The sequence below is a fragment of the Rousettus aegyptiacus genome, unplaced genomic scaffold (assembly GCF_014176215.1).
Source record: "Rousettus aegyptiacus isolate mRouAeg1 unplaced genomic scaffold, mRouAeg1.p scaffold_m13_p_15, whole genome shotgun sequence".
Taxonomy (NCBI): domain Eukaryota; kingdom Metazoa; phylum Chordata; class Mammalia; order Chiroptera; family Pteropodidae; genus Rousettus; species Rousettus aegyptiacus.
Window position 1 is genome coordinate 29,342,908 of NW_023416290.1, and position 72,089 is coordinate 29,414,996.

A 72,089-nucleotide genomic window follows, 5' to 3' on the forward strand; every position below is an offset into this window, starting at 1 on the left:
AATGGTTGCTATTAAAAAACAATTTTTAATAAAATTGTATAATCATGACTTTTATATACATATAAAATGAACACGTGTCAAAAATTTCATTTAATTCATTAATGAGGGAACTAGGAAGATGTTGCAACCAATTCGAAGATATTCAAAGTAGCAGATATATACAGCCAGTCGAAAATATGTAAGTAAATCTGCTTAATAGATACGAAAACTAGGAAAACTGGTAGATATCCATAGAACTATAATCAACTGCATCTCCTAAGGACATAATTTGCATATCTACCAATAATAATTTGTATTATTGCCAACATTCTGCAAATTACAGAAATTTAAAATAGCCCAAAGACAGCAAAAAGTACAAACACCCCATAGAATCAGATAACCTGGACAGTGCCTAGCTTCCCATTGAGACACCCAACAATTGTTTTGGTCCATTTAAACAGTCTTTCTTAATGTTTTCTTTACCTAGCTGACTTGTATTGAATGCTATTTATGGGCCAGGCACTACTCTGAGTGCCTTAAATGTATTAACTCATTTAATTCCCACAAGAACCTTATAAAGTATGTCCTGTTATTATTTTCATGTCATAAGGAACAAGGAAAGGTAAGTCTATCACCAAAGGTCACAGAGATAGTAGGAGGTGGAGCCAGGATATCAATGCAAGTAGTTTTGCTCCAGCTATGCTGTCATGGATGTGACTATGTGAAGGAAAAGAAATGATAGGACCTGACCGGTTAGAATTCATTAGATATAAAAGAAGAGGTAAGGATGACTCTAAGGGCGTTGCCCCTGGTTGTGAGAACGGGGACCACTGTCCAGATTATAAATAAAGGCATTAATAAGAGAAATTAGTTTGATTTCATTTTTAGACACGTGGACTTCGAAATAATGGCAAGATGGCCAGATGGAAAAGACCATCTGGGCAGGAGATCACAATTGGAGATGAAAGTGAGTGATTTTTTTTTTTTTAACGGAGCAGGTTTAAACTGGTATAAAAACACAAGTGCAGTCTGTCTCAGTTAAATGACAGAAGCCAGGGGGGAAAATAGAACATCATGCAGGAAGGACTGAGGTCCTGCTATAGGCCGAAGAGAAGCAGTCTCAGGGAGTAAAATCAAAGCAGTGTAAATTGGCTGGATTTCTTACATCCAGACAAGATATTACACTACCTTTGGGTTTAAGGAGAAACATTAAGCTGGAACCACAAATGCAAACAGCCATAGTTGAGGTTGAAAGGTAAATAGACGCTATATCATGGAGGGCGTTCTCCAACACTCGTAAAGATTGTCAAACAGGAAAGTGTCACGATCACATGAACTTTTAGGAAACAGTCAGGCTGCAGCTTGAACAGTCTGGGCAATCTGGAAGCAGGAGGTGTCACTGGGATCAAGAGGTAGGCAGCTGCGGGCTTACGCCAGGTCAGGTTACTACAACTAAACCCAACTCTAATATTTGAGGGGCCTGAGGCTAAGAGTACTCTTTTAGTACTCTTTAGGCTCACACATCACGTGAATAAATATTTAAAAATTATAACTAAATCTGGTAAACTGTCAAAATATTCTCTAGCCTCCTACCTGGCTAAATACATCCTCAGAAGGACCTGGAAGGAAGGGGAAGAGGCGGGCAGGATAGGCAGATTTAGGTGGAGCTTTCCTGAAACCAAGACACAAAAACGCGGGGTCTCAGATGCATAAGACCATAGCGACACCTGGCTCTCTTCTGAACGGCGTCTAGAGGCCGTCTTCCCGCCGCTGAGAAGAGTGCGTGTGGATCCGCAGGGGCGGGGTGTGGCGCGGCGGCGCGCCGACGGCGCAGGGTCGAAGGGCGCGCGACGTCGGTGTAATGGCTACCTCCACGCTGGGCTCCGTGTGCGGCCCGCTACGCCTTGGCGTACCCAGCCTTTGCCGTCGCCGGCCGCCTCGGGACCTGTGGGCGCGCGTGCGGCGGCTCCCGGGACTCCCGGGGCCCGCGGGGTCCGGGCAGAGCGTGGCTGCAGCCAGCGGACCGGGCGCCTCGGGCACTGACCAGTACTGCATGGAATTGCTGCGGTGAGCGAGAGCCCGGCCTGCCTACGCGAAAGATCGAGGAGCAGCCGGAAGGGGCCCGGGTGGACGCTGCGGGATTCGGAGCCTTTGGGGCGAGCGGGCTGGCTCCTTTCTCTTAGCCCTTACCGTGTGCGCTCGGGTTGGCTGTAGGTGAGAGTGTGTGGGCACTAAGGCGACCTTCACACGAGTGACAAAATAGTGGCAAAATGCCTTCGTCTGTCACCTTGCCTAACCCTTAATTTTTACCTATTTGAACATGTTGCATGCAGAACTTTTTAAATTTGAAAGACGATTAGTAATTAATTTTAATTACAACAGTATCTAACTCTGAGTTCTTCCTGGGTATCAGACACTGGGCAAAGTAGCTTACAAGTCCAATTGACCCTTGAACAACTCGTGAGTTAGGGGCACCCACACCACCCTCAAAAATTCCGGTATAACTTTTTACTCCCCCAAAACTTTACTAATAGCCTACTGTTGACGGGAAGCCTTACTGATAAAATAAACAATGAACATTTTGTGTGTTATATGTTATGTACTATATTCTTACTCAAAAGTAAACCAGGGAAAAGAATATTATTAAGAAAATCATAAGAAAAAGAAAATGATAAGGAAGAGGAAGAAACACAGTATATTGAAAAAAGTCCGCGTGTAAGTGGACCCACACAGTTCAAACCCTTGCTGTTCAAGGGTCAGCTGTAATTTGCAGACGAATGTAGACCTACCACTTAAGGCTATGAGTATTAAAGCGTTTAGAACAATGCCTGGCACAAAGCAAGTGCACAGTTAGTGTAAGCCATTATATCTAATTTAATGGACTGGGAAATGGAGGTTTAGAGCAGGGGACCTCAAGTGAGTAGCCTGTTAGGAACTGGGCCACATAGGAGGTGAGCAGCAGGCAAGTGAGATACTTCATTTGTATTTGCATCCCAGCGTTAGCATCACTGCTTCAGCTCCACTGCAGATCATCGGCATTAGATTCTCATAGGAGCACTGGTTCCCAGTGCTAAAATCATTGCGGACCGCTAGTTTAGAAAAATTAGGGACTTTACCTGAGGTTCATCAGAATAGCACTGTAAAGTCAGGGGTCTGAGGACAGTTTTGTTCACCCTGGTAACATTAGAAAGCCTGGCACATGGGAATCACAGTTAATCATTTGTGGAGTGGAGTTGATAGACTCAGTTCTCCTGACACATCTAGGCCAGGGCCTGTCTTGGAATCCAGACATAACTGCAGAGACCAGTGGCTTAGCTTACCACTGCTCTTTTGCTGTACTTGATTCAGAACATTGATAAAATACTCAAAGTACCTGGTCTCAAGGACTTTTGCGGTGTTAGAATAATTAAACTCCTTTGGGTTTGATGGACTAGTAAATCCGATTTTTAAAAATTCCTTTTAGCAGAATGTAGCATAACAACAAAATTCCCACGTGTTTTGTTTTCAATCACTTTTTTTGTGTGTTTCTCCCTCACCTTATTTGTAGATTACTCATAGGGGAACAAGATAGCAGTAGTGGAAATCAGTGCATTAAGAATTTTAAAAGCCAAAACTGCTAAAAGATTATGTTGATTTTTACATATTTTGAAGTTGTCATTTTTTTTGATAAATTTGTTAGGAAAATGTATACTACTCATATCCACTTGTCCAGTGAAATTTTTCTTTAATACAGTAGGGTCCTAACTTATCCAGAGGTGAATAATCAATCACTCTTACTCATTTCTTATGTATTCTTTCAGTAATAGTTGATGGATGTCACATGACAGCTTTTCTCAAATATATATTTACAAATGGCCAGATACTTAATATGTTCATGTTTGTATTTGAGTGGAATGGAGGCTGTTGACTCTAGTGATTTATTAAAAAGCTGGGATTTTGCAGGCAGACCTGATCTGAATTTGTTGATCCTAGCTCTGTTGCTTGACAAAGTTACTTTAAGATTCATCTTTTTCCTCTTTTGTACATTTCTACTCCTTCCGTAATCATAAGGATTAAATGTGATGATGTCTGTAAAAGTGCTGGTATGTAACAAATTCTCAATAAATAGTTTTTAAATGAAAACAAAATGAAACTTGAAAGGAAGATTAGAACTTCTAGTTTATATGGTCCATTAGTATTTGCAAGATTTGGCCTCTGAAATTATTTGTGCAGGTTGTTTTGGACATGTGTCTTATGCAAAGCCTCCAAATACCAGAAAAGATACCAGGCCACAACTTCAGATTAGCCAGTGGGACTCTCTTAGGAATCTAGGTTTCTGGGAAAAATCTCAATTTTAATTTACATAGGCTTCTTGCGGTTCCAGTAGCTCATCTGAACTGCTTTCTCAGGCTTTGGGATTAGAGCTGTAAAGAAAAGATGCTAGTAGTGGTGTCTGGAAGTACACTTGTTCTCCATTCTGCAGCCTCACTGGGGAACCAGTTCTTCCTTTGTGCTTCCATAGCACAGGTTCATGGAATTAGCACAGCAGTCCTAATACCAGATATGCTTGTTTGTTTCTCCCTACTAGACCGAAGACTTTACCTATCTTCAGTGTCTAGCACACTGCCTGGCACTCAGTAGGCATTGAATAAATGTTAGAATTAAGAAATGAATGAAAGGTTACTGGCCCTGTTTGCTGTACAAAGCCATCATAGTATGGCATTTTCACTATCTGGAACAGTTCTTAAGTAACTTGGACCTTGGTTTGCCACTTAGGATATCTTTGTGTACCAATAATCAATATTTATAACAATGATCCTATTTTTAATGTAAGGAAATGGGTAATATTGTTTAGAAAAATTTCCAACCAGAAATTTAAAAAATTGTTAAGAGGGCAAACCCTTATCTAGCTATATAGCATATTTTATTTCCAAAAGGTTGTTAATAGTTCTGTTACATCTTAATTTCATTTTTCATTTCCCTGTAAGAAACTTGAAATACTTTACATATTGGTTATTTTTAGAAGATAAGAAACAGGTAGGTTATCATGCCTCATTTGTAAATTAGGAAATAGATGTGGCTGGTATCATTTCTGTCAGAACTAGATGAATGATGGAAATTAAGTGTTTTCCCACTGTTTCATATTAACTTGCAAGTGTTTTAAACACTTTCCAAGTTCAGAGACTTTACAGTAAACTTAAAATGCTTATATTTATATATATTTAAAAATATAAATTATAGAGCTGTCCTCCCCCCCGCTTCATTTTGTAGCTGAAACCACTTATGGTGAGATTTTTTTTTAGTAGAGCTGTCTTGTGATAGTGGAGTTACTATCCATCATCTCTTACTTTTATTTGGAAGTTAAGGAAAAGTGTAAAGGAGGTGGCTAGAAGACATCTAAGTTCTCTATTAGGCACATGACAAAATTTGAATTAATTGAAAAGTGAGAGTATGGAATGAGGCTGAATCCATTTTATACTGAATACTGTTTTATAGGAAATAATGTTATAATAAGGTTCCAGTATGTTACAATGAAAGTAACCTTGTTGATAGGTAGTCTGCTAAATACTTTATACTTAATATTCCTAGAATTAATACAGTATGGAGTACATTTTTAAAACTTTATTTCAAAGTAATTTCAAATTTACATAAATATTACAGAAATAGTACATAGAGCTTCAATATACTCTTCATTCAAATTCTCTTATTTTAACATTCTGAACCATTTGAGAATAAGATGTAGACATGATGCCCAATTACCCCCTTTATGTTTTACTGTGTATTTAATACACAAGGATTCTCTCCTATTCAGCCATAGTAGAGCCATCAAAATCAGGATGTTAAAATTGTTCCAACATTACCATCTAATCCACAGACTCCTTTTGAATTTTGCTAATTATTCTGTCTTTCATATACCTAGGACCATATGCTACACTTAGTAGTCATATTTTTTTAATCTTCTCCAGTCTGGAATAGTTTCTCAGTCTTTCATGAGCTTGACATTTTTTAAGAAACCAGTCAGTTACTTTGTAGAATCTCACAATTTGGGTTATTTAGTGTTTCCTCATGATTTACATGTTTTTGGCATGTATATTACAGAGGTGATGCTGTGCTTTTCTCAGTATCCTATCAGGAAGCACAAGACATTGATTTATCCTATTACTGTGGTATGAAATTTTTATTACTTAGTCGAGAATGTGTATTTCAGGTTTCCTTGTTTCCTTCCCTGTAAATTTAATTAATAAGAATGTTAATTCGTAGGTAATACATATTTTCTGAGGAGATACTTTAATACTGTGTAAATATCCCGTTTCTCTTAAACTTTTACCTGTTTAACATTTTTAGACATTTATTGATTTTTGTTTGAATCAATTATTACTTTGATAGTTATCAAATGAGGATAACTGTCCTTTAGTTTGGTTGTAAGGATTAAATGTGATGATGTCTATAAAAGTGCAGGCATGTTACAAATTCTCAATAAATAGTTTTTAAATAAAAATAATGAAACTTGAAAGAAAGATTAGAATGTCTACCTTATATTGTTCATTAATCTTTACAAGAGTTGGCCTCTGAAATTATTTTTGTGGGTTGTTTTGGATGTCTGTCTTCAAAAGATGTCTTCTGGATTTATCAGTTGGCATTGTACTGTTTGTCAAGTTTTTTCTCCTCTTCCTATTTATTTATTCATGAATTTGTGTTTATACAGACTCATCAGTCTGTTATCATTACTTTTTGATACTCAAATTGTCCTAGACTTGGCCAAAGAGAACTTTGTCAAGTCAATTCCTTTGTCCTTTTGACAAGTCCCTCCATTCTTTGAACATTTTTTTCCTTTCTATTCAAGAAGATGTTTCAGGCTTCTCTTATATTTTTCCCACCCCAGCCCTAGAGTCAGTCGTTCCTTCAAAGATCCCTAGTTTATTTCAATGGAGAATAGTATTTAGAAACCAAGATCTAGGTGTCAGTTGTATCTGCTGACAGTGGGGATCTGGGGGTGGGTATCATTGCTTCTAGGCTCTGTTAGCAAATGTCGCTAGGACACTTGACTATAATATGGGTGAGTGCATGCACATACACATGAGCACACACCTCCACATCCCTATATTGTTTCCTGACTTTATGTCTTATATGTGTATTTATATATTAAAAACCATGAGTTCATACCAGTACTTGTTGGAACTATTTTTTTGATTTTTACTGATATAGCTCATTTGGATTCTTACAAAGTGATTCTGAAACAATTAAAATTATAAATATTGTGTAAGTCAAAATAAATTGAGATTGATTATTCTTTTTAACTGGTCGGATTGTAGGCAGATACATTTTTTGTAATTGCAGAGAAACAGCTATAGAATATAAGAAATTCCAGGCCTGTTTTGAATTGAGGCCTCATTGTTTTTGGTTAATCCTATTCGGCATATTTTTGCGTGCAGTTTGGAAAGTGAAGGGTAACTTTTTTTTTTTTTTTTTGCATATTTATTATAGGAAACGAGATTATGAAGGCTATTTATGCTCCCTGCTGCTTCCTGCACAATCCAGAAGCTCTGCTTTTGCATTGAGAGCCTTCAATGTGGAACTGGCTCAGGCTGGTATTAAAATACTTTAAAAAATTATTTGGAAAAATGGTGATATAATGTGTTTAATGCCAAACAATAAGGAAACATAGTTGTAATTTATATGTTAGATGTGTGTAAGGTCTCTGCTGGTGATCTTTTTTCCCTCTTGTTAGGCTTAATTCGATTCCAAAAATAAAACTAGCCAATGAACTTACTGTGTCTGGAAATACCATTCAGGATTTGTTTTCTTTTTTTGAGGATATGGTAAAACTACATAATTAACATTGCATATTTGCGAATTGAATAGATTAATCATATTACTGCTTATCCTCCAACATTTGCATAATTTGCATGTATATAGCAGTTTTCAAACACTTTTTAAATTGAGTTTTTAGCTTTAATGCGACAAGGGAAATGGAAGCAATTATAACAAACCCAGACCTTAGATCATACTAACTCACTTTTGTCTAAAGAATTAAAAAGGAGGGAAGGGACCTGTCTTTTTCTTCCATGTGTGGTGGTACAATGGAAATGGAAATGGAGGATGGAAATTACGGAGTTGAAATAGAATGTCCTTTATCTTCTCAGTTTCTTAAATGGAGAGATCAGTCATGGAGAGTAAGGGAGCAGGAGAATGTTTAGAGTCTTAAAGAGGGTGGCATTTTGGCATGGCTTCTCTGGTGAATGTGATAGGAGTGAACAAAGAACGAATAAAAGGATGCAAGTATAGCACTGAGCCATGATCGTAGTAAGACAGTCTGAATCTGCAGAGTCTAATAGACTCTGGCTATTTTTCCTTGATGTATTTCTAGAAATCATGGGTCTATATTTTTCACCTTATCCTTTTTCAGGTATAAACTATACATCAGCATCTTAAGCCAGTCACAATTTAGCAGTAAAGAATCCACATTAATTACCTTCCGTTATAACTTTAAAATGATTAAAATTCCATTTTTAATAAATAAACCCTTAGGGTTCCCCCTGAAATTTCTCTCATTTTGTAGGAGTGTCTTGCTGCTTTTTTGCACGCAATGTCTTGTTTGTTCATTCATTTGATAAGTGTTGTCCACAATATGCTAGACAGCGTTTTAGGTCCTGGGTTATAATACTGAATAAAACACACAAAGTCCTTTCATTCATGTAACCACCAAGTACTGTGTAATGTGTTGGATGGAAATAAGCACTGTGAAGAAAAATTAAGGGGATAGGAAAGGTCAGGTATAATAGGGATTCCTATTTTGTGTAGGGTGGTCAGGAAAAACCTCACTAAGAAGGTAACATTCGAGCAAAGATTTGAAGGAGGCAAGAATGAGATATGTGGACAAAGAGTGTTCTAGGCAGGAGGAACAGGAAGAACAAAGGCTCTGAGGTACCTGATACCTTGAAGAAAAGAAGGCCAGTGCGGGACAGCAGAGGGACAGGGAGCATTGAAGGAGATTGAGTTAGAGGTACCTGGACCAGAAAGATAAGATCTTGGATACCACTACAGTCACTTCAACTTTGAGCAGAGAAGGACATCATATTTTGGTCATGTTTTAAAAGGATTACTCTTGATTCTGTATGGAGACTAGACAAAAGCCATTGGAATCTGAGCACTAAACACTGCTAAGAGACCCATCCGGCACTAAGACCATTAAAAACAAACTTTTGTTTGGAAATAATTTCACACACAAAAAGTGATAATAGTATAAAAAATACTCATATACACTTTTGTTAACATTTTGCCCCTGTAAACTTGAGCGTGTATTTTATAAGCATAATATTCTGTTGCATAACCACAGTACAATTATCAATTTGAGTATATTTGATATTGATATAATACTTTTATTTAGTCTGCCATCTAGTTTCCAGTTTTGTTAAATCACATAATAATGTCTTTTATGGCATTTTGTCCCTTCTGGTACAGTATCCAATCTGGAATCAGGTATTACATTTAGTTTTCATGTCTCTTTAGCCTCTTTTAGTCTGGAACATTTTCATAGTATTCGTATTTTATGATTTTGAAATTTTAAAAACAATACTGTTCCTTTTAAAAAATAGAATGTTTCTCATTTGGAGTTTGTTTTATTTTTTGTTATGATTATGTTGTGCATTCCTAGCCTAATACTTACAACCTAAGTGGTGTGTGCCCTTTTCAGGGAATTGCAAGAGGCAGGAAATGTCCATCTGTCTTTTATTGGTGTTACTAATTTTGGTCACCAGTCAAGTTGTTAATATTTTTTCCCTTGGTAAATATGAGGACCATAGTCCTCATCAAAATTTACCTCCTAGATGGCAAACAGTTGCATGAAAAGGTGCTCAACTTCACTAACATCAGGGAAATGCAATCCACAATGATATATCACCTCACTTCTGTTAGAATGGCTGTTACCAAAAACACATGATATAACAAGTGTTGGTGAGGAGGTAGAGAAAAGGAAACCCTTGTGCACTGTTGGTGGGGATGTGAATTGGTGTAGACACTGGAAAACTTTCCTCTAAAAATTAAAAATAGAAATACCATATGATCCATCAATTTCACTTTTGGTTATTTATCCAAAGGAAATAAAAACAGTAACTTGAAAATGTATATGAACACCCTATTCATTGCAGCATTATTTATAATAAATACCTTGGCTATTTATTCCATAGCCAAGACATGGAAACAATCTGTGTCCATTGATGGATGAATGGATAAAGAAAATGTGATACACACACACACACACACACACACACACACACACAGAGACACACACGAATATGATTCAACCATAAAAAAGAAATCTTACCATTTACAACAACATGGATGACCTTGTGGACATTATACTAAGTGAAATAAGAGACAAAAACTAATCCATATGATTTTATTAATACTGAAATCTAAAAAACACTCCCCCCACGAAACTCACAGATACAGAGACCAGATTGGTGGTTGCCAGAGGTGGGGGTGGGGAGGTGGGTGAAATAGATAAAGGTGGTCAAAGGTACAAACTTTCCATTATAAATATGTCCTGGGGATGTAATTCACAGTATGGTGAATATAGTTAATAATACTGTATTGCATATTTGACAGTGACTGACAGATCTTAAAAGTTCTATTCATAAAAATAAATAACTGGTTGTGGATATTAACTAGATTTATTGTGATCATTTTGCAATATATGCATATATCAAATTGTTATACATCTGAAACTAAGATACTGTTATGTCAAATACATCTCAATTTAAAATAATTTACCCTTAGATTTAGCATGCATTGGTGATTCTTGCCTGAACCTAACTAACACAGTCATTTTAAATCAGTAGTGAGTGAAGGAGACTAATAATCTTTTTAAAAATTAATTAGTGAATGAATGAGTTTGTTTAAAATGTACATACAATAAAATACACTTTTTGTGGTGTGCAGTTTTATAGATTTTGAAAATTACATAGCATCATGTATTCACCACCACAGTCATGATACAGAACGATTCCAGTAACTCCAAAAATTCCCTCATGTGCCCCTTTATAGTCACCCCCACCCCTCACCCATAATCTTTTGCATATCTTGGTTTCAGGTTTTTTTGAAGTAAGTCTCAAGAAAATTTTTCCATCTGTAAACGTTTCAGTATGCATTTCTAATAGATAATCTACTTAAAAATAACCACAATGCCATTATCATACATTGAAAATTTAACAATAATTCCTTAATGTCATTAAACATCCAGTATTCAGATTTCCTTATTGTCTTTCTCTTCAAATCATTATTCAAATAAGGTCCACATGTTATGACCAATAGATCTAGCTCTTAAATCTCTTAATCTAAATGTTTCCCCTTCCTCTTTTTGTTTTTTTCTTGCAATTATTTTCTGGAAGGCTCTTGTATTTTTTAATGCAGACCTTGAAACTATTTTTGAATAAGCACCAAATAATTTGCAGCTTTTACTTAGAAAACTCTTAATGGCAACAATTTAACTTCAAGGAAAAATCAAAACAACTGTGATTTAAAATTAGTTTTTGACCTACTTATGTGATTATACAGTCACAAATACTGTTTTTTGAGACTGTAAATAGTGCATTTATTAACATTTTTAAACACTATTTACAGGTTAAGGACTCAGTTTCTGAGAAAACAATTGGACTGATGCGAATGCAGTTTTGGAAGAAAACTGTGGATGATATATACAGTGACAATCCACCACATCAGCCTGTGGCCATTGAACTATGGAAGGTAAAAGAAAAAAAGTGCTGCTTTTAATTTGTAAGAATCATATTTGAGCGTACTTTTTGATGCATACGATTTGGATAATAGTGATGGGCACTCTATCCTGAAAATATTCTTAGGTTTGCGTAATGTTCAGATATATGTTAGTTTGGACAGAAGAATTTAAAATCATCCACTAATAATTTACACAGATCTTTAGTGTATTTCTTTATTAAAGAAAAAATGAGGAATCTGATCTCTTTATGTTATAAATTATTTTCCATATATTTGGTTGCAGAATTTAAACCCTACACATTTTAAAGCTATAGCTGGTAAATTTTCTGTTCTGTCTGCCCAGCAGCTCCTTATTCCAGTGCTTTAATCCATAGTATGGGCTGTAGAAAAACATGTGTTGACCTTTTGTGAAGGGAGACATGCTTTCACTACTGTCCAGACGCAAATCTAAAACTGCTTTTCTAGTTTGATATAATTATCTATTTGTTGATGACTTTTAGGTATTAGAGAATGAGCTAGAATTTTACTTGTATAGACAGATGTATGTAATTTTATATTAAAGTAGCTAAATGGATCCCTCATTCATAAATACATAAGCACAGTTTAGAAATATGCTAAACCGTGAACAGAGGAAGGAAATTCGGTGCCTTTCAGGATTGATCTGTGGCCCCATTGTAATATGATGAATGCCAAAAGATAGTTTTTGTAACAGGAGCCTCTGACAGACCTGACAGTGATACGCCTCTTCTCAGGCCTGCGCACCAGCAGAGGCAGACTCCTTTTTTGGGCCCCAGATTGACTTCACAGAGCCCCAGTAAGGATGGAAAGCCAGGCCCCTCTCCTCCCCACTGGGGATTGAGAAGAAAAAGTGGATGGGAAGCTGTGAGCATTAGATTAGTTGTTTACCTCTACTCATCCCTTCAAGAACCTCAACCTAGATGACTCAGAATGGAGAAAAATTATAATCTAGAAACTTTATTATTTTATACACAAACCTGACTTCAGCAGAGGTTTATGCTAAGACATGCATTGAAGGTTCTGGCCTTTGTCCAGAAATATCATGGACAATTGGAGATTCCTTTAACACAAATTTATATTGCCTTGGCTTCTCTTTAAAAACCAGAAGACATCTGAATTACGGAATGTTTACATGTGTGCCAGTTTGTCCATTTTTATAATGCTTAAATTTTGATGGTTAATATTGGCCAGCTTTCTGATATGACCAGTGTTGAAAGCTAATAGGAATATTTAAAAGAAGCAGGTAGTGTTTCAAGCATTTGCCCTCTCTGTGTGTCCTCTATCCCTCCCTATTCTGTGGGAATATATACATATTGTACCACTCTCCAGTATAAAACTTTCCATTGGTTTTTGGTAGTGTCAGGTTCTTTAGAAGATTGAATAAGGAAATAGTGACAGGGTGTTGTCTAGAGAGCACTTTCCTGCTGCACTCTTTCATTGGTGCCTTTGGGGTACAAATAATTGAATATAATTTCTTATACATTTCATATGGGCTTCTCCATTTCTCTGTTTATTAATATAAGTTGCAGTTTAAATTTATGTTTATTGCCAAGGTTTTTATTCTATTTGACTTCTCTTTGCAGTTTTGATACTTTATTCAGGTGGTTTTCGGCTTATAAATATTTTTAACATTGATCTCTGATTTCCTTCAAAATTAGACAGAACTATATTTTGTGATCAAGGAACTGCAGCTGTTATATTTTCAGCCTTGAGTAAAAAGGACTCTGACTTTTCATTGGTTAAATATTTATTGAGTACTTTATATGCCAGGAATGGTGTTTGACGGCATGGTTACAAAGCTCAAATATGCCCTACGCTACTCAGACACGTGCAAAATAAAATAAGAGTGAGGAATCCCAGGCTGATTCCTGGGGTTGAGGAGAGAAGCCTGTAGGGAGTCCTGCTGTGTGATAGCAGTAATGCCCAGAAGAGCACTTGGGAACCAACTCCATGCAGTCCTTTTAGCTTCTGTTAGGTTGCTGCCAGGCAAAGTGGGACCCTTTGTCATATAAATGTATATTGGTGTGCATGCTAGCTAGCCTTTATATTTTAGTGTCAGTGACATCTTAGTGTCTAAGTTGAAACATAGAATATTCCTAAGACTTTGTTTCACTACTGTTACTGTTATGAAAATATATTTAATGTTAATTTGGTAAGAAAACGATGTTTTTAAAACTTGTTTGGAAATAGTTTCAAACTTTCAGAAAGTTCTCAAAATTAAAAATTGTGCAAGAACATCTCTGTACCCTTTTCTCAGACTTACCTATTGTTAACATTTTATCCATTTGTTAATCATTCGTATATGTTCACTCTATGTATGTATGTGTGCGTGCTTGAGTTCTCTCTCCTCCCTCTCTCTATGTATATCTATTTTCACACTCAGTTTTTTTTTCTGAATCATTTGAGTGTAAGTTAGTCATCATGGCCTTTTATTTCTGAATACTTTACTATTTCTTAAGACTAAAGACTTTCTCTTAGATAACCAAAACAGTTACTGATTTTAGTAAATTTAACTTTGATATAACACTTTTATCTAATTTTCATACTATAGTTTTGTCAATTGACCCAATAATGGCCACTAAGATATTTTTTCCCTCCAGTATAGGATCCAGTCTAAGGTAGGGTATTATTTGTCATGTGTCTTTAGCCTACTTTAATTTGGAATATTTTCACAGCTTTTCTCTGTCTTCTTGACGTTGACATTTTTGAAGAGTATAGCTCCTCCAAGGTATCACATCTGGAGTCACATTTTGTGCATCTATTCTTTACTGGAGTTGTTAATTTTCATCATCCAGTCAAGACGTTGCCTGTTTTTTCCTATTGAATAATTCATTGTGCAATTATCATTCCCCTGGCAACTAATCAACTTTAAGACAATGCAGATATTCTACTCCTCATTAATTTCCCCTAAAGCTTAGCAGTCATTGATTATTCTAATTGGATTTTGTTTTTACTATTATGATTGCAGAATGATAATTTTCCAATTCTAATACTCTGTCCACATTTACCAGTTGGCGGTCTACTATAAGCAAGAACTGTCACTCTCCTATATTTATTTGTTTATTAATTATTTTTATGGACTCATGAATTCCAATTTTTTCTAGTAGTTTATAATTTATTACTAAACTTAATAATTTTGATATTCAAATAGTCCCAGATTTGGATAGCAAGAACCCCTTTAAACTGGCTCCTGTGTCTTTAAGACATGCTCCCCCATAATTTTTTTGAACACTTTCTGTTTTCTGGCATAGTAAAATATTCTAGGGTCATCTTGAATCTCCCTTGCCCCAACTCTGGAATCACTCATTTCTCTAGAGCCCTATTTTTTGGGGGGGATGGTATTAGAGACCAAGATCTGGGCACCATGTATGCTCTTTCCCACTGGAGTGTCTTATTTGCTAAGATAACACTGTCCCCTGCAGATTATCATCTTTGGAGTTTTAGTTACTCTTTTCTTTTTTAGAGAAGTAGTTATTTTCATTAAATAGTATCTTTATCCTATGGAAAAAAGTTTATAATAAGTAAGTTTAGAAGTTTGGGTGTATCACATAACAGAAGCTCAGTATTGAATTCTTGTTTTGTTTTTGTTTTGAAAGTGGAATCATCAAATTACTAGTAATATAAGAAGAAAAGACAGATTAGTGGAAAAGTTTCGGATATATTATCTTTACTTGGAAATGTTTTGAAATGTTTTCTGGGGACATTTTCTTTTCCCCTGGTATTTCTTTAACATGGCTGTTTATCTGATGATGAGTTATTACAAATGTTCCTTTACTTAGTTTTGTATTTGGTTGTTATTTTATTCAGGTCTGCAGAAGTAATTTTTCATGCTTTCTACTTATACAACACTCTTGTTTTTAGGCTGTCAAAAGACATAATCTGACTAAAAGATGGCTTATGAAAATCATTGATGAAAGAGTAAGTTGAACTTGCTAAATTCTTAACTTTTTTTTCCTTTTTAATCCTTAAGCTAATTTTTCAGGGGGTGAGGGGGAATACTTTTGTATGTCTATGTGTGGAGATATTTAGAGGACTATGTGATTTTATCCGTTCTCTGTCACTGTATGCTACCTGCCTCAGTCCCTCCTCTCCCCCTGCACTTTGAGACAGACAAGTAAAGATGGGCACCCAGGCAGAGGCATATGTGTACACATCCACACTCTACTGTTTTGGTTTTTTAAATGGAAATTTTCATTTCAATTCTACATACAGATGTAGAGAGAATAGTGTAATATACTTTCATGTATCTGTCACACAGTTTTAATAGTTTATAAACACATGTCCAGTTTGTTTCATCTGTATTCTACCAACTCCCCTCACTAACTGCCATTGAATTGTTTTAAAGTAAACGCCAGGCATTTGATCTGCAAATATATATGTGTCTTGAAAAGAAAAAAACTTAAAAAAAACATAACCACAATACAATGATCATATCTTAAAAAATTATGAGTAGTTCCTTAATATCATCAAATCTCGAGTAGTCATACACATTCCTTTATGTACACACAGTATTTGGATCAATGTCCAAATAGTGAAAGGAATAAGGAAAGGCCGAGAGTTCTAGTGAGCGGAATTCTATACTAAATTCTTAGAACTGAGTTCTAGTTCCAGCAGCAGCAAACACCCAAGTGTACAAATTGCTCGATGACCTGGGTTGACTTGTATAATCTTTCTGACACATTGTTGTCTCAGTGTCCTTACTGGCCTAATACTCCTCATGTGCTGTTGTCATGAAAATGTAAGTTAACTTAATCTGTTTGGATATGATCTATTAATAACCATAAGCTGTGGTAGTAGTACAAGCCAAAATGAGATAATGACTTCAGCATGAATAAAAATTGCTCCATTAGTCTATAGGGTTAATCAGCACTAAGAAAATCTATTTTTTCAGGTGCCTTCTGTTTTTATGATGTAAAGAAAATTAGAGAACTCAAGATAGAGATAACTTTTCTGTTTAATGGAAAATAACATTTGGCATTTGCCGGAAGGGATATTTAAAAATAACAGACTGGCATCAATTGCCTTCTCATTGATCTATAGATTCAGTGCAATCCCTGTGAAAATTCCAGCTGCTTTTTTTTTTTTGCAGAAATTGACAAGTTGATTCTAAAATTCCTATGAGACACAGGATCACCAAGATAATCTTGAAAACAAGAATAAAGTTGGAGGACTTACATTTTTCGATTTTGAAACTTAACTACAAAGTTACAAAAATCAAACTGTGTGGCGTTGGCATAGTGTAGACATATAGACCTATAGAATAGAATCGAGAGTCCAGAAATAAACCTGTATATTTATAGTCAATTGTATTTTGACAAGGGTGTGAAGGTAATTCATTGGGGGAAAGAATAACCTTTTCAACAGGGACAACTAGATATCCACATGCAAAGGAATGAATTTGGACTTCTACCTCACACGACATACAAAAACTTACTCAAAGTGGATCCAAGATCTAAATGTAAGAGTTAAACTGTAAAACTCTGAGGAGAAAGTATAGGTATAAATCTTAGCAACTTTAGGTTGGGCAGAAGCAATAAGAGAAAAATAGATAATTTAACTTTATCAAAATTAAAAAATTCAAGAAAGTAAAAAGACAGTCCATAGAATGGGAGAAAGTATTTGCCAGTTATATACTTGATAAAAGACTAGTATCTAGTATATGTACAGAACTCTTAAAACTCAGCAGTGAAAAATGATAATCCAATTTAAAAATAGGCAAGGAATTTGAGTAAACATTTCTCCAAGGAAGATATACAAATGACCAATAAGCACCTAAAAAGATGTTCAACATCTTTTTATTAGGGAAATGCAAATCAAAACTACAATGAGATACCAGTAACTTCATACCCTTTAGGATAGCTATAATAGAAAAGATGAATGATAACAAGTGTTGGTGAGGATGGAGAAATTGGAACATTTCATACATTACTTATGGGAATGTAAAATTGTACAGCCGCTTTGGAAAACTGGCAGTTCTTTAAAAAGTTAAACATAGAGTTACCATAGACACAGCAGTTTCACTCCTAGGTTTATACCCAAGAGAAATGAAAACATATGTCCACACAAAACTTGTACCCAAGAGAAATGAAAACATATGTCCACACAAAACTTGTACACAAGTGTTTATAGCAGCATTAATTATAATAGTCCAAAATTGAGAACGACGTATAGTCTGTCAGTGAATAAACAAAATATGATATATCCATAAAATAGAGTATTTATTATTTCTTCAATTAGAAAGAGTGAAGTACTGATAGATGCTCCAACATGGATGAACCTTGATAACATCCTAATTGAAAGAAGCCAGATACAAAAAGCCACATATTATATCGTTGTATGTTTATAAAATGTCCCAAACACACAAATCTATGGGAACAAAGTAGATTAGTGGTTTTTCAGGAGATGGAAGTAAGGAAAATGGGAAGTGACTGCTTAATGGATATAGAATTTCTTTTTGAGGTGATAAAAACATTCTGTAATTAGTGGTGATAGCTGCACAACTTTGTGAATATACTAAAAACCACTGAACTCTATTTTAAAGGGTAAAATTTTATGGTATGCGAATTATGTGTCAATTTTTTTTAAATGTAAAGATCTGGACATTTTTTTCCTGGGATTGTTGCTGGTGCCAATTTCCTCCTGATTAAAAAAAAGGAGGAAGGGGTGTATTACCTTGGCAATAGTCTTTATATTATTGTAAAAGCTACTAGAGTTTACTAAGATTTATATTTTTCTGTTTCTTGGATAGAGTGTTCAATTCATCAATCCTGCTACTTTACTGAGCCTGGTTTCTTTTGGGGCAGGGGAACTGGGTATGAATTGCTTTTCTTTTTCTAGGCACCTTTTCCTTTTTAAGGGCATAGGCTTAACAGTCAAAATGTGTGGGTTTGAGTCCTATCTCAACCATTTATTAGCTGTGTGACCTTGGGCATGTTACCGAATGTGTCTATGGCTCAGTTCTTCATCTGCAAAATGAAAAAGTATTAATTCATTAACTTTTTGGAGGGGTTGCAAAGATTAAGAAGATAATGTCTAAAGTGAGAGCTCAGTGAAGTCAGTTTCTCATGATACCTTGGGCTATTGAAGGAATTAAGAATTAGGTCAATCTGTGGTGATTTGTGTATTGCGATTATTTCTAAGGTATTATTTTGAGGGTGATTTGTAAGAATGAATGAGTAGAACTTTAATATTTCAATTTTATTTTAATCTTACTGTATACTATATATATTTAATATCTTTATTATTCAGTCCTTTTGAGCAAAACAGGTGTCTTTCTGTATAAATTTTGATAATTCAGCAAATTGTTTGCCTTTCGTTTGACTAGGAAAAAAATTTGGATGACAAAGCATATCGTAATATCCAGGAACTGGAGAATTATGCCGAAAACACACAGAGCTCTCTTCTTTATTTAACACTAGAAATACTAGGTAAGGTTTTCTTTCTATTTCATACTTTTTCAAATAAAATACCTTTCAGCCTTCATTCTTTTATAATTCGACGATCTAACCAGTTTAACACTGAAGTTTTTGTGCCATTTATAACCAAACAACTTCTTTTTTTTTTTCTTTTTTTTTTTTTTTGAGCAAGAAGGGGAATATATATCTTTCTTTGACGTGCAGACTAATCAAAATATTTAGGCTCTAATAAAAGTGACCTAGCTACCTCATGAGACTGTTGTAGTTAATAACCTGGTAATTATAGATGCTTTTACTTTTTTAAACATCTACAAATTGAAAGGCCTGTAGCTTGATTCTGCCTTCTCTGTCAATAATACTTCTCCATGTAAAAAATAAATAAATAACAGAAGAAATAAACCTTCATTTCTAAATTTTTCTGTAAAAATTTAAAATATTTCTTTAAAAAAAACCAACAAAAACTAATTTAGATGGTACTTTTACTCTGCTAACTTTATTCTAAGTTGATGAAGTCTTATTGTAATGAGGATTGTAGTGAAGAAGGTAATACGTCTTTAGGTCACTCTAAAAGAATAACACAAGTCCCTAGTGAATTTCCCAGGCCTGTTCTGCCTGCCCGTTTGGCCACATGTTTGCCAATACAATGAAAAAACGTTTGTTAAGCACATACTTAAAATGAGGTCATATGGAAATTGCACTGAGAAGAAATGGAAGACTTGTAATGTTTTCCATGATAGCTGATTAAAATTCCCAGTGTGTTCTTGGTATGCTGTAGTCTGAGAAAAACTCTTATTTAAAAGTTGAAGTGTAGAGACCTGCCTGTGGCAAATGGTCAACTTTTTTTTGTGCCCAGAGTTTTACTCAAAGATCTTGCTTTTCACATATTAATGAATTAGGATAAACATCTAGTTTTACATGTTTAGGTGATTTCTCTTTGCTACTTCTGTAGACTTGTTAAGCATTTAAAGAGAAAGGAGCAGCCCCGCTGTTTAATTTCTAAAATCATAGGTATAAAGGATCTTCATGCAGATCATGCTGCAAGTCACATTGGAAAAGCACAAGGCATTGTCACTTGTTTGAGAGCAACACCGTATCATGGTACCAGAAGAAGGGTGTTCCTTCCCATGGATATTTGTATGCTGGTAAGGCTGTTATTTGTGCACTGTACTAATTTACCTCAGGAATATTGAAGAGATGTTATCTCTTGGTTCTTTGCTTAGTCTATTCGAGTAACCGCTTTGAAATGAATGCATATCACCTTTTTGCTCCATAGTTATCAAGTGAGAATTTCATCAATCAGGCATTTTAGGTCTCTGGTGGAGCTATACAAAAGAAGATCCAGAGAACCTCAATTGGTGTAGCTTCATGTTGCTGCCCTCCTCCCTCCTCAGCAATTAGAGTCATTATTCCTAGTGCTTACTGTAGCCTCTTCTTTATTTTAAATAAAGGAAGTTAAGTCTTTTAAAAATATTGTTTATGAGAACTTTCGTTTTCTATATGAGTTTTTTTGTCTGTACTTTTAAACTTTTTATGTGTTCAGTTTTTTTCCTTGTATATTTTCTACCTATAACTGTTGTTAAGTAACATCTTGTGTTGCATATTATTCCAAGAGCGTGTGTATATTTATGTGTGTCTCCTATATATACACACACACAACAGGCACAGATACACATATATGTACACATATATTTTTAAAAACAAAAATAGGCATTATACTGTTCTCTTATTTATTTTCTTGAGCTAAGTTAGTTTTAAGTGAGCTTTTCGATCGCCAATATAATGTATTTTCCAACACAGCATGGTGTTTCACAAGAGGATTTTCTGCGGAAGAACCAAGATAAAAATGTGAGAGATGTGATATATGATATTGCCAGCCAGGCACACTTGCACCTAAAGCATGTAAGTAGCTTCTTGTTGCCAAATTATTTAGGAAACTTTCTAGGTGTGGCTATTTCTGGAGCATGTTACGGTGTTCCCTACTGGGCAGTCTGTAATTCATCTTATTTAAATCCCAGTGGATTTATCTCAGGGATGACTGAGATAAACTTTCTCCACTTAAAAAAAATCCTCCTCTGAGCAGATGTATACACCCTTAACAGAGTAAATCAAGCCTGAGCTGCCTCATTTAGGCTTCTCTGACGTCTCCAGCCACCATTTTTCTGTTTCTCAGGGAGCAGTGTGCTTTTGCCTTATAAGGCTAGCCCCTCCCCTACCTCTTCCAGGACTGCACCTTGTCTCTGCTGTCTTGCTTGGGGTTTTTACTTGGCCTCTCTGACAGCTGGCCCCTTGTATCTTGTTTGTTGCTACTGCCTGAAGTTACAGGAAGCCCAGGGACCCTTCCGTTCCTTATTTTTCTCTCACAATTAACCTTTTTTGAATAGGTGATCTGTATTCATTGTTACCTCAAGGCCCTCACCACCCTTGCACTGTTTATCATGATGTAATTTGGCTTCCATTTGCCCACTCTAACAATAATCACTAGTAAATAATCTTATTGCCACAGTTAAAGAGTGTTTATTTTAGAGAGAGTAGATGTAACAGAGGTGGAATCAATTAGACTAGATAACTGATTGTGGCAGGATCAGGGAGAGAGAAAGTTGAATGCTGCACAGAGTTCAAATAGAGATGGTGATGGTGCCATCCAGAGACAATAATAAAAAAGCAGTGACATGCTAGGTGCTGATCTATAGACTTTGGACTAGCTGCTGGACGTCACTGAATATAGGGAGATTAGAGGGCATTTAGAGAGATGGACTATTGAAGAATGCAGGACTGTGCCTTTGAAAGGAGCAGAACTGGAGAAAGATTTAGGTGTCATACACACAGGATAAAGCTCTGGATTTGGATGGTGTTGCCCAAGGAGAATGTCCATCTAGGCAGGAGGACCAAGGGCAGAATCTCAAGGTCTACATCTGTTTCCCATGTTGAAGGAGAAAAGGCCATTTATTAGGAAGACGAAGGAAGGAATGATCAAAGAAGTAGGAGAACTGAGAGTTGATGTGTTGAAAACCAAGGGAGGAGCAAATTCCAAGAAAAGGGAATAGTAAAGTTGTGCATGCTACAGGGAGATTGAAGAGAAAAGATGGATATGATGGTTAGTAAATCGTGGATGATTTTAAAGACAGCAATTTTAGTAGACCAGGGTAAAACCAAAAGGTAGCGGGTTAAGTCAGCCAGGCAGTAGAGGCGGTTATCTGACAATATAAATGAAAACCTGGAGACAGGAGCAGGCTTGGTGAGTGCAGAAAGATGGACATGAGCCTGAGTGGATCAGGGCTTCATTGTCCCTAGTAGTAGGAAGGTCTGTTGCATAGGTAAGTTTAGAGTCAAGCTGTGGAGACCTTTGAATTCCAAGAGGAATAGTCGAAACTTGATCTTAGGGAGATAAGCTACAGAAAGTAAAAATAAAACAATGATTTAAGGACTTTAACCTGACTGGCTATGTGGCATGAATTAAAGGGTGGAGAACACAGAGGTAGGAAGATCAGCTAGGAGGATCTTCTATTTATCTAAATAGGAGATGATGACAATCTAAACTGGGGCGGTGCTGGGTCTTGTTGACTCAGATATTTCTCCATTTACCCCAACCACAGAGCTAGAGCGTCAAAAGTTTAAGATGTTATAGGCAGTTGGAAAATGCCAAAGCCAGTCTGTAAGAAAGAATGGAATTCCTAATATAGTACTTTTATGTTAGACCTTTTAGGCTTAAGAAATTAATCTTAATCGACAGGAGATGGGAATGTTTTTTTGTTTTTGAGAGAGACCCTAATTGTGTTGTTAAACTGGCACATTTTGTTCACTTTCTGGGGGAGAGTGTTTATTTTCAGAAATATTTCTATTTCAAACTAGTTTCCTTTTGTCTTCCTTTTTTAGGCTAGGACCTTCCACAAAAGTGTTCCTGTGAAAGCATTTCCTGCTTTTCTTCAGACAGTAAGTAGAGGAACAGAAAAGGCTGTTTAATTAATGAAGTAGACGTGTATGACCTCTTTTTTTATTTTATGAGGTTCCCAATGTGGTGCTTTAGTTCAGAGGCTGTTTGTTTCCCTCCCTTACAGTTTTGTTAGTTGTCTCTTGCCTTAGTGATGGTAGTGCCTGGGTTTCCTAGAGACAGGTGGGTGTAGTCAGAGTTAGCACTGACTGCATCGCGTGGAATCTGCTCTGCCACTTGCGAACCATGAGAATTTAAGGCTCTTAGCTACTATGTTACTCAGTTTACTCATAGGTAAAATGGGAGTCGTGTGAGAAACTACCTCATAGGATTGTTAGGCAACATGTAGCTGAGTATTACTTATGATTCCAGTAATATGTTCTCCTTTGGGACCATACTGTACTGTATTCCTGAACAGTGTTCACAGACCAGTGCTGCATCAGAATAACCTGGAAAGCTTTGAAAAATACAGATTCCTGGGTTGTTCTTAACTAAGTAAGACTCTGGGGATTGAGGAGGGTGGGACTCCTAGGAGAATCTGTGATTTAAAGAAGTTGCCCAGTGATTCCACCGTGTGGCCAGTTGAAAAGTCAAAATGGCTTCCAGTGATTTAGCACCTATTAATTATGGGACAGGCTTTGAGCTAGGTCATTTCATACATTATTCCTAATCATCCTTAGGCATGGTTTACTTCATTTTGTAGGCAAAAAACAAGATTTAAAGGTTTGCGATCTTTGAAAATTGAAAATGCGTACCTTTTCTACAATATCAAAAAACATCTCCCTTTTCCCCTAAAATATGTTAAAGAATCATATTTATCCCTTTACATCTTCTATCCTAGGTTTCAGATCTGAGTGTTCATAATCATTTTGTTTCTCTACTGGGTTTACTTATTATAAAAGTAATACATTAATATTTTAGATGTTTATCTAATATAAGAGGAGGCAAAAGAAGAAATTAGAATCCTCTCACGGTTTGATCCTTTCCAGAGATAATATCTGTTCATCTATCTGGATGTTTTATGTTCATAAAATTACATATGTATTTTTGTATAAATGGGGTGTCAAGCATCTTTCTATCAACACATACTGTTTTATATCACTGTTTTTCAATGGTTATTTATTTGGTTATTTGGTCTTAATGATTATTTGCTGATGTACCATCACCCGTTTAACTTACTCTCTAATTTAAGCTCTATGAAATTTAAGGGCTTTGTTTTATTCACTTGTGAGAAAAAAGTTCTTTTCAACTCTGGTTACCGATTAGAATCCCTTGGGGAGCTTTAAATATAAAAAGATTTAAACAAACAAACAAACAAACAAGTGATGTTAGGCCTCTCCCCAAACCAATTAAATCACAATATCTTAAGAGATTGGATCCAGACATTGATACTTTTAAAAGCTCCCCTAGTAATTGTGAAGTATACTAGGCTAAGAACCACTATCTGAGACTAGTGGTTCTCGCTGTGTGGCCCCTGGACCAGCAATGTTGGCCTCACCTGGGAACTTGTTAAAAATGCAGATCTTGGGCCCCACTGCAGACCAAGTGAATCAGACACTCTTGGGGCTGGAGCCTAGCTGTTTCCATTCTGTGCTAGGAGAAACTGAAGGGACTGCTACTGGCTTACATCCTCAGTCCAACTGGGGTACATCTCTTCTTGTTTGTTTTATATGTGAGATATCCCTTAATTATTTTGTCCAAATAAAAGGTTTTGCTGCTTAAAAACTATTTGAAAATGACTAGGGTATAGTATCTTCTTCTCCATAGATGAAGTTTGAAAAAGCCATATTCAGAAATTATAATGTCTTTGAAAATTTTACAGTGAATTTGTTATATCAAACAATTTATTTACTGTTAGCCAAACTTTCCTTTGAACCTCATCCTAATTTGTGAATGTCCAGTTGAGCTCTAATTTGGAGGTCATGTATTTTAATGGAATTTTCTCGTAGTTGTAAAAGCAATACTTTCTCATATTAGAGATGTGGACAACATAAAAGGAATATTAGAAGACAGTAACCATCACCTATAATTCAAAGACCCAGAGATAACCACTATTTATTCAGTTTCTTTTTTTTAAATGAATTTTTATACATAGTTAAAATCACTCTTTATATGTCAGTGTCCTACTTATCAAGCATTTAACCAGATCATTAAAAATATAAGTATATTTAATGGCTGTTTAGTATTTTTTTATATGCCTGTACCTAAATTTCATTAACTATTCTTTATAATTAGATACTTTATAAAGCTATTAAAATGGACATAATAAATTCTTAGATATGGGAAATTGATCACAACATATTGAGATAAAAAAGCATATTTAGAACATTACAAATAATACAAGCTCTTTTTTCTAAAAAGAAGAAAATGTCAAAGTATACTAAAATATCCTCAGTTTATTATTTTAAAATGTTTAATATTTGATTATCTACAAATGAATATGATTTATCTGTGTATATATGCACTTATTATAAAGCATAGCATAACAGACACCCATAAACGCTCCACTCAGTCCAAGAACTAGAAAGACACCGTTAAATTGCACTCTTGTGTTTTCTCCATCTCATTGCCCTGCCTCTGCCTTCTTCCTCTAAGTAGCTATTCCGAATTTTATATTTATTATTCTTACTTTTATTCCAAAAAAAATTTCCTTACTTTATGTATTCCTAAACATGTTGCTTAATTTTATTTTCGAGCTTTATAAAAATAGGTCATTTTCAGTTTGTCTTCTAGGTCACACACACACACACACGTTTCTAAGATTTATTCCTATCATTGCATCTAGCTACAGTACATTCATTTCATTGCAGCATAATATTCCATTGTGTGAAGTTTATGTCTCCCTTTTTTTTGTCAAAGCACTTGTGGGTAGAGGTGTTTTGCTAATATAACCAAGGTAGTCATGCATATTCATGCACGTATCTCCTATTGTGCATATATAAGTTTAGGGTTTAAAAAATAGACACAAAATTTGTATGTACCTCATCTGTTTATAAGTGTATAGGAAAAAAGTCTGGGAGAAAATCCAGTCCTTTTGTTTTCTTTCTGCTCATCTGTGTATTCTAGAGAATCCGCAAGCATCATCACTGTTGGATCACACAGGTTGTGATGCAGAGTTCTAAGGGGAACTGTACACGTGGACTGAAGAGAGTGGTGCCTCTTAGAATTGTGCAGTGTAAAGCTGAGTCGCTTCTCAGTTTAGTAAGAAAGTTAATTGAAATAAAATAAAAATGTATAAATCAATAAAAGTAAGTGAAAACTGTAAAATAAAGAGTACTTACTGCCTATTGTCAGCATTTTCGATCTTGCTCCCATCCCATTGAAAGCTTTGTCAAGTTTTGTGTGATGGGGGAACCATGGGTGACATTTATAGGAACCTGCAATTGTTGCTGGTTGAAAATCATTTTCTAGCAGGAGCATGGAGGCCCATTAAACTTTGTCACAAAATAACTTTTTAAAGAAAGATCTTGAGCTCCTCCCCATGGCACAGTGCATTTTTACCGGCAGGGGTTGGTGGTGGTATTCATTTTCCTTGATTGAAACACCCTTTTGTATTCTACAATCTAGTAATAAGACCTGGCAAACAACAATTTCTCTGATCTTTTTACATTTTTGCTATCAGAATTGACTTACTATTTCTAGTACTAGCTCTGTGATCCTGTTTTACTGGCCTAATAGAAACTTCTGAGAAGATATCTTTATTTTCTCTCTCCTTTTTAACATTCTCATTTAAATTCTTAGTATGTAGAAGACCATCTCAGGGAAACTAAAATAGCCTTAATACTTGTAATTTTTCTTTAGTTTCTTTTAAATACTTGATCTTTCTATGATCTAGTAACCATTTTTCTTTTTCTAGGTTACTCTGGAGGACTATCTAAAGAAAATTCAGCAAGTGGATTTTGATATATTCCACCCATCTTTACAACAGAGGAGTACATTACTTCCATTATCTTTATATATTCAGTCATGGAGAAAAAGATATTAAAATAATTTTATGGCATTGATATTAATTTACTTTTATTAGTTTTACCAAAGTATACTTAGTAGGGTTCTTATTTACAAACAACAGGAACTGACTGTTTACTTAAGGAGAAAACATTTATTGGATGGGTGTGTGTAGCTAACAGAATTGATGAGAAGTTACTGTGGGGCTAGAGTGCCAAGACTAGCTGAGAGTCTGCCACAGGCACTGCCATTGTCACTATCAGCTCGACAGTGTCTGCTGTGCCACCCTGTAAATTCGGGCTGTGGGAAGGAGCATTCTTTTAGCTGTGCTTAGGCTGTAGGCTATGCTTCGCCACCAGGGGGCAGGGAGAAGAAATGTCTCTTCCCTCCCCCTCCCAGGGAGAAGACAGAAGGGGCTCAAGGAGTACACAGCTTGGCTTGCGGGCAGAGAGCCAGAAATCGGGGTCGCAAACAGCTGGGAAAAGTGCTTATTTAGGGGTCATGAAGAGTGAAGTTAATGTTTGAGGAGTGTTAGTCATTATGTTGAGCTTTATATCCCTAACATTTAATATTTTCAATCCTGTGAAAATTTATCCATTGTGATAAAATAACTTTAAGATAAGACAACTGGTCATAAGAGTTGGAACCCTAATTTGACTTTAGGTCTAATTTGAAAACTTGTACTTTTTTGTTAATGCCACTGCTTCACTCTCTGTCATTCTACATTGCTGTGTGATCATGAACAAAATTGTATTAACAAAACATGTATTAATGTAAATTATATTCACAAAATTGTATTGAACATTCATTAAGGGAATTCTACATTTTACTAGTCACGCTTCCCAGTGATAAACTCGGTACTGTGCACTTTCATCATTGTTCTTTGATCTTTAAACCTCTGTAAAATAAAGGACTTTTTGGTAATTAAATTTAAATTATAATATGTACACTAATTGCAAAAACAAAATTGTTTGCATTTCTGGTAATGGCAGGTCTGGACTTGGAATGAGGACTTTGAATCCCAAGGCCAGGATTATGCCAGTTTCCTTTTCTCGCCTTTTCTGTGGTCTTGTCTCCTGCCCATTCACAACTCTGGTGTACTGTTCCACTATCTCCTCTCTCTTACACCTTTGGTTTCAGCTATGAATTAGGGCCTACTGCAATTCTGAATTAGTGATAGCTTAAAATATTACTTTTTTGCAAATAAAACTCAAAAGGCTACTTAAGGGAAAGAATACATTGTGTTGTCATCTTGGGATTCCCTTAGCACCTAGAGTGGCTCCTGATTTAAACCAAGTAGAGATTAATAAATGTATAATTGAATGAATGTGCAATGTGATTGTATATGTTAGCATACTCAGTTGATACCGATGCTGAAAGAATATCCTCTCATTTAATTCTGTGGCTTTAAATAACATTCCAGCTTATCAGAAAAAGGCAAGGACAAGGAAATGGGATGCATTTCCTCTTGGAATTCTGAATGATCCAGGGTTGAAGAGTTCATTAGGTATAGTCTTTGTTAATTAGCATTGTTTGTGAGTCTTCCTAGGTTAAATTTGGCAGTAATCAGCTGCTAAGTATCTTGGTTCTTGTCTAAGGGTCTTTAAAAGAAGGGTTTAAACACTCAGCTGGATTACTGGATTCTTTACTGGTTCAGAAGCCAGTTTACTATTAAGTAAATTCAAAATGTTTTCTAAGCCATTTTAAATTTGATGCTTAAGGATTTGGATGAACTGAAGTTTTCAGTCTTCTAGAGATTAACATGGGGTCTTATTCAGAGACATTTACTGTACCATTCACTTTCTCATGTAAAAGAGACTCCCTTAGATGGTGCCAGCATTCTTTTTCAGTTTTCAATCTCTGTTTTTTAGAGCATTTTAAAGGAGTCAGATTTTCAAACCATCTAAAATGTATTTTGGTACTGAATATGTGGAGCGTAATAGATAACATGTTAAGTATAAATTATAGATTAATCTCAATATAGGCAAAGTTGCATGTCATTATAAAATGTTTTGGGTAGCTCCCAATTAATTGGCAATATCTTTCTCTCCTTTTGGTTAAATCTCTTACTTTTATGAAACTGAATTACTCTTGAGAAGTACACAGCAGCTAACACTTACTGAACATGATTTTCGGCAGGTGATGTGCTCTGTACTTTTATGCATTAATCTTCACAAAGAAGTAGGTCTTTATTTTCCAAATGATAAAACTGCCTCAGATGTTAAGTTCAAGGTCATACAGCTATTAGACCTAGAGCTGGATGCCAAATCTGCGTTACTTCAACGCCAAAGCCCACAGCCCATGTATTTTTACCCTTCTCGAGATTGTAAAATAAATTGCCAAGTTTAAAAGTTCAAGGACACAACTTTTTTCAGAAAAATTTACTACATAAAATTTAGGTACAAATTAGGTTTTAAAAAAGTATAGTTTACATAAATTCCAACTACAAATTAGGTGGTATAAGCAGAGGTAGCACCACTTTGGAGGACAAAGAAATTTTCCCAGAGGAGGTGGCATATGAGGGGTATCAGGGTTTGGGGAGGAGGTGTAGGTAAATGTTGTGGGGAGGTCCTGGCTGAGAGCATATGAACAAAGGCCAGGATGCAGGATGGATAGCCTTAATTTTTGGCTTTATGTAAAAAGAATAGAATGTAATGTTCAGAGAGGTCAGGAAAGCTTGTGAATAAAATTGGCCAGATCCCCTGGTCTAGTGAAACATTTTGAATTAGGATCAAAGGCATGAGAGTTTATAATTTAACCATTTCAGCAAATACCTAAGTTTCCTTGGGTTTGTTATAGCTCATGTAAATAGGACGCGTCTGCAGACACCAAGCATAATCAATTGCCTTGTCCAGAAAGATCTACAGAGTGTAAACATCATGCAGACAGTTATGAAAACCAAATATTATGCTACTGTTTGTACCTGTAAGGAGGACTGAGCACAAAACCACATTCATCCAGAATTGTAAAGGATGTCAAGTTGGTTTGGTAGGAGGGGAGAGGAATTGGGAGAGTGACTTTGAGAATACATTAAATACCTTGGACACCACTCTACCTGCTTTTTCCTATAACAGACATATTTCATGGGTAACTGCAATGTTATTTCTTAAAACTTAGGCACTTCAGTAGACATGAATTTTTCCATCAAATCTATATGTACTGGTTAAAAGAGTTTGTTAAAAAACAACAACAAAAAAAATAGTACATGGTGCAACAAATTACTAAATATGTAACTCATTCTGTAGTATAAGCTGAGTAAAGAAATGTTTAAAATTTAGATACAGAGCAGTAGAGTATAGGCTGTGAAGCACTTGCGACAAGTGTGTGGGATTTGAAGGCGCTTGACTGCCTGAGTTCAAATTCTAGTTGTATAACCTCAGCAAGTTACATTAACTATCTTGTGCCTCAGTCCATTTGTAAGGTGAGCAGAATGATATCAGCTTCAACAGTTGTGAGGAGTAAATGAGTTAACACATGTAAAATGCCTGGAACAGTGACTCACAGGTAGTAAACAATAAATATTCATATTATACAGAAGTCACAACCTGGCGGCCTGAACCAAGCTAGGCCAGTAGGCATATTTTGTTTCAAAGGCCTAACATTTTGTTTCAAAGGCCTAACATTGTGGACTCTCCATTTGGCCAACAGGTTCCAGCATGAGCTACAATCTCACAGCCAGCCTAATTCATACGTTCATGTTTTGCCTTGGTGTATTTGTTTTCCCATTTACTCTATAAGTACTTGAGTTTGTGACCAGTGGTTTGGAAGAATTTTGGATGGTGGATTAATAATAAAATGATTGCCAACTCGAATCTGCCTTCACAAAGTATAGCCATGCTTTCTCCCCGAAAGCCAGCTGTATTTCAACTATTATTTTTACAGGATTGTCCCTCACTTAGCTAAATTCTTTGAGTATAAGACAATGTTTTATTCTCCTTTGTTTCCCCACAGCCTGCCATAGATCCTAGTGCTGCTCCATATATCTTTGTGTGCCGCAGTATAAGGTGGTGTGGGCTCTCGGGAAATGTTATTGGTTTGGGCTGATAGGTGAAGAATGAACTGGAAGTGTGTGTCAGAGATGTGGCAGCTGGGCAGTGCAAGTGGCATTCAATAAACAAAGTTGTACACAATGAAAAAAAGTTTGTTGTTACTGTATCTGTATGAGGTGATGGATGTTCATTTATGGTAATCATTTCACAATATATTTAAGTCAAGACATGCAGTGCACTTTAAACAATGCTATGTGTCAATTACATCTCAATAAATCAAGAGGAAAAATTAGGTTGAGTATGATTGAAAAGCAGAAGAAGGAAAAGTATGGCTGGAAAGATGAATCATAGACACATTAAGATGTTTGGACTTAAGAATGACATGAAATTTGAAAATAAGTACCTTGACAATATTCTATAATGTGTTTTGTGTATATGTATGTGGTCATGGATATTATTTACATTTTTTCTAGTATAATTACATCTTTAGATAGCAGTACCTTTTAAATCAGATGTGAGATAGAATGTCTACTCTTATTTGGTAAGTCTGTGTGTTGACTTTTTCTTACCCTGTACAAATACTGTTTTCCTTTGAGTCACCCTTTCCTCATTAAATAGTTTTGCCGTGGTGTATTTGTTTTTCCTTTTATTAATCTCAGCTACTTAGTTATAAAGTAATATTCTGTGTGTTTAAACACAGGCATACAGATTGCATTTCTCAGAGAGCAAGTTCAAGAGCTTTTTAAAACCACAAGATCTCTTTTATAGGTGCTACAAAGGTTCTTTAGGAACTCAACATTAATGATTTGAGAAGCTGTTTCACTGTACCTTATATTTGTTTCTTGTGGTGGTTTTATCCTATGTTAATTTTCTGAGTTGACTAATAAGTTGAGAAAGTTCTCACTTAAATAACATAAAGATAACTCTTCCACCCCTTTCTTGTAAGCTCTTCCATGTGGTTGTTAGAATCTATGTGAATCTTGGTTTGTGGGAATATATAATATATACTCTTTCTTGAAAGGTTTTTAAAAAATGAATGTTTATTTTCTTTTTATACAAGTAACTTACATGTACTCTGCAGAAATTTTGAGGAAAAAATAAATACAAAAATGTAAAGGAAAAGTATTTTTTTAAATCAACCATAATTTACCAGTTAAGAGAGAACAACCATTAAGATTTTGGTCTATGTCCTTCCAATTTTTCCTTGGAATACATATAAAATACAAAATTGGCATATTCTATATATTGTTTTTTAGTCTGCATTTTAGCTTGGTACTACAATGTGGAAAAGATCATATTAGAAAAGCAATTTTTATTCTATAGAACATTATTTTAACTTAGTAGGAATATGCTATCTCTTATTTTGCGGTTGTTACCAATGTACCAAGGACCTCCCGCCTTCTGACGCCATCCTTTCCCCTGATAACAAAATGAAGTTGTTGAGGCCACCATCCCACATAATGTTTTGTGAAGAGCCTGCATAATAACCTTGCTAATATTTATAAGAATTTCCAGGGTGGCCTGGAACACAAGATCTCTGTACTCTTCAGTATAATTTCCTTTTCTTTTATGGATGAATTTGAACATCTTTTTCATGTATATAAATGCCATTTGTTTATCCTTTGATTTAATTTTTTTATATTCTTTGTGCACTTCAAGATTATAAAAAACTTTTCTCCCATTATTTCTTTTAGTATTTTTGTGTTTTCATTTCTTACATTTATATCCATATGGAGTGAATTTGAAGTAAGATGTGAGGTATGGATCCACAGATAGTTGCTCACTTAAACCAAAGCATCAGTCATCTTGAGCAAATATTCAATTTCCATCTGTATCTGAATCTGAAAGGTATTTGAAATAAAGGATGTGACTTTTTAAGGAAATGCTCTCATAACTCCCTTTTATTAAAAAACTCTTTGAGAATTGGATAGTCATTCTCTACTTGATCATTTTTCATAAATCTGGTTTTTAAAAAAACTGTCTAAAATGGAGTATTCTGGAGCATCAATCAAATTTTAGTCAATCCCTTTAGCCTCCTCTTTTACTATCTAACAAGAAGAAGGGGGAAAAGGCATTTTTTTCTTCTTGGCTTCCTCTTTTTCTCCATTTATTCCCTCCTCAAATAATGAAAAGTCAACATAAGAGGAAGAGGATAAACTACAAGCCTAGAAGTAAAACTACCCTGTAAGTTAGCATGCCTCCAAGCAAAAATGACACCTTACACAGTTTTAAATCATTTTAACTCTTTTTTTCTCTTGTTTTTGGACAGGTACAAAATAAAACAGGATTTTCATTTTGTTTCCTAATGGGTTAGCTCAGACATGAACCATAATAAACAGAATGGGCATGCTAGACCCTGGACTCAACCAAGAAATACGAGGTAGACTAATATTCATTTAAATAAATTATCAAGATTCATTTAGGGTTGTGCCAAGGACTACTTTCTTTACTCAAGACACTATCTTCTGTGACAGTGCGATCAACTCACATTTACTGGTTGTATGAAGAGTTGCTTGTGTGACCTGAGTTAATGGAAATATATTTCTAAATTATTTCAGTGATGTTAAGTGTCTTCTATGGACTGATGCCCTCAGCTGCTCAGCTCACCTATTTAACTCTAGGGGAGCTAGTTTTTATTTTCTCCAACTTTTTCATATGTGTGTATGTCTCTCTGTGTGGAAGAAAGAGAAAGGAAGGGAGGGAGGGCAGGAGGGAGAAAGAGGAAGAAGAGGATGGATGAGCCATAGGTGAAATTTATGTTCTGTTGGCAGAGTATCAGAGGTAAAATTAAGCCAGTTTGTACCGATTGGTATAGGGGGTCTGAAGGACCCATCTAGCTGTGTCCTGGTGAGAAACCGAAGGTCAAAGATAGATGAGTATTTTACTTCCACTAGAGGAAATATTGCAACTATTGCCAGGACCAGTGCAACTATTGCTGCACTGGTCCTGGCTCATAGAATGTTACTAGCAAATACAATTAGGAGGATGGAAAAGGAAAAAAGAAATTGGAACAGGCATGGCTCTGAGTGGATGACTGCTTTGTGGAAAGGCCACTCTCCTGTCCTACCCAGAGTGGCCCACAGGTCTGAGCTTGATTCTGCAGTTGCCAGAGTGCCCAGGACATGGAGACCTTGTTATCTGGAACAAAGGGCATTTTTCTTCTTGTTGGTAAAATTTCTCCCACTATTAAAGAAAAAAAAAAGAGCCATTTGGCTCTTCATCTTTTTTCCCTCTTTGTTCAAGGGAGACAGAAGAATCTTTTTTGCTGTGTGTGTGTGTGTGTGTGTGTGTGTGTGTGTGTGTTCATTTAAAATATTTTTAATCTTAATGCAGACTCACCAGATGGGAATATTTTTCCCCAATAACAATTCTGAGTTATAACTCATTAGATATTTAGTAGTGATTTAAATCACTATTTAGGTTCACGTGACATTTTCTGTTGGGAGCTTTATCTTTCCTAAACCAAGTAAACCGCATCAGGGAGCAGAGCATGCAGTTAAATGTTAAATGCGACCCTGGCTATTCTGCTCCTGTGGGGACACTTCATGCACACTAATGAACACCTTAGCAGTTACAACTCCTCATTGTCAACACCTGGAATGAGTTGCCCAAGTTCTGTTTTAAAAAAAGTTTCATCAGCAGTCATTCAACAAACTGACTGCTCTATTATGGGCTGGAGATGCAGAGATATCCACAGTCTAGTAGAAAGAGAGAACTGAAAACAAGCAAAATAAATCATAAGTGGATTCATGCTAAAGGTACATAAGTTGTATGTTGGGATCCAAAGAACAGAGTGGAGGGAATATTAGAAAAGAATTCTGAAAGAAACTGATGCTTACATAGAACCTTGAAAACAAAGTAGGTGTTCATCAGGAGGATAAGGGTTTGAAGGTGCATTTGATGGGACACATGACTGTAGGGGATATCTAACCACCTGCTATTCTGTGAACCCCAAATCTCTCATTCCTGGAATTATTTGAGCTGGAGCGGGAAAAGAGACACAGATTGCATGATATATGGCCATGTTTCCAGTCACATGGTGATCTGAGAATGGAGAGAAATGAATTTCATATTTAAAGAAGCAGAAGTAAGGAAAAGAAAGAAAGAGCAAGTCCTAAAGACATCTAATTCCAGGTTCCATTTGTTTCTGATTTCCACTGGCATCCCTTGTCCTGCCAACTGTTTGGTTTTATGAGCCTTCCATCAAATTCCTCCTTTTTGCTTAAGCAAGTTTAAGTTGAATTTTTGTCACTCATAACCAAAACAGTCTGGCCAGTTGAGGGGTTGAGAGCATGAAGAAAAGAAGCACATATCCTTCTTTGCTAAGTAAAAGACTCAAATATCATACTGCTATGTAACAATGATGATCAAGTGTATGCCCAGAGAAGGTAAATGACAAACTTTCATCATAGCCACTGTACATGTGCTTTAGTTAATCTAAGAAATTACTTATAGAAGTGGAATGTAAATAATATTATTCAGTTAGGAGAGAGAATTTAGACTTAAATTAGGGAGCTTCCAGTGGAGCAATATTTTGGCCTATCTTTTGTGAAAATATCTGTGAATGTGAAAACATCTTCTTTGTAAATCCAAATTTCCATAACTTTGTTTTGCTTAAAGTGAGCTCCTCCCCTGACTTGAACTGCTGCCCCTATCTGGGAAAGGAAGAAAGTATCAGTTATGGCAGATAAGACAGACAGCATCAATCTAAAGAAAGTAACATAAATTTCATTTGAAATATTTGCTTTTAAACTAATGTCAATGAAACTCAATATTTATATCTAAATATTTAAAATGTCAATAGGCCTGATTAGTGGGGTTTTTATTGTAAAATTTGGTCATAAGCCTGTCTTGGCATATGTTCTATAGGCCACTGAAAAGAATATGTATTCTGTTGTTGGTGAAGTGTTCTATAAATCTTGATTAAATGCTGTTGCTTCATGATGATCTGTATCCCTCCTATTTCCATGTCATATTCTATCAATTGTTGAGAGAAGGATGTTGAATTCTCCAATTATAATTTTGGATTTGTCTATTTTTCCTTTTAATTCTATCAGCTCTTTCTTCACATATTTTTTAGCTCTATTGTTTGGTGCCTCCATCATATTTAAGATTACTATGTCTCCTTGGTGGATGAATTTTTTTGTCATTATATAACATCCCTCCCTATCTCTGATAAATTTTATAGCTTTGAAGTATATTTAACTGATATTATTATAGCTACTCCTGCTTTCTTTCGATTAGTGTTTGCATGATATGTCTTTTTGTATCATTTTATTTTGACCTTTCTATATAGTTATATTTGAGTTTCTTGTAGACAGTATTTAGTTGGGTCCTATTTTCTAATCCATTCTGCTAATCTCTGTTTTTCAATTGGTCTATTTTGGATCATTTACACTTAATGTAGTTATTGATGTTAGGACTTAAATCTGACATTTTTTGTTTCTGTTTGTTCTATTTCTTGTTCTTCTGTTTTATTTTTCTTACTTTTCTGTGGACTACTTTAACATTTTTTTTTTGGAATTCTATTTTTATTGATAGTGTTATCACTTTTAATTTTTAATTTTTATTTAATAATTATATTATGCTGTAAATTCTCCTATGCTTGTGGGTGTATCTCCTTGTAGCTTTTGTGGTTACTCCAGGTATTACTTTATACATACATAATTTATTACAATATAATAGTGCCAGTATTTTATCAGTTCAAGTGTGTAAACTTTGCCTCCCTTTACATTCCTTTGCCCTCCTCTGTTTAAAATATAATTGTCTTAAATATTTCCTCTATATACATTTGTTTGCATTAAAAATCTTTCAGTTACAGTTCACATTCAGATGTACAGCATAGCAGTTAGACATTTATATAATTTACAAAGTGATCCCTACAATAAGTCTAGTAACCTTATTAAACATTAATGACTATATTCCCTATGCTGTACTTTACATCCTGTGACTGTTTTATAACTACCAATTTGTACCTCTTAAGCCTTTCACATTTTTCACCCTGCTCCCCAACCCACCTCTCATGTGGCAACCATCAGTTTGTTCTCTGTATCTCTGAGTCTGTTTCTGTTCTGTTTGTTCATTTACTTTGTTCTTTAGAGTTCACATATAAGTGAAATCATATGGTATTTGTCTTTTTGTATCTCACTCATTTACTTAGCATAATACCCTTTAGGTCCATCCATGTTGTTGCAAATGGCAAGATTTCATTCTTTTTTATGGCTCAGTAATATTCCATTGTATATATGTACCACACCTTCTTGTTTTATTTATTTGGAGTCTCTTTTTCTCTTGATGAGTCTGATTAAATGTTTATCTATTTTGTTTATCTTTTTGAAAAACTAGTTCTTGGTTTCATTAATCTTCCGTATTGTTGTTTTTAGACTTTATTCCATTTATTTCATCCCTGGTCTTTAGTATTTTCTTTCTCCTACTCATTTTGGGTTTAGTTTGCTGTTCTTTTTCTATTTTCTTTAAACGTAAAGTTAGTTTGTTAATTTGAGGTGTTTCTTGTTTCTTGAGGTAAGCATGTATTGTTTTCTTGTTTCTTGAGGTAAGTAGTCTTAGGACTACTTTCTCTGTGTCTGATAGATTTTGGGTCATGGTGTTTCATTTTCATTTATCTCAAAGTATCTTTTGAGTTCTTCTTTGACCTCATTATTGACCCATTTATTGTTTAGTAGTGTGTTATTTAGCCTCCATTTGTTTGTGTGTTTTCAGTTGTTTCTTGTAATTGATTTCTAGTTTCATATAATTGTGGTTAGAGAAGACGCCTGATGTGATTTTAATCTTCTTAAATTTACTGAGACTTGTTTTGTGGCCTAACATGTCTATCTTGGAATATGTTCCATGTGCACTTGAAAACAGTGTATATTCTGCTGCTTTGGGTGAAATGGTCTAAAAATATCAATTAAATACATCTGGTCTAATCTGTTTCTTTGCTGAATTTTTGTCTAGAAGATCAATCCATTGATGTCAATGGAGTGTTAAATTCCCTTTCTATACTATTACTGTTGATCTTTCCCCTTATGTCTATCAATATTTGTTTTATACATTTTGGTGCTCCTGTGTTGAGTGCATAAATATTTACAGGAGTTATATCCTCTTGTGGGATTGATCCCTTTTTTGTCTTTAATTATAGACTTTGTTTCAAAGTCTATTTTGTCTGACAAAAGTATTGCTACCCCAGTTTTTAAAAATTTTCCATTTACATGAAATGTTTTTTCCCATCTCTTTACTTTCAATCTCTGTGTCTTTCAATCTAAGGTGCGTCTTCCATAGGCAGTATATGTATGGGTCTCATTTTCTTATCCATTCAACTACCCTACATCCTTTGATTGGAGCATTTAATACATTTACATTTAAAGTGATTGTTGATAGGCACATAGTTATTGCCATTTTATTATTTATATTTATTTTCTCTCTCCCCCAACTTCTTAATGAAGTCCCTTTAACATTTCTTGTAATACTGGTTTGGTAGTGATGAACTCCTTTAACTTTTTGTTGTCTGGGAAGCTCTTTATTTCTCCTTTAATTCTAAATGATAGCTTTGTTGTGTAGAGTACTCTGGTTTATAAGTCCTGACTTTTTATCACTGTGAATATTTCATCTCAACACCTTCTGTTGAGAAATCAGCTGACAGTCTTATGGGTGCTCCCTTGCAGGTAATTAACTGCCTTTCTCTTGTTGCTTTTAAGATTCTCTCTTTGTCTTTAACCTTTGGTATTTTATTTAGATGTGTCTTGATGTGGGCCTCTTTGGGTTTATCTTGTTTGGGACTCTGTGCTTCCTGAACTTGTATGTCTATTTCCTTCACCAGGTTAGAGAAGTTTTCAGTTATTATTTCTTCAAATAGGTTCTTAATCCCTCACTCTCTCTCTTCTCCTTCTCATACACCTATGCTTAATATTGTCCCAGAGGTCCCTTAAACTATTCCCATTTTTTTGGATTCATTTTTCTTGATGTTCTGATTTGGTGTTTTCTGCTACCTTGTCTTTCAAATCACTGATTCAATACTCTGATTCATCTAATCTGTTGTTGATTCCTTCTAGTGTATTTGTTATTATAGTCTTCATTTCTGACTGGTTCTTTTTAATGGTTTTTATGTCCATTTTTATGCTTACTATCTATTTGCTGAAGTTGTCACTAAGTTCCTTGAGCATCCTTATAACCAGTGTTTTCAACTCTGTATCTGATAGATTGCTTACCTCCCTTTTGCTTAATTCTTTTTCTGGCATTTTGTCTCATTCTTTCATTTGGGACATATGTCTTTGTCTTCTAATTTTGGCTACCTTTCTGTGTTTGTATTAGGTAGATTGGCTACGTCTCTCATTCTTGGCAGAGAAACCTTATGTAGTAGGTGTCCTGTGGGGCCCAGTGGCACACTTGAGCTGGGTGCTCCAGGATGTCCCATGTGTGAGTTGTGTATGCCCTCCTGTTGTAGTTGACCCTCATGCTGACTGGCCACAACATATGAGCTACTTTGTATAGGGGGAATCCAAGGAGTGGGATTACCCCAGCAGGCTCTGGTGCCTGCTGAGACCACCCTTTTGGTATGCTGCTTGTGAGGCAAATTGGATGGTGTTCTGTTGTGCTCTGAAGCCAGTCACCAAGTGTTTTGGTTCTGGGCTTTTTGGAAGGTGCTCCCATGCAGATCAAGGTCAGCAGCTACTGTGACTAGCCAGGGGCTACCTGGTAGGAGCTACAAAGCAATCTGCAGTTGGTAGCTGCCTATGCTGGGCCTGGAAGCACGAGGGAGAGACCACACTGCAAAACAAGGTCTGTTGCCTCCAATATCAGCCCCTGGGATAGCTCAGCAAAAGGTTCGGGGCACCCTGAGGCCTGGCCTCACCTGCTGGCTGCCTGTAAGGATCAGCTGCTAAAATAGCTTTGGGCTGTATACAAGTTTGATAAGGCAGGTTCTTAGGGAGTCAGAAGGGTGAGGCAACAGGTGTTCATCATCAGGTCATTGCAGATTAAGATCTGGTGCCAGTACTGAGCCTGAGGCTACTTAGCAAGACACAGGACACACCAAGGCCAGCCACTGCCTACCTGGGGCCTGAGGACCTTTGAGAGTTTTTTAAGAAAGACTGCAACAGGGCCAATATAGGCTGCCTGCCACTGAAAACGCCTCTGCTGGTGTGCAAGTTGGGTAGGGTGGGATCTCAGGGAGTCACCAGTGTGGAGAGAGTGAAGTTGACCAGGATAATGCAGATTCTAATTTGGCCCTGTGGGAGGAGAGCTCAACATGGGACAGAGGGCCCCCACCTGCCAGCAGCTGTATAAAACAAAGGCTCAATGCAGAGGCAATTGCAGCTGTTTCTCAAGACCCTGCCCTAAAGCCACACAACTCAGTTTCTCCCTGCATGTCTCTGGTGCCTTCTGAGCCACTGTGCTTCTACTAGAGCCCAGGGTGAGTATCTGCGAGTGAGTGAGTCTGTGTGCTGATCCTTTAAGAGGACACTTGGGTTTCCAGCAGCCATCCTTCTCCCCGGGAAGAGAGGAATCCCTGCTGATAGTCACAGCCAGATGTTTAGGGTCTACTCTTCCCAGTGTGGGGTGGGACCCCTTGCGGTAGCTGAGATAGCCCTCCTAATTATCAACTGCCATGCATATGTGTGGGGTGAGGACAGCTCATTTTGTTTCTCTGCACTTCCCACTGGTCTCAACATGACTTTTCTTTATATCCTTAGTTATAGGACTTCTGTTCAGCTAGATGTCAGATGGTTCTCCAGGTTGATTGTTCTGTAGTTTAGTTGTAATTTGGAAGTGATCATGGGAGAAGACAAGCACAGTGTTTACCTACTCTGTCATCTTGACTGGAACTCCCCTCCATACATTTAGAACCACACCAGACAATATTATCATTTTTGCTTCAACCATTGATCATTATTTAGAAAACTTAAAACATATAGTTATGCACCTCATAATGATGTTTCAATGACAGACTGCATATACGATGGTGACTCCATAAGATTATGATTGAGCTGAGAAATTTCTATCACTTAGTGATGTCATAGCTGTCATAATGTTGAAGTAGAACATATTAATCATGTGTTTATTGTGATGCTGGTGTAAACCTACTGTACTGCCAGTTACATGAATGTATAGCATATACAATTAAATATAATACATAATACTTGATAATGATAATAAATGTTGCCGGTTTATGTATTTACTATACTATACTTCAAGTCATTATTTTAGAGTGTACTTTCTAATTTTTTTAAAAAAAGAGTTTTCTGTAAAACTCATGTTATGCCAGCTGCAACTTCATACATCTTGTGTCTACCAAGTCTCTACATTATTTCCTCATTTGCTTGATTTATTCTTGTGTTATGTTGTTCATAGTGATCTCCAAGCATACAAAATCCAGTGCTGTTGCCAGTAAGAGGTCATATCAAGTGATTGACAAGGAAATGAAATAAAAAATGATTAAGGACTATGAAGGTGGAAAAATCAGTAATGGTTATTGCTAGCCAGCCTGGCATGTCTTATTTTATCATACCTACAGTACTGAAGAATAAGAGCAAAGTGATGGAAGCTATTAAAGAATCTACTTTATTGAAGGCAATGAGATTTTAAAAATTTGAGAAGGGCCTCTATCATATGTGGAGAAACTTCTAATAACCTGAATGAAAACACATAGAAGGGTATCCCTTTCAGGATCATGATGATCACAATCAAAACAAAAAGTGCAATGTTGAAAGAAAAGGCTGGACCTGACTATAGTGTTGCGTTTACTACTAGCTCTAGGTGGTTTAGATTCAAGAATCATTGTTCGTTACACAATGTGAAATTGAGTGATGAGTCTATGAATGTTAATGTGAAGGCCAATGAAGAATTTTTGGAAAATTTAGATAAGCTGATTCTGTAGGAAAATTACTTGCCAGAGAAAATATTCAACATAGATGAAATCTTTCTACTCTAGAAACAGATTGCTAGAAGGACTTGCACCCATGAGCAGGCCAAGTCAATGCTAAGTTTCAAGACTTTTAAGGACAGGATAATAGTCTTGCTTGGAGGCAATGTTGTAGGCTACAAATGGAAACTCTTTGTGATCTGGCACGGTGAGAACCCCAAGGCCTTCAAGGATATCCATAAACATACCCTTCCAGTGTACTACAGGAGCAATAAGGAGTAATGGATGCCACAGCTTTCCTTCCAAGATGCCATCCTGAATTGCTATGCCAGAAAAATGGAGAAGTACTACTTGAAAAATAACATACCTCTAGAATTTTGCTTATTATTGACAATATTCCAGACAACCTCTTATTGGTGATCTTCATGCCAACATCAAAGTGGTGTTTCTCCTTTAACCACAACCTTTTGATCCACCAATGGATCAAGGAGTTATAGTAGCTTTTAATACCTACTACCTGAGTAGGCCCTTTACCCAAGCTATTGCAGCAATTGAGTAAAATACTGAGAAAACACTAATGCAATTCTAGAAGAATTACATCTATGATTGCTTTAGAAACCTTGCTTGGCCTTGAGGTGATGTCACCAAGGAATGTATGAGTGATAGCTGGAAAAAGAGACTCAAGAGGTTCATCCATGACTTTAGAGGATATGCCAAGGATGTGGAGGTTGCAAATACCAACAAGGCTGCAGTTGAGATGGTAAACAACCTTCACCTGTGTGTGGATGTGGCCAACATCAAGGACCTCCTAGAGTGGTTCCTTAGGAGTTGACTAATGAGGAGTTGTAACTGGAAAAGGAACACACAGCTGAAGAAGTGGCAAGAGAAAAGAAAATTGCAAGAGAAGAAAAAGAAGAACCTCCAAGAAAATTCACAGTGAAGAGTTTAGCAGCTTTTGCAGAACTCAGCAAGCTCCTTAAAAAGTTTTAAAATATGAACCCCGATACTAAAAGTTTTTCATTAATATAGAGGCATGTTCATGGTGTGTTATCTGTTTACAAGCAAACATGACAAAACAAAGAAGCAAATCAAGCAAACCACAATGAGCATATTTCTAAAAAAGAGTGACACCCCCTTCAAGAAGAGCCTCAGGCAGGTCCTTCAGGAAGTATTCCAGAAGGAGGTATTGTTATCATATTGTTATTATAAGAGATGACAGCTCCATGCATGTTTTTGGCCCTGAAGACCTCTCAGTGGGACAAGATGTGGAGGTGGAAGACAGTGATATTGATGACCTTGGCTTTGTGTAGACAGGCTAATGTGTATGTTGGTGTCTTAGTTTTTCACCAAAAAAAAAAGTTTAAAAAGTAAAAAAAATAATAATAATATTAAAAGTAGAAAAAGTTTATAGACTAAGATATGAATAAAATGTTTTTGTACAGCCATACAATGTGTTTGTGTTTTATGCTAAATGTTACTATGAAAGAGCTAAAAACCAAAAAATAAAGTTTATAAAATAAAAAATTTACAGTAAGCTAAGGTTAATTTATTATTGAAGAAAATATTTTTTCATAAATTTAGTATAACCTAAGTATAAAGTGTTTATAAAGTCTACAGTATTGTACAATAATGCCCTAGGTTATCACATACTCACCACTACTGACTAACTCAGAGCAACTTCCAGTCCTGTAAGCTCCATTCATGGAAAGTACCCTACACAGGTATACCATTTTGTATCTTTTATACCATATATTTACTATACCTTTTCTATGTTTAGATATGTTTAGATGCATAAATGCTTAACATTGTTTTATAATTGTGTATTTAGTACAGTATTTAGTACAGTAACATGCCATATAGGTTTGTAGCCTAAGGGCAATAGACTATACCATAAAACCTAAGTAAGTAGTAGGCTATATCATTTACATTTGTACAAGTGCACTATATGATGTTTGCATAATTATGAAGTCACCTAATGGCACATTCCATAGAATGTATCTTATCATTAAGCAACACATGGCTGTATTGTATTTACTCATAATTTTTACTCTTTCTGTTGTTTTTCCTTCCTGATAGTCCAAGATTCCTTCCCTTTCATTTCCTTTCTGTTTAGAGAACTTCCTTTATCCAATCTTCCTAAAGAATTCTGCTGATGACAAATTCAGTTTTTCTTCAGTTAATAATGTCTTGATTTCTCCTTCATTCTTGGAGGATATTTTCACTGGATGTAGAATTCTGAGTTGATAGTTTTTATTTTAGCACTTGAAAATTATTGTGCTACTTTTTTCTGGCCTCTTTAGTTTCTGATGGGAAATCTGCTTTCATTCAAGTTGTTTTCTAAGTGGAAGATGTTGTTTCTCTCTGATTCCAAGACTTTTTTCTTTTTCTTTATTTTTTATTTTTATGAGCTCCAAATTTTATTATAATAATCATCAGTCATAAGATTATATTTAAATAAATGTAAGAACAAGTATTGTCTTTAGTTTTTTGAAATTTGACTTGATATGAATTTCTCTGGTTTTGTCCTTTTGTGATTTGCTCACTTCCTGAATCTGTAGGTTTATGTCTTGCTAAATTAGAAAGTTTTCAGCAGTGATTTTTTCAAGTATTTTTGTATCCCTGCTCTTTCCCTCCTCTCCTACTGGAATTCAGATGACATGAATGTTAGATGTTAGATTTTTTGTTATGGGCCTATAGGTCCCTGAGACTTTTTTTTTTTAAGTCTATTTTCTCTCATTCAGATTGAGTGATTTCTATTGCTCTATATTCCAGTTCATAGATTTTCCCCTCTCACCCTTCCATTCTGCTGTTGAACCCATCCAATGAGTTTTAAACATTAGTTATTATATTCTTCAGTTCTTAAATTCCCATTTGTTTCTTATTTACACTTTCTATTTCTGTTCTGAGAATTTCTATTTCTTTGCTGAAAACTTCATTTTTTTCATGTTTCAAACATTTTTAATTACTTGTGGAAACATTTTTAAGATGGCTACTTTAATCTAAAAACAAAATAAAACAAACCAAGCAAAAACAGACACATAGAAACAGAGACCAAAGGGATTGTTACCAGAAGGGAGGGAGTAAGAGAATAAGTGAAAAGAGGAAAGGGAACATAGTCAATAATATTGTGATAACTTTACATGGTGACAAATGATTACTAGGATTCGAGGAGTGGTTACATTGTAAGGTATAAAAATGTTGAATCACTATATTGTACACCTGAAACTAATATAACCAATATAAGATTGTATACCAACTATACTTAAATTAAAAAATAATAACAAATTAGATCTTTAAATAAAAATGGCCGTTTTGGAATCTCTATCATTTCAGTGTTGGCATTGATGATCTTTCTCTTTTGAGATTTTCCTGATTCTTGGTGTGATGAGTGATTTTTCCATTGAAACTGGACATTTGGATATTATGTTCTGAGACTCTGGATCTTACTTAAACCTTCTGTTTTAATTGGCTCTTCTGATACCAACCTGGCAGGGGAAGGGAGAAGTGCTTCCTCATTATTGCTAGGTGGAGGTAGAAGTCTAGTTGGCCTCTATTGACACTGGAGAAGGAAAGGGCCCCTAGTTACAAGCATGAGAATTCTGGATCCTATTAGGTATTCACTAATACCACCCTGGATGGGAGGGGTAGGAGTGCCATGTTACTGTGGCCTCATGACCTCTGGGCAATGGGTGAAAGTTTAGACTCTTCGAGTGATCTCTGCTGACACAAAAGGGGTAAGAGCCTTGTTACTGAAAGGTGGGGATGAAGGTCCAACTCCTATGGCCTCCTCTGATACCACCTCAGTGTGTGGGGGATGGGTGGGTGGGGCCTGTTGCAGTTGTAGCAAAGAGGCAAGAGAACTAAAATGTTAAATTGAGCTATATTCAGAGACCTCACTATGCTGATCGGCCCTGCACCCAGACCACAAGGACACCTGCAGAACAAAGGAAGATTTCTGCTGGGATTGCTAACAACTCATTTCCCCACACCCTGAAGGGAAACAAGAAAAACAGAGTCTTAAGTGGTACATTATTCGAAATAAAATCATTTATTCCATATGGCTAAAACCATGAGGAACCTATGAATCACAGGCTGAGAATTGCCAGCAGGCTTTTCACATTACATATCTTTATGTTTTCACACTATATACTCTTATCCTTCCTCATAGTATGTCCACACCAAAGGAAAATGAGTAAACAAACTCTTTTAAACTGTAACTCACAGGAACTAAAGAATGATATATAAACTGAATTCCCTGAATATGAGGGGTCTCTCTCACTGTCCTGTCTCTCTCTATTGTTTCTGTCCTGAGTCTCTCTCAGGCCCTCTCACTCTCCTTCAGAAAAGAGGCCATCCTCTGTTTATGGAGTGTTACCTCTTCGCTACTAAACTTTCCTTTGACTCTAATTCTGGCATGTGTTTGAATGCTTTCTTATACTCTGCCCAGAACCCCCTTCTCTCTCAGTGCAGGGCTTGAGTCACCCCCAGCTCGGGGAATTTGCCTTGTCCTGCATCAATACAGCCTAGTAGGACAGGAAGTGTAGGCTCCCACTCCCCCGTTTGCTGGCTGGGTGAGAGTGAGGCCACTGTTCTTTTCTGGGAGCAATAGGGAAAAGTACATCTAGTTGGCTCCATATTTTTGAAATTGCGCGGAGATCTATTTACCATCGGTATGCTAAATTCCTCACTAGAACAGTATCTGGCCCATCGTAGGAGCTTAATAATATTCAGTGACTAGCTGAATCCCCACTTTGTCAATAACAATAAGAAAATTTAAGAAATTAAGTTATTTCCACTCAACCACATGGCTAGAACTAGGAAAAACTGAGATTTAAAGTGAAATTTGATTCCGAAACCTGAGCTCTCAGAAGCATCCCTGGGGGCACAGGACCCTTTTGTTCTCTTAGGACAAAGAAAGAGTGAGAGCACCCATCTGAGATATTGACAAAGTGGTAACATGACACTTTACTGAATTAACAATAAGCTTGCATTCTGCAAGCAAATACCCAAGCTATCATCTCTCTTTCCTTCCATTCACTGCCAAATTTCCTGCCTAGTATCCTAATTACTCCTTAATTCCTGTGCAAACAGGGCTCCACTCCAATTGTTCTTCTGCAGCTGCCTTCTTCCAGTCCCAAAGACCAAATGCAACAGTGTCTTCATGATTCTCATTTTTTAAAAAAATCTGCATTGTTTTTTATTATTGTTTACCACTTGCCAAACTTCTCCCTATTCTTGACTTTCATGATCCTCTACTTTCTTGATTTGCCTTCCATTCCACTGATTGTTTTCTGTCTCCTCATTCTATTCCCATCCTCCAAATGACAGAATTCCTCAGGATTCTTCCTTTCTCTTTGTTATCCAGTCTCATTATTAGAGATCTTGTCTAAGCTTACAGCCTCAACAACTCTTGTAAACACACCCACTCATTCATTCATTCATTCATTCAATCTTCATCTATTGAGCACCTGATGTGTACCAGGCACTGTTCCATAGCACAGAACAAGGTAAACAAGGTGTCTCTTCTCGTGTTTATATTCTAGTGGAAGATAAGAGAGCAAACAAAAAAAAACAAATCAGATAGTTATGAAGCCATATAGCATTTCAACAATATTAATGAAACCTGTAAACTTTTTCATGCATAATCTCAATTACTTTTAGATTCTAAAATTACTGAAGGTAAAAATTGTGTTATTTCCATAAAACCTTTTATTTATTTGTATTCTGGTTTACTTTAAAGATGCACTTTCATATAGTGGTGATTTAAAAATTTTGTCAATTATCGGAGGCGGAAAAAAAAATGGTATAGATGATAGAGGCTCTGTTCATTCCTCTGGTGACCAAATCAAAGTTGTGACAGAAACATGGAGCAAACAGCAAGGAAAAATTGCCTGGAATCTAGATGAACAAGCTGTAAAACTAGGGAGAAATCCAAGAAATCACTCTGCAACAGCAGAAGGTAGAACAGGGCGAGGATGCAAGGCTGCCTAGTCTTGAGTAGCTGGGTGGGACAGAGGCTGTGGTAGCAGCAGATGCTTCTTAAAGGGGCTGTGTCTGCAAACAAACTTTCGTGGTGACTGACCAGCTTGCTCTGAGCACCAGTGCCAGATAGTCTCCATGAGGGGCACCATGGACTTACAGGGATACACAGAGTTGTTGGAGTGAGGGCCCAGGTGAGACTCACTCTGTACAGAAGTGCCGGGGTATCCGTTGTTCCTCTGTTGAGCCCTCCTCTCTCCCAGTGTGCAAACTCAGTGCCGCCATAGCAGAGAAGTCATCACATTGGAAAACAGAGGTCGCTCAGCCCAGAGGATTCCCTGGAACTCCGCCTCCCCCAACTCGGGGCCCCACCCAACCCACATCCAGGTGTCCTCCGTGAGTCAGGTTTTCCTTGCTGAGAAGCACCTAGACTCACACTAGAGACAGCTAGCCTTGGTTTCTGATCTTTTGAGGCAACTATAAACACAGCATCTGTGGATTGCTTGCTGAATCTTAACAGGTGGCCCCAGAGGGGGACAGGCTGGGGCTAAATATGGCCTGCAGCTGAACCCCTCTCAGAACTGTGCCACTGGACAGCTACTACACAAAGACACACTAATAAGAATGGGAGACTTAGGAACTTTGTTTAGTACATAGAAACAGACACAGAAATGTAGCCAAAATAGGAAAGACAAGGAAGCAGAAACCATATAAGAGAACAGAACAGAGATGCAGAAATAATGGAGTCAAGAAATCTAACAGATGCGGAGTTCAAAACACTGATTATAAAGATGCTCAATGAAAATATGGGAAGTATAGATAAATTCAGTGAGAACATCAAAGAGATAAAATAAAAGTGGAAATGGAAATTATAAAAGGGAACAAGTCAGAAATGAAGAGCACATTATGAGAGATGAAGAGTATATTAGATGGAATAAACACAGTGGATAAAGAAGAGGATCGAACCATGGATACAGAAGATGAGGAAGCCGAGGACATTCAATCAGAATGGCAAGAAAAAAGAAGCCAAAACAATAATAATTTTAGGAGCCAATGGAAATCCATTAAATGTAAAAATATTCATGTCATAGGGGTACCTGAAGTAAAACAATACATTGAGGAGCTATTTGAAGAAATAATAATGGAAAACTTCCCTCACCCGGTGAAGGAAATATACATCTCCAGGAAGCTCAGAGAGTCCTAAAAAAGATGAATTCAAAGAGGCCCATGGCAAGACATATCATAATTAAAATCCCAAAGATTAAATACAAAGAGAGAATCTTAAAAGTAGCAAGAGAAAAGCAGTTAGTTACCTAAAATAGAGCACCCATCAGACTGGTAGCTGATTTCTCAAAAGAAACTATGCAGGACAAAAGTGCTTGGCAAAATATATTCAAAGTGATGAAAACTCAGAATCTACAACCAAGAATATTTTATCCAGCAAAGCTATCATTTGGAGTTGAAGGACAGATAAAGAGCTTCCCAGACAAAAATAAGCTAAAAGAATTTATCATCGCCAATCCAGTATCACAGGAAATGTTGGAGGGACTTTTTTAAGAATACAAAATATGTATCAAAAACAGGAATAAAGAATGGTAATAACTACATTCCTATCAACAGATACCTCAAATAAAAAAATTAAGTGCTCCTACCAAAAGACAGAGTGGCCGAATGGATTAGAGAGCAAGACCCCTATATATGCTGCCTACAAGAGACTCACTTCAGATTAAAAGACACATACAGACTAAAAGGAAGGGGATGGAAAAAGATACTGCCTTGATGGACCTAGAGGGTATTGCACTGAATGAAATGGATTGGATAGAGAAAGACACTTACCGCATGATTTCAATTAAAGCGGAAATAAACTCATAGATACGGAATATTTAGAGGGATACTAGATTGGAGGAGGTTTGGGGGAAAGGCAAAGCAATTAAAAGGTACAAACGGATAGTTGCAGAATAGACATGGAGATGTAGAGGAAAGCATAGGGAAGATAGTTAATAATGTAATAAATATGTAAGAGGGAAGAGGGGTACTAGATTTAGTGGGGTGATCACTTGGTGAGTTATGTGGGTCTCTGATCACTATGCTATACAGCTGAAACTGGTATAGTATTGTATGCCAACTATAATTTTAAAAATCCTCATTGAATTGTACAATGTAAATATAAGCAACTAATTGTCTTATATTTCAATAAAGATGAAAAGTAAAAAAATAATACTTCTGTTTTGTACAATTCATTGGAGCACCCTCTTAGTGATTCATGAATTGCTTAATAAAACCAATTAGATCTTCAAAATTAAAAGAAATCTGTCAATTATTAAATAATATGTTTCCTTAGAACTTTACTTACAAATATGTGAAAGAAGTTTAATATGTTCTTGGTGTTACACAATACCTTTGAAATCTGTCCAACCACATACCAGACACACAGTATGGGGCAAGGTACTTAACTTCTCTGCATCTTCATCAATCTCGTCTCCAGGAACTTCTTAACACATAAGCCCCATACTCAGACAAGGTCTACACATAAGACTGGCACCTTGTTCTCTTAGGACAAAGGAAGAATGAGAAGGAGCCCCCCACTTGGAAATTTGGCAAAGTAATAACACGACACTGTACTATTAGGGTTCAGAAGCCCTGACCAGCATTTCCTTCTGAAAAGAGACCTTTGCGATGGGCCCAGACTCTTTCTGGAACTTTCCAAAGCAGAGACGGCTTTGTTGTTCCATGATCTGCAGTGAAGCTGAGGCACAGGTGGTTAAATTGGTCTGATCCACAGACCTGAGACCAGAGGTGTCTGTGTGATGGTACATGTATCTTAGTGCTTTTTCAGGACAGTGCTGCAGGACGGGGGAGTCCAAAAGTTGTCTCATCGGAGGCTCAGAACAAGGGTGACCACAAATGCTTCCACAGGCAGCAAGAAAGTGAAACACGGCAGTGAGGAGAGTGAGTAGTGGGCCCTTTGAAGAAAAGCTGGGCCCCAACTAATGAGAGAAAGTAGGCCAATCACTAGGCTCTCTCTAACGCCTGAAAGCAAAGGATAGGAGCAGCTTAAGAAGCATGAGCCCTTGCCCGAGAGGGGGCCAGGCCAACAACTGGGCGAGGGTGTAATTGGAAAGGCAGCTGCGCGGACTGTTGCAAAGGATGGACGCAGTGAGGGCCACGAAAATATGGCCTAGTGTCGCCAGATCGAGGGGCATCCAGCATCGAGGCACCCTCCGTCTCCGTAGGGGAGGGGAGGAGAGGAAAGGGGTTGGGGGTTAGGAGGCGTAGTGTCGAGGAATGAGGGATGATTTCCGGGGGCTCTGCGTGTTCAGTCCTCAGTCGGCAACTTCAGACGCCTGCCCCCTGCATGAATCCCGGGGAACTGTTTCCGCCCATTTTCTCTCCTCAGACTGCCAGAGCCCTGGAGAAGAGAGGCGGGGTGTCCTGCTGCCTTCTGCAGCAGATGAGGAGGAGTAAGCAGCGCCCCCTGAGTGGGAGAGGGGAGGGACGGATTAAAGATGCCAGTCTCTTCTCAGAGAAGACCTGGGCCTCGCCCTGCCTCTGCCTCGCTCTGGCTGCTACTAGCCTTTCTGGCTCAGATGGCTCTTTTTCTGCTTGCCCCTTAAATGTTTCCCTTCCCCTGCCGTCCATCTTCAGAGCCCTCTCACGTTACACTCTTTCCTGAGGATCCCATCCACTACAGTGACTTCTCTAACACCTTCATTGGCATCTTTTTGTATAACATTTAAAAAAAAAATGGGTCCAAATCTGATCAGGACTTCCACTTTATAGCATAGGTAGAGCAGGGGTCCCCAACCCCTGGGCTGTGGACCGGTTCCACCTGTGGCCTATTAGGAACTGGGCCACACAGCAGGAGGTAAGCAGCAGGTGGCAAGTGAAGCTTCATCTGTATTTGCAGCCACTCCCCAGCGCCAGATCATTGCCCCAGCTCCACCTCAGATCATCAGGCATTAGATTCTCATAGGAGCTCCGGTCCCTGGTGCCACAAAGGTTCCCCTGTCTACTGAATAGAGAATCCAGAGTAGAAGAGACTTAAAAGCTCATCAACAGCCCCAACGTGTGGGCTAACTTGAATCTTGATTCAAATAAACTTTTTTAAAAAGTGGAAATTTGAACCTGACTGGGTATTAATAATATATCACTGTTAATTTTTAAGACGTGATAATGGTATTGTGCTTATGTTATAAAATAGTCCTCATTTTTTGCTGTTCATGTTGAAACATTCGTTGTGGAAGACACAATATCTGGAATTTGCTTCAAGATAATGCAGAGAGAAGTGAGCATGGGTTGGGGTGAAACAAGATTGGACAGGGTTTGATCATTTTGAGGCTGGGTGATGGGAACATGGCAGTTCATTATAGTCTTTCTACTTTTATTTTTTAAATTCTCCATTATAAGAAGTTTTAAAAAAAGAATGATTATATTCCATTTGATTAGTCTCAACATTGTCCGGGCTGCATGCAAGTATACGAAGGTAACCTTTTGGCTACTGACTTGTGTGGCTCCCCTGGTATCCTCCGACCTGGGGTTGGAGTTTCTATCTCTCTGCATGTTTCCTCCTGAACATTAACTAAACGTGATCCTGGGTTTCTACCTCCCAAAAGTGGTTTTCTATGTCTTCCAACCTCAATATGTCTAAAACTGTACAGCTCCAAGCTCTCACTCCAAATTCCCAATTTCTATTAATGGTTGAGCATCTCCCTCCTCTATCATAAACTAAATTCATTTAGCCATCTTTGACTCCTCCTCCTCTTCTTTCTGTACATCCATTTAGTCAGCAGTTTCTATGAATTCTTCTTTCATAGTGTTTTACAGACTCATCTCTTCCTTTCCACTCATAGCTAATGTCTAATCCCAGGTGTAGATTTCTTTCTGTGTGCATTTACTTCCTGACCACTTTCCTGCCCTTAGTGCCCTCCTTCCAGCCATCCCACCTGCCATGGACCATTAGAGAGTGTCATTAGATCAAGAGCCTCATATTTTGTCTGAAGCCAAAAATGGGTGCATAGTGGTTCAGGCTTGACCAACCCCAAATTCCTGCACAATTCATGGTTTTCTGGAATTCTTAATAAAATTTGCTTATCTCCAGGCAAAAGCAATCCAATGCCAGATTTTTCACTACATTCAAATGTCATTTCCCTAAAGTTCTTCCTCTTCTCATGACCCCTCAGGGAAGCTGTGTTACTCACAGGGTAAATTCCAAGTACCTCAGTTGGGTACACAGGGCTTCAGGAATTGGACCTGACCTTCATCTTCATTGCCCACAGCTTGGCAAAATGAAGATTGTTTTCCCTGGTCATCCATTCTTTGTATTCCTTCACACTGGTCATGCTCACTCCTGTTGTGAGAAACACCTGCAGTCCTGGCAGGATGCCTGGTGCTTGGAGCAATAAGGTCATCAGAAGCAGATGTGGACTTACAGACAAGGACACATTGCAGGAAGGGCGCACATGCCTGACGTATTCTGGGACTTCTTGCTCTAGGGACGAGGATAGGAAAAAGTTACCTGAGAAGAAATAGCTGATAACATGGTCATGCCCTTGAGGCTGAGTCTGGGAATTGGCTGTAGTTTGTAATTGCTAACCTGATAGTAACTAATGATGTTTTGCAAGGCCAGCTTTGTGAGGGAGAATAAAAAGTTATGGAAACAGGGGTGGGGGCTGCTAGCATTGCCATTCCTTGCCATTCCTCCTCTTCCTTATCCATGTTAGTAAAAGCATTTCTAGACTCTGACTCTTCTTTCTAACTGTCTCCGCAACAATTGGCGCCCCACGTGGGGCTCGAAGAAGAGGGTGCGGAACTACGCTGGAAACCGAAAGGGGCAAATTCGCTCAGAGTAAGCGATACCTTAGGCATAGTTTTTTAGCACATTTCCAGACAACACTGGAAACTAAAAGGGGCAAGTCCGCTCTTAGTTAAGCGGCACCTTCAGCATAGTTATTTATCCAACAGTTTTAGCATGGGGAATTCTCCATCAAAGGTGGAGACCCAGTACATTAAGTTATTGCAACACTTATTGTTGTCTTCAGGAGTAAAAGTGAAGAAAAATCAAGTTCATGAATTGTTTTTGTATAGAGGTAAACATTGCTGCTGGTTCAAGCCAGAAGGAAAATCCCAATTAAATGCTAAAGTGTGGAAACAAGTCATGAGAGCTTTGCGGAGAGCTCATCAACGGGGATTTCATCCCTGTTTCTGTTTGGTCTTTATGCACTTTAATTTCTCAGGCTTTACAGCCTTTACAATCTGACTGAAGATGCTGCAACTAACTTGGCAACATGCCAAGAAGAACCTGAACTTGTTCATGAAAATCATATAGAAATAGAGTCTGATAATGAGCGAGAGGAATCTACTGAGTCCTCATCTGAAGAGGAATGTGCAGGCCGCATTCCTCCCAGTAAAGAGTCATATCAGGTTCTTTTGGCCCAAGTAAAAGCAATAAATCAGAGGTTAAAGCAACTGCAATTGGGGCCAACTGGAGGATATTTTCAAGAACCAAGAAAGCCCTCTGCGCCACCCGTAAATACTTTATTTGGGGCAGAGCCTTCAGTTGCTGGTCCTGTTTCATTTACTTTTCCACTTTCACCTGATTTGACTAAGGAAATAACATGAAGAGAGTAGTCGAGAAAATCTTCCTAGACAGACAGCTACTCCTCAGCTGATAGGGTTCCCTATAGTAAGACAGGCATGGCCCCCTCACCCCCCCCCACCCCGCCCCCGTGCTCAGTTTCCTCAGGGGGGTATCAATGTGCAATACACTCCATTGGAACATAAATTCCTAAGAATACTTAAAGAATCTATCAATCAATATGGTATGCAGTCCACTTATGAGACAGATCTTTTAAATAGTATAGCCACAGAACGACAATTGTTAGTGTCAGATTGGGAAGCTATTATGAAAGAAAACTGTGTTAGAACCAGGTTCTTATTTGGGAATGAAAACCTGGTGGAGAGAGGAAGCCCAACAGGTGGCTCATAGAAACACAGCAGGAAACCCTCCAGGGGCTACTCTTGAAGAGCTAGCTGACAGGTATAGGAAACTTTGCTACCATTGAACAACAATGTCATTCGACTGAAGAAACCTTGTTACAAGTGAAATTAATAGTGTTAAGAGCTTGGTCTCGAGTGAAGCTACCTGGGAAACATCCTCAGTCATTCACTAAAATTATACTGAGTCCTGGGGAGAGTTAAACTAATTTTTTGTCTTGGCTACATACGAATTTGTTCATTATCAGTATTTAGGGTATAAAATTTTTCAACAGAACATTACTCCTCAGAAAATAAAATTAGACTGGATGCTCTTAATACTCTTAATGTTTTTCAAAAATTATTGGGAGATATTAATTAGCTCTGTCCTTCCCTCGGTATCCCCACATGTGCTTTAACTAATTTGTTCTCTATTTTAGAAGGGTCCACTGCATTAGATAGTCCTTGGGAACTAATGCCACTGGTGGAAAAGGAATTTTAAAAATTGTATTATTGAAAGAAAGACACTCGTGTAGTCACAAACTTGCATTGCTCAGGTTTCATTATTGTGTGATAAAGATTCTTTCGCTAACTTGAAATTTAAAAACTATTAATGATTTCCTTTTTCTTTTATTAGATAATTAGTCTAAAACTTAGGACATTTTAGCATGGAGTCAACAGTGAAAATAACATGATTTTATATTGGAGATGAGAAAAGTAATGACTAAATTACAAAATTCAGGGCTTTTTAAGGTACCTTTCTGTTCCTGTTTCTGTTGACCAGTCACCAGGGGTCTGTGGAGAGACTGGACGCAGTCATATCTATCGGACCATGGCCAGGCTGCGGGACTCAACCTCCTGTGCCCTGTTGTCAAAGTCTGTTTATTGTCTTTGGTCTTGTCTGAGTTATAGGTGGCGAACTTCTCTGGGCCTACAGTAATTGTCCTTTTCTGAGTGTCTGTTTTGTGTTCTCTGCACAAGCAATGGGGGAAAACCAGAGTTCACAGAAGACAACCTTGGGGTGTCTCTGCAACATTTCTAAGAAGGATAAGCTTATAAAACCAAAAGGGGGAATATGGAATACCCTGAGACAAAGGCTTAATAGAGCATTGTATACTTTACATTTTTAAAATCAAGATGAACAAGGCAGCACAGCGGCTCATCAGCATTGGGTGAAACAGGCTAATGAGCCTTTGCAGCAGCCAGTATACTACAAGGATCTGAAAGGGGACTGGGTGCCTACTGAGATACTGAAATGGGACCGAGGTTTTGCTTTTATCTCTACAGGAACAGAGAAGCTTTGGGTCCCAGCCAAGAATGTCAGGCTCCGGGAGCGGAGACAAGCAGCGAGTAATCAGTGTCAGGTCAGGAGATAACTCCAACTTCTCTATTCCTTGCAATGACAGCCCTGATTACAGCACAGGTAAGTGGGGTACAAGCTGAGACAGGAAATTATTCATATTGGGCGTATGTACCCAATCCCCCTTTAAATAAGGCAGTGGGATAGGGAGATGCTTCAGGGGTAGTTTATGTTAATGATTCTAATTGGATGCCTGGGCCTTATGATACTAGAGGCCATCTCAGGCCTGAAGAAAAAGGGAGAATGAATGAGAACTATACGGTGGGAATGGCTCCCATGGCCAGTTTGCATGGGAGCTGGAGAGTACTGTTTACAGCTAGGTGCTCAAGTCTGGTTGACAATTTCGCAGACTTCTGAACAAAATGCTGGGGTAGGTCACTTGTTTTTGTTAAGTATGGTAGGATTTAAAAATGTTACAGAACCTGTGGATGACACTTCTCCACCAGATTTGCCATAGTGTGCCACTCTGAAAGTTCAGACACTTGAACATTGGGTTCAGTGGACTCAGTGTTGAGCTGAACAAGTTTGGGTTTTAGTTAATTCTTCCCATGGAAGAGTCATTGATTGGAGTCCTTCTTGCTTCACCTAAGCAAAGGGAGAAGAAGTAAATTTGCGGTGGCACCAAAAGATAAGAGAATAGTTCAGTAAGTATTTCTTCAGACAGAACTAGTAATAACACAATCGTCTGGCATGATGGAGGGTTTCCCCCCATCTCCTCAACTACCCCATCACAGGCTACAGAATCATATTTGGAAGTTAGGAGCTGCTTTATTTCCCATGCATGCCTGGAAGGGTTTCATAGTTCAATCTGGGAGTTCTTCACATATTGCCTTTCATCAGAATGTTACTCATTTTGCTCGAGCCTGTGTTCGGCTCCCCTATACCATTATGAAGGGCAAGGTGGGGTAGAATGAAACTTCAGGTTATGTTTCATGTAAATACTGTTCTTTTTACACTTGTATTAACTCTTCTATTCCTTTTAACAAGTCATATGAAAGCTTATATATTCTTAGAGCTAGAACTGGAGTATGGATGCTGGTTAGATTGTCTCGACCCTGGCAGGACTGTCCTGCCACTATGATATTGCAGCAACTGATGGACCACGTTAAAAGAAGAGCTAAAAGATTCCTTGGCATGCTGATCGCTGCTTTTGTGGGTATCATCGCTGTTACTGCTGATGCTGCCATGGCTGGAGTGGCTCTGCATCAATCTGTACAGACTGCTAATTATGTTAGAACCTGGTATCAGGATGCTGAACAGTTATGTACTTCTCAAAGACAAACTGACTCTGTATTGCAAAGTCAAGTAGCAGATTTACAGCAAGCAGTTATATTGTTAGGAGATCAACTTGTTAATTTGCAGAAACGTGTACAACTTAAATGTAATTGGAATACTACTTCTTTTTGTATAACTCCTGTATTATATAATGAAAGTATGTTTGAATGAGATAAAGTAAGACAGCATATTTTGGGGAATGGTAATGCTTCATGTTTAATTACAGATTTACAAACACATATTGCTGACACTTTTCAAAAACAGCTTCCTGAATTACAGGGGATCGCAGTGCTATAAAGCATGGTCAATAGTATTGAAGACTTACGTCCTATTCCACAAATTCATGGGTTATTGGGCTCATCTATCACTTCTTAGATTGTAATTTGTTTGTCACTTATTTTTCTTTGTTTAGTCTGGAAGAGATTCTCAAGAAGCCAAAGACTAAGAAAGACTCAGGTCGCTGTGTTCTCAGTAATGCCGAATAAAATTCCGCAAAAAAGAAAAGGGGGATATATTGTGAGAAACACCTGCAGTCCTGGCAGGATGCCTGGTGCTTGGAGCAACAAGGTCATCAGAAGCAGATGTGGATTTACAGACAAGGACACATTGCAGGGAGAGCGCACACGTCTGACGTATTCTGGGACTTCTTGCTCTAGGGACGAGGATGGGAAAAAGTTACCTGAGAAGAAATAGCTGATAACATGGTCATGCCCTTGAGGCTGAGTCTGGGAATTGGCTGTAGTTTGTAATTGCTAACCTGATAGTAACTAATGATGTTTTGCAAGGCCAGCTTTGTGAGGGAGAATAAAAAGTTATGGAAACAGGGGTGGGGGCTGCTAGCATTGCCATTCCTTGCCATTCCTCCTCTTCCTTATCCATGTTAGTAAAAGCATTTCCAGACTCTGACTCTTCTTTCTAACCGTCTCCGTAACAACTCCTGTTCCACACTTTGGTTTAAACAGCTGATTCTGAACCACCCTTCCCATATATTTTCTTTCTCTTCACCCTTCTCTCTTCCTTCAGAAAAATTGAGTGCTCACCATGTGCCAGGTATAATCCTGAGTGCTATGTATAAAATGACTGTCAGCATATATTTTGTTCTGGCAGGATGTTTTAGACTGAATCATATCCCCCACATATTCATATGTTGAAGTCCTAACCCCAGTACTTCAGAATGTATACTTGGAAAAAGAGCCTTTAAAGAAGTAATTTAGGTAAAATAAGGTCATATGGGTGAGCCCTAATCCAATATGATTTGAGTCCTTAAAAGGAGATTAGGACACACATTGCACAGAGCAAAGACACCTGAGGAAGACAACTATCAGAAGCCAAAGAGAGGGAAGCCTCAGAGAAAACTAACCCTGCTGACGCCTTGGTTTCAGACCTGCAGACTCCAAAACTGTGAGAAGTAAATGTGTGTTGTTTAAGCCACCTAGTCTGCAGTTATCTGTTATGGCTACCCTGGCAAACTAATACAAGGTGCCTACATTCTAGGGAGGGAGACAAATGAGAAAAGAAGCAAGTATGAAACAGCTTTGTAAATGCTATGACCTGAGAATCATCTACCCCAGTTGTGGGAGAGAAGGATTTCCTCCTCTTATGCTAGAGAAGTTTCCCAGGAGGGAATTATTCTGGGTTGTAAAGCCCTCCTTGAGAAGTGCCTGCCCCTCCAAAGTTGCAAGGGCACTCAGAGGCAGGCCCCAAACACAAGTGGTCTTGCTGTGTATCTCACCTTCCTGATTCTACCTGAGCTATATGCAGCCACTACAGCTAGGCCATTGGCCTGTAAGCCAGTCTCAAGCACATGCTTGATCTGGGGAACTGAACTAATGGAGAGAGATCAGCTGACCCAAGCCCATCTCCCATAGTGGGGGGAGCCAGCAGGGTGGGAAGAAGCTGAGAGCCACGGAAAGCTGGCAGTTAGCAGCAGCCCGGAGACCGCAGAAGCCACTCATAAACCAAAGCAGTGAGATACAGAAGAGATCAGAATAGACAGTAGGTGTCGAAGAATCGGAGGTGGATGTAGCAGCCATGGGCACTGTGAGGCTGCTGAAGTAGAGAGCACTGTGAGGGTTCCTACTGGGAGCTAAGCTTGTTTGGGGTCTTCGTTTTTTTCCTCAGGATTGGAAGGGAGAGGATTTTCAGTGTGACTAATGAAGTCTCAACACTTGTCCCTTTTCATGTCCTTCCTAAACTCAGCACATCAGAGGACCTAGGTGGATGATAGGAAGATAGGAGGGGATGCAGAGGCCAGGCCATCTTGCTCTGTGCTTCCTGGGCACAGGGCCTCCTCTGCCTTCCCTCCGCCCAGCAGGCCCTCCCTTCCTTTCCTATTCCTTGGATCTACCCAGAGCATTACTTTCCCCTGAGCAATCTTCCCAGACCTCAGGGCAGCACACACCCTCCCTTGTACCTTAGTAGTGTGTGTCTCAATTGTGGTTATTTTACTTTTATTTATTGGTAATTAATATTAATCATTGTAGACCACAAACTCTATGGGATCAGAGTCCCCTTTCCACTTCTTTGTAAGCCCAGAACTTAGCACAGTGCCTGGTACACAGTAAGTTCTCAGTTCTTACTCTCTAGATTCCAAATATGCATATAAGGAAAGGTTAGGTAATTTGTTAAAAGTCACAGATCTAGCAAGTGACCTAATGAATACTACTTAATCAGCACTTAGGCACACACAGAGGCATGCATACAACCCAACCAAAACCCCTCAAAACCCCACTGTGGGCCCTTTCTCAAGAGAATGGAAGGCATTATGATTAGAGTAATAAACTGAAGGAGGCAGAGGGCCCATTTGTTGCAAGTGTAGCTGTTATTTTTTAACTAATGATGATGTAAAGCTTTGACAGTTTTATTATGTAAACCCTAGAAGAAAAGTTGAAATTAATCAAGAGAAAGCTGTCCTCAAACATCTCTATGAAAACAAATGAAAGCAGGGGTTTTCAGACTTTTGGAGAGGAGGGGTAGAAACCTTCAAAAAATAAACTTTTAATTACACTGTTATTAACTAAAGTCCATAGTTGATTGAGATTTCTTTATTTTTTGCCTAATGTCTTTTTATTTTTCCAGCATCCCATCACATCACATTTAAGTAATCACATCTCCTTAGGCTTCTCTTAGCTGTAACAGTTTCTCAGACTTTTCTTGTTTTTTGGTGATTTTGACAGTTTTGACAAGTACTGTTATTTGTAGAATGTGCCTCCACTGAGATTTGTCTGATTCTTTTCTCATGATTAGATTAGGGTTATGGGTTTTTAGGAGAAAGATTACAGAAATAAAGTACCGTTTCAATCACATTCTATTCAGGGTACACCACTATGACTTACCACCGTTGTGGATCCTGATTGCCTGGTTGATGCAGTCTCTGTTGGGTTTCTCGCCTATAAAGTTATTCTCTCCTCTCCCTTTTCATACTGTTCTCTGGAAGGAAGTCACTATGAGCAACTCTCATTTCAGGAGTCAGAGTTATGTTTTACCTCCTTGAGGGCAAAGTGTCTACATAAATGATTTGAAATCTTTATGCATGGAAGATTTGTCTATTCTCTCCCGTTTTCTTATTCACTCATTTATTTATATCAGGACTTTTTTCTCATCCAATCATTTGGCTATGACAACTGTTCTTTGCATTTTTTTAGCTGCTGTTTTGTTTCTCTACCTTTGCTCCCTTGACCCATGCCTTCCATTTAAACTTTTGTGCAGCCAAAAATCAATCTGCTATTTGAAAACTTTCTTTAGCTTTCTTCTTTTCTTAAGTGCTTTTATTTTAAAAACATTTCTTACCATTCTGTGCCTCCTTGAAAAGAGATCTAAATTCTCTTCCCTGTCCTTTTATTTTATTTTATTTTATTTTATTTTACTTTTTATTTCTAACACACAGTTGCTAAGTACTAGATAAAGGTGACCCTTCACCCACAGTACTGGCAGTATCTTCTTCTGAATTGCATTTCACAACCTCATCTTTCTTGATTCAGGGCCAGGGAGTGGCACACACAGGCTTACAATAAAACCCACTATTTCTCAAGCTCTCCATAGCAAAACTGGAAACTTTAGCCTCCATCCAGTAGGTTAGGAGAGGAGGACAGATGGTCCTAAGCTCTCTTTGGCAGTGCTTAGTGCTAATCCTGCAGGTGAAACATGGGGCCTGGTGCCTCAGGTTAGCTGCTCACCATAACCAGGGGGTCTCCACTTAAGTGCCTGCACTTGAGACCCTGCCATCTGCAGCACCATCTGCAGCCCTCATTGCTGCAAGGATAGTAGGGTCCCATAGCTGCTGCTACTTCTCCCATCTCTGCTGCAGACTCGCCCATCTTGGATGCCTGGTAAGACCGGAGAGGGCCATGCATGTCCATTAGATGGAGTCCTAATGTGAGGCTACCCTTCATCCACTGTAGGTCTCTTCCAGATTCCTTTTGGAAACTGGAACTGGAAGGATCAAAGTATTAACTGGCCTCATATTGTGTAAAAGTTGAATATTTTCCCATGTTGGCTGGCTGGATTCTGCTCCCTTCTACCCTAACTTCACTTATTCCTACTCCCAAGGTACACTGACTCCAGTGACAATTTTCCACACTTTGTAAACTTACTAGGATAGGTCTGCAGAAGCAGCTCCTTTGTAATTTCCTTTTTCGATTGTGAGCATTGGAGATTCTGACCCTGTATTCTCACCTGTCAACGAAAGTTTGCTGCCACCAGTCCAATGCCAACAGGAATCCCCAGTCTGGAGTATGGTAAAAGGGGAAACTATTTAGATGTACAGTTTGTAAAATGGAAAAAATGTAACCTCCAGTGGAAATCAAAAGGGCTCTCCACTGAGACCAGGGGGGAGACCCACTTATATGAAGAAAGTGTCTATTCTGTTCTCTGATTGGTCCTTTTTTTATGCAAATAAGGAATCCAAATTTGCAAGTTTGTTGAGTCCAAATAGCATTGTCCTAATTGGTCAGGTTCACGTGTCCTGATTGGTTGTTATTAAGTTGCTCTGATTGGTCAGAAAGGTGCAAATGGGATATTAATGTGCAGTTCTGATTAGACAGGGTAGGTCTCAGCTCATAGATTGAAAGATGATTCCAGGAACTGCTTTATAAGGAATAGCTCAGCCAGCAGTAACACAGTGTGAGAGGCTTGGCAACTCAGTTTTCCACTTCTCTGAGAGGCCTCTTTAAACAGTGGCTTCCAGACTCTGATTATGAATATGAGCCTTGTTAACCACAAGGTGTCTTTTGAGGCAGGTAGATTTCTTCTTGGGGACAACAGATCTTCTTTGGCTTCGTAAATCAGCTGTGGAATCACTTCTGAAGATGCCCTTGAGACTCCTTTCCTGGATCACTTACTACAGAAGAAATATAGGTTCAGTATAAACTGCGTTTAGGAGAAAAATACAGGGAGGAGTTGTCAGTATTCATATTTTTCATGTTTCATAATAGTATTTTTGCTCCACAATTTATACCTTCAACTATTCACTTAAACCTCAGAGCTTTAGCACATTTAAAGTAGGTGGAAATAGTAATTCTGCAGGAAGTTATTGTCTGGCTATGCCAGCCACTGATTCCCTCAAACCCAGTGAAACCCTCCATCAGATGAGCTGAGATGTGTCACAATGGCAATTCGCACTTCTCTCCCAAGCAGATCAGTGTTCCTATGTTGGGAGTGGGGCCAGATGAGTAGCTCATTTGCACTTGCTCAGTTAAGTGTGCAGTTACTTGGGCTCAGAATAAAGCTTCTGTATTTTAATTTTATATGCTTTGCAAAAGCTCAGTCAGATTGAACAAGTTTTAATTAGCTTCACAACCGTGAAACCCATGTTTTTGTGTTTAAATATTCAACCTCAGTTTTGGCATTATTGTGGGGCTTTGCTGTACTTTCCTACTGATTGGGTAAATATCTGCCACTCTGAGGGCCCTCCTTACCTCAGGCCCTTTGGAGTCCTTCCCCTTGACTGCCTTCCCCAACCCCTTGTGTCCCAGCACAGTGTGAGGCCTCCAAGATGTGTCTCAGTGAGTGTCCCTTATGATCAGTGTGGGAGGTGCTGCTTGTTAAATATTTCATATTGCACCTGGTTCTATCCAATGTGCCCCCTTTTCTCGAATAACCCATTGTGAAAAAAACTCTTTAGCTGCTGTCTCTGGGCACAGGAAGTGGCCCTCTCTGTATCATATTGGCATTCTCCCCTCTCAAACTCTGGCTCTAGATTTCCCCATTCCTACGCCGCTTAAGTAGCATGGCCCACTTGCTACATCAGTGTTATAATGTTAATATATGTATGATTATGTTGACTTCATTCTTCAGTTCATGTTTTGGATTTGTCTTCTGCTCCTGTATTTAATCCCATTCTGCCTTTATCTCATGTTCTATTCATGACTACAGCTCTATACTTTAACATCTTTTTTTTCTTGGAGACTTGGAGAGTCCTACAATGAACCTCTTACTCTTATCCTACCATACCTTTCCTTTATTAATTTCTCTGCGTGGTCCCCCTGCTGCCCCTTTTTATCTTTTGTAGTCTTGAAACAAAGCTGAGTCATAGTCTCATTTCCTTTTACCAGCTTTCTTTTCCCACTTACTATTTCTTACTGCTCCTCTTCTTCATTGCTTAATATTAGGATAGTCATCTGTCTCATTCTCCGAACACCCACTGCAAGCTGAAATTTATCTTCTGTATTTTCTTCTGGAAGCTCTTCCAGAAAACCTCCCATTCTCTTATATACTTCCTCTCTCTCCCTCCAAAAAGCTCTTCCCTATATTCATTTAGACAAATGAAAATAACTCATTTGTTCCTCTTCCTCTTTCTTTTATATGCCCTTGAAATAAAACCAGCTTTGTCTACCTCCTGACTATTCTGTCCTGCCCTTGGGCAATCTGTTAACTGTAAGCAGTTGATGTTGTTTAGCTTTCACATTTACACCTTTCTCATTTACATTGGACCTGTATTACCAACTTCACATCACACTCAAGACTTTTGAATTAAATCTCAGGTGTCTTCCACTATCTCTCAATGGAATTATCTACCATGTGCTTAATCTCAAGTCCCCTTTTGAGATAATTTGATTCCACAGTAATCATCTCCAGGCCCGACTCCAAAATGGTCAGGATCTTTTGCTCAGGTTATTTAATACCTTGTGAAGCCTTTTAAAATAAATAACAAAGTCTCCTATATCTAACCTTACATGCAGAAACAATATCTGAAATAAATTCATTTTCTCTGCTGATCTGCAATGTTATGAAGACATTTGCTCCTAAGCATCCGAGTTATAGAAAACATGTTGAGTTTACTGAGTCTTTTCCAGGTAAATTCATAACTATGGTACCCAACCTTTGCTTCTCACTGGGTAGCTTTCCTTATCCCTGATACAGACAACTGGGAAGTGTGGGGTTGGGGCAAAGACAGGTGGCACTTAAGTTCTAGTTGGCCTTAGTGGGTTTGCATTCTGGCCCTGCCACTAGCTGCAGGACCTTGAACAATTAACTTCATCTATACTTCAGTTTCCTCATCAGCAAAATCGGAATGATAAAATGTCTACCTTTTGGTGTTGTTGGGACATGTAAATGAGATAATATATGCAATTGTCTTTAAAACAATTCTTAACACACAAAGTGTTCATTAGTTGTCAGCTAGTGCTATTATTGCTACACATCTTCCAATCAGAGTCCATGCATTGTTCTTCCCTCACTTAATTAGCCTAAGTTATTTTCTATTTTTTTTTCATCTCTCAAGTCCTTTAGACTTTACAGAAATACCTCTTTTTCCTCTTCCTCTTCTACTTCCTCTAGTTACCCTGCCCTTACTTTTCCACATCTTCCTATGAATCTTTTCCTGTTTGTGCTTGACAGGTGGCAACCACCATCCAATCAGACAATCTAGGGAGAAGAAAAAAAAAACATGTGGACACCAAATGTCTGAGGATGACTCACTATTGTAGAGGCATCCCTCCCTCCTACATGCAAGCTTCTATGTTTAATTTGCACAATATGCCTTAGGGGGGTGAATGAGGAGAAAGTCAGGTGCTTTGACAAACACAGAGGCTTAGGGTAGAGCAAGATCAGAAGATTGTCATCAGGGAAAGGACATCAGGGTTGGGTGGGACATGGGCCATCCTAATGGGAAAAGGGATGAGGGTCAGTACCCACTCATCCCTGTGCCCAGTGAATACCCATTGAGCCTGGGAGTGGAGTGCTAGGGCAGGCACAGGCCATAGAAAGATCAGTCCATCAAGACTGTCCCGGCCTCTGGCTCCAGACAGGTAAATCCCCAGGGGCTGACTGCTCTTCATTCTCTGCTACTTTCCTTCCAAATTCTGTGTGATTTGTGACCATCTCTACCTTATAGTTAATATGAGGGTTTCTTGCGTGTCTACAAAAAGCCCATTTAGTCTTTTAAATTTAGAATGGATATTCTATTTATTATAATAACTCCTAAAACCTAGCTCCTCAAGTTAAGTTTAGCTGACAAATATAAATCATTTTTGTAAGTGTAGCAGATTTTAGCAATCACCTTTAAGGGGTCTTTGATACGTGGCCCCAATTTACAAATATTTTAATTCTAATATTCTAATAATGAGTTAAATAAGGATGTAAGTGCTCCTTATTTAGAATAGTATGAAAACTTGGGAGCTGTGGGCAGTGGGCACAGGAACTTGGGATGGGAGAGGGTCAGAGGGTGGCGAATACTAGGGAGGGGCACTTCAGCCAGGACTTAGAAGAAATGACTGGACCTTGCAGGATGTCAAGCAAGAGAAGCTCTGTTTTTCAGCCACCAGCATTACCACTTCTCAATGCCTGGGGCCAGTCACTGACCAGTGACTTCACATGTGCAGATCTGAGTCACCTGTGAGTTTATGAACAATCCAAGTGACCAAAATGAATAGGGATGAAAAGGAGTCCTTAGTTAACGGACCAAGAAACAATAGCTGATAAAAGAGATAATTTATATTATTGAGCACACTTTGCTTATTAGGCTTCCTAATGCTGTGAGGTCAGCATTATTCTCATTTTTTGGATGTGGAAACTATACCTCAAAACCACCTTTCTAGTAAGTAGTGGAGACTGGATTCATTTTGTATCTTAAATACTTATATCTGTCTTGTTAAAAACTATTTATAAACATCTTGCAAAAGTGTTGCAACTGTCTAATCCAAATTGGATCTTGTGACCTTTTGCCTTTATCATCTCTCAGCCCCTAGTCCACAATGACTTTTTCCAAAACTGCCAAATCAGACTCATTATCTGAGTCTCCATGGAGTAAAAATAGGCAAGTCTAATACTGAGAATTTCTTAGGAGGAAAACTACAGGAAGCAGCTGGTTCTGCTATTACTATAGTTATTGCAGTCGCTGAAACAAAGCAGAGATTTGCAAACTTGGAAATGGAGGAGGCCTTTAGTGGCTCAGCTGGGACCCTAGCAACTCATATTAGCAATGCTATTGGAATCCCACCCAATGAGGCCTAACAGGGAGGGAAGGACGGACATGTAAGCTCTACAGGTCCCAGAGCCGTTGGGTCCATGAACAAACTCATTTGTCAGTTTTTGTCTCCCGCTGGGCATGCTGCCCCTTTTAAAAGCACATTATGAACTTGGAGAGAATGTCTCTTCTTTTCAAGCATTCATGGGGAATTACAAAAATATATGATGTACTAGGCCTCAAATTTCAAATGGAGAATTGTGCGAGCCACATTTCTTGACTACCAATGAGACAAAATTAAGAATGAATAACAAAAGATTAAAATAAGACATCTCAATTTGAAAAATTTTAAGTACTTTTCTTATTGGTAAGGACATAATTGGGAAAGAAAAGAAAGAAAGAAAGAAAGAAAGAAAGAAAGAAAGAAAGAAAGAAAGAAAGAAAGAAAGAAAGAAAGAAAAAGACAGAAAGAAACGGAAAAAAAAATGGAAGTAACCTGTAAAACAATGTCGTAGAATCCATTTTCTGCTTATGTTGTTGACTCCTGATTTGAAAATTAAGCTTTTAGAAGTTGGCATGCTCCTGAAAGAACTAACTTTTTAAATTCGAGTACCGAGTACCGACTGGAGATCTTATGATCGAATAGTGTTAAAGTACTTTGGAAATTCCTCCTAAGTGGTTACTCATGTGTTACTAGTCAGGGACGCTCTGGGCCTACTTCAGGTGTTTGAGGGAGAGTTCTATAATTGGTTCTGGATCCCTTTGTCTGTGGTTGCTATGCAACATTAAAAAGGTGAGAGGAGGCTCCTTGTTTGTAAAGGGTTTCCAGTGAGAGCAGCTCACCCTTAATGGTGATATTCTGATTTGCAGTCTCTTCTTCATCGCAAAAGTAAATTTTCTTATCAGATTAAAAAGATTAGTGTCTATCGGTACATCTTGAGTGCTCAAAATTGAGGAGAAATGTATAGAGTGCTGGACAGTGCAACAGTGAACTGACTGCACCCATTGTGGGAGGTGGGAAACCTCATTTACTCTCTGCTACCACAACTTCTTAACCCACTGAGGTAGGAGATGGCAGAAAATGCAGAGAAAATTAGCTGGGCAATGGCCTATGGGGAAGCTAAAAAACCTTATAGGTACAGTGACCACGCCTTCTGTATTGAATATTGATGTTACAAGTGTGAGCGTGAAGCTGGACTTTTGGAATATTTGAAGTATATGGTTTCCTCATTCCATGAAATCTTAATAAGGAATTAAATTGTGTCCTAAGGAGAATAAAGTCTGGTAGCTGTGCTTGAGGAATCTTGAGGAAGTTGAAAAGTAGACTAATGATTTTAGAAATCTAAGAAAATGAATTTGAAGAGAAGGGCTTAAAATTATTTTTTTATTAAAAATATTTATTGTAGAAAATTTGGAATATATAAGATAATATAAAGAAAATAAATTATCTGTAATCTCACTACTATGAAGTAACATCCTGGTATTTTGTGTTTTCTAATCTTTTAAAATTGAATATAGTAAAATACATATAACATAAATTTTTTCATTTTAATCATTTTTAAGTGTACAGTTCAGTGACATTAAATACATTCACATTGCTGTGCAGACATCATCACCATCCATCTCTAGAATTCTTTTCATCTTTCAAAACTTGTACTCTGTACTCATTAAACATTAATTCCTTATTTTCCCCTCTCAGCCCCTGGCAATCACCATTTTACTTACTGTCATACAATTTTAATAGAACATATCATTTTTATTTAAAATTAAAATTAATATATAGAGATTTGTGTCCTGCATTTTAAAATTAATATTATATCCCTCACATCATTATTCTTGCCAGTGTCATTTTGCAATATAGTCTACTATATGGATATTCCTTTTTTTCTCTTTTTCTTTTAAAATTGCCCATATGTAGACTAGTACACAAAGTTTTTGTAAGAGAAATTCTGTAGAGTGTTTTAAGTGACACCATAAAATTAACAGCTGTTGAAACATGTTTGACAAAACAAGATAAATTCTGTCACTTAGTCACATGGCTTCTTAGTTTCCTATTTTGATAGAGAAGCTACACTTGTTAGAATAAAAACAAAAGAAAAATACTTAACTAATCTATAACTTAGTCAATTTTCTGTGACCATCTTAATACGATAAATATGTGTGCCATCATTGTATATTTTTTCTAGCATGATTATTTAAATAGTAAAACAGTGGGTTGTAAAACACAAAGGGATTTATAGGTATGAATAACATTACATTTCCTAGAAGAGTTATAAGATTTTTAGCTTTACTTCCACTATTTCTTGTTTGGAACAAATTTAGACTAAATGCAGAAATACCTGGGTGGTTGCTCTTAGCCCAAAACACCAAGAGGAAAACTTTCCACTTGCGACATGAGAACAGGAACACAGGAAAGTCTTCCTTTGGAGGCTAAGACGACAAGGCAAAGGACTGGTTTGGGCTCTGTCCACTCCCTCACCCCCTGGCTCAACTGTTAAGGTGTTAACAATCGTACTACAGTGGTATTGGGATCTCCGTTTGGTGGGCATCCGGCCGCTTGTTCCCCGGGGCCTGGTTCCCCCTTTCCGGGAACTGGAGCACCTCTCCAGAGGGAAAGAGTCAAGCTTATAGCTGTGAAGAAGGTGAAATAGAATCCCTAAGTCCTAAACATCTAGTTCCTTCTAGGGCCTCTTTCCTTAGCAAGCCCTTTCCTAGGACCCTGCACTATGAAAAGAACAAAGCATTTTTGTCCTTAAGACCTTAGAAAAAATACATGCCAGTTTAGTCTGCTAGGTTCCAAGCATGTTAAAGCAGGCCAGTGCTAATAATGTCTTGCCTTCCCAGAAATAGTAGGTTTCCGCCAGCACTGTCCTCTAACGTGGAGACCTCAAAGTATTTAGTAGGATTGAGGCCTCTCTTCATGTGTTAATGCCACAACATTGCCAGTGTTGTAGGGGCATTACCCCAATCCAGGGAGATCTTTTTTCTTTGAAAGTTGGCTTTCCTCTCAGGGTCTGTTTTTATGGGCTACCAACAGTTTTCCTGGGCTTCTGGCTAGCAGACAAAAATGGCTGTGCCCATTATGCCAGCCTGCACCTGTTCTTCATTCCCTTGCTTCCCCTGCCTGGCTCAAACTTTTACAGTTCATGCAAGAGGCTGACTGTGACAACCTGCTAGTCATTTCCCAATCCCAAATAGAGAGAAGAGCTCTTCCAGAAATGGTTTCTGGACACCAGCCTCTTTAATGTTCCACCTTTTCCATCTCTTCACTCTAGGTTACAGAGCCCAAGCCTTCTCACTGGGGCTCGCTGGAGGCACAAACCCACTCCAGCAGTTCAGTTCTGCTCATCCCAACGACCCCATTTCTGTCTCATCTCCAAAATATTTCATATAATAGAGCATCTCCAAGTGCCTATAAAATAATCTATGAGCAGAACTATGGTCTCTAATGCTTTTTCTGATGCCTTGAGGAGAGCATCTGCAAATGTGCTTTCCCAAGCCCTTTTATTGAGCTGACTTGTGCTGAGCCTCTTCTATGTTGGCTGAGGCTGCAGATAACTGTTCCTAACTCACATGTGAAGCTTTGGAGTGAATTCGGAGTCTCTCTGGTCTAGAAACTGATTTCAATAACCAGAGAAGCCAAACTCTAAAGGCTCAATCTCAGGACAGAACCTATCTTTCTTGGCTCCTAATCAGTTCCTGCCTTCCCTCGCTCTGTCTAAAGAATAAATAAGCAATCACAAAACATCCCAAGAATTAGGTTTAGAAATGATTTCCTCCTCAGGATGCGGTCTGCATACAAAAAGAAACCGAACAATATCAAATAGAAGGATGAAGCAAATGATTGAATTTGAAAGCAAGTTTTGCTCCACAAAAACTGTAATGGAACTATGGTTGGATTTTTTCCACTTAAAGAAAAGGAAAAAAAATATTAATAGTGAAAAGGAAATGATCTGATTTGATAAAATGTTTAGTCTAGAGGACTACCACATGTAAAGTCTGATGCAAAGTTGCCTCTGACTTCCTGAATATATTATGCCTTTGAGTATATTGTTTCTGATTTTCTATAGGTTTTAGTTTCACTTGCTATGTTTCTTTTTTTTGGTATATGTTAAAGCAATTTATCCTGAAAACTAGCCAGTTTTCAATTGAATATCTTTAGAGGTTACATTAATTCAGAGGTGTTGTGAAATAATTGGCTAAATAATACAGCTTTCAATGGAATATATGCCCAGAAAACTTTGAATTAAAAGATTCTGCCTCAAAATATCTATTATTTCCATAGATGAATACATCGTTTTCTATTTTTGTAGGCATTTCCTGTTTAACTCTCACAAATTCTGTGATATTGGTGTGACTATTGTTTTATTGATTCTTGTACTGGGATAAGCCAAAGCTCGGCAAAATCAAGTTCTTTTTCTTCTCCTCCACCCTACCCCCTCCCCTTGCCCCAAGGTCACTATGAAAAGCAGGAATAAAATCAATGTTGGCTGCCTCCCAGCTTAATGTTCCATACCTTGGGTCAAGCCAGATCTTAGAGCACTTTTTATTTACCTACTCATTTAAGCAATCTAATTCTGAGTCAGGTAAATATGCTTGAGCCAAATTAAAACCAAGTATTTAATATGCTTATTTTCAGAATGATTTTATTTACAGTAAATGTTTTCCTGTTTTGCCTGTGATACATTATGTTCTTAGCAGGGCAAAGAAGTCTATTTAAACAGCCCTATCTGGTGATTTAGTCCATTTTCTTTGCATCTGATAACATCTGACAGTACCCAAAGTTCCAATCCTGAGTGATTCACATGATGCACAATGTTGCCCTTGTGTCATTTTTTTTTTAACTGGGACTGTCGAATAGGATTTGGGCTAAGGAGTTTCAACAAACCTAATAGTAAAATCTTAGATTTGGGAGAAAATTTAATAGGTCATTTAATTGAACTTCCTACTCAATGCAATAATCTCTTCCATAGTGTACCTGACAGTGACCAATACCCTTTGCTCCCCAACACCACTAGGGACAGGACCCTCACAATAAACAAGGCAGCTCAGTTCACTTTGAACACTGAATTGCTGGGAAGTTCTTCCTCATGCTGTTATGATGAACTGAGATTTTGTCTCTCTATAACTTTCATCCATTAGTACTAATTCGGTCATCAGATGACAAATTATAGTATCATCCTACAATTCAAATTGACCATAACATTCAAATTCTTTCATATGATGAAAATGTAAATACTTCTCATACTGCCT

At 37.7% G+C, this 72,089-nt stretch overlaps 1 protein-coding gene and 1 pseudogene across 3 annotated transcripts; both read left to right on the plus strand.

The window, feature by feature from the left end:
* The first annotated feature begins 1,820 nt into the window (after positions 1-1,820).
* Positions 1,821-32,108, plus strand: NDUFAF6 (NADH:ubiquinone oxidoreductase complex assembly factor 6). 3 transcript variants are annotated; one of them, XM_036232885.1, is made up of 9 exons: positions 1,821-2,046; positions 7,444-7,547; positions 11,581-11,703; positions 15,571-15,627; positions 19,034-19,136; positions 20,133-20,266; positions 20,922-21,023; positions 22,998-23,054; positions 26,909-31,615. In XM_036232885.1, exons 2-9 carry the CDS (start codon positions 7,527-7,529, stop codon positions 27,035-27,037), a joined length of 726 nt encoding a protein of 241 aa, XP_036088778.1. In that variant the 5' UTR covers positions 1,821-2,046; positions 7,444-7,526; the 3' UTR covers positions 27,038-31,615. The 3 variants fall into 3 exon arrangements, with proteins under 3 accessions (XP_036088778.1, XP_036088779.1, XP_015980900.1); XM_016125414.2 differs by having other exon boundaries at positions 1,826-2,046; positions 7,444-7,543; positions 26,909-32,108; XM_036232886.1 differs by lacking the exon at positions 7,444-7,547.
* Positions 32,109-51,111: 19,003 nt separating this feature from the next.
* On the plus strand, positions 51,112-57,813 carry LOC118611952 (annotated as a pseudogene).
* Positions 57,814-72,089: the final 14,276 nt, after the last annotated feature.

What these genes read in the sequence shown, in the direction of transcription:
- NDUFAF6 (XM_016125414.2), top strand. Translation starts at nt 1,841, where the DNA reads ATGGCTACCTCCACGCTGGGCTCCGTGTGCGGCCCGCTACGCCTTGGC. An exon ending in CCATGGATATTTGTATGCTG is followed by an intron (nt 20,267 to 20,921) that starts GTAAGGCTGTTA and finishes TTTCCAACACAG; the next exon opens with CATGGTGTTTCACAAGAGGA. An exon ending in CACACTTGCACCTAAAGCAT is followed by an intron (nt 21,024 to 22,997) that starts GTAAGTAGCTTC and finishes TTCCTTTTTTAG; the next exon opens with GCTAGGACCTTCCACAAAAG.